The sequence below is a fragment of the Manacus candei genome, unplaced genomic scaffold, assembly GCF_025592945.1.
Source record: "Manacus candei isolate 608988 ecotype Guabito, Panama unplaced genomic scaffold, ASM2559294v1 h1tg000057l, whole genome shotgun sequence".
Lineage (NCBI taxonomy): Eukaryota > Metazoa > Chordata > Aves > Passeriformes > Pipridae > Manacus > Manacus candei.
Window position 1 is genome coordinate 407,284 of NW_026138105.1, and position 72,089 is coordinate 479,372.

A 72,089-nucleotide genomic window follows, 5' to 3' on the forward strand; every position below is an offset into this window, starting at 1 on the left:
TGGTTTCAAGCCAACCGCATCAAACCACTCATGCTTCTTTCTTATGGGTTGTTAGTAAAATCATTACATAGTCTTGTCAAGACTAAATCACAGGTGAAAACCCAGTACATCCCATCCCAACTCCATGGCCAACCACTCTCAATTTGGTTTTCAAGACGCTTCATCCCCTATTATAGAAGAACTTATTGAATTTCACGATCACGCCCGAATAGTCGCACTAGCCATTTGTAGCCTAGTCCTGTATTTACTAGCTCTTATACTTATAGAAAAACTATCCTCCAACACCGTCGACGCACAAGAAGTAGAACTAGTCTGAACAATCTTACCTGCCATTGTCCTAATTATACTAGCCCTCCCATCCCTTCAAATCCTCTACATGATAGACGAAATCGATGAGCCTGACCTCACCCTCAAAGCTATTGGCCACCAATGATACTGATCCTACGAATATACAGACTTTAAAGATTTATCTTTTGACTCTTACATACTACCAACTATGGATCTACCACTCGGTCATTTCCGCCTCCTAGAAGTTGATAACCGCATCGTCATTCCAATAGAATCCCCGATTCGAATTATTGTTACAGCTGATGACGTTCTCCACTCCTGAGCTGTTCCTAGCCTTGGTGTAAAAACCGATGCAATTCCAGGACGACTGAACCAAACTTCCTTTATCACAACCCGTCCTGGAATCTTCTACGGTCAGTGCTCAGAAATCTGTGGAGCCAACCACAGCTTCATACCTATCGTAGTAGAATCAGCCCCTCTAACACACTTCGAAAACTGATCTTCACTTCTAACATCCTAATCATTAAGAAGCTATGAACCAGCACTAGCCTTTTAAGCTAGAGAAAGAGGATTATTCACCCTCCTTAATGACATGCCCCAACTAAACCCCGCACCTTGACTTTTTATCATACTAACTTCATGATTCACTTTTTCTCTTATCCTTCAACCTAAACTCTTACTATTTACCCCAACTAACTCACCCTCCAACAAAACACTACCCACTATAAAAACCCATTCCTGAAACTGACCATGAACCTAAGCTTCTTTGATCAATTCATAAGACCAACCCTCCTCGGAATCCCCCTTATCCTCATCTCGCTGTTATTCCCAACCCTATTACTTTCTTCTCCTGGCAATCGATGAGTTACAAATCGTCTTTCAACTCTTCAACTCTGATTTCTCCATTTAATCACAAAACAACTAATAACCCCATTAAACAAAAAAGGCCATAAATGAGCCCTAATCCTATCATCACTCAGAATTATACTTCTAACAATTAACCTATTAGGCCTCCTACCTTACACATTCACACCTACTACCCAACTATCAATAAACCTAGCCCTCGCCTTCCCTCTATGACTTGCCACCCTGCTAACAGGCCTACGAAACCAACCTTCAGCTTCCCTTGGACACCTCCTACCAGAAGGCACCCCAACACCTCTAATTCCTGCCCTCATCAAAATTGAAACAACAAGCCTTCTCATTCGCCCTTTAGCCTTAGGAGTTCGCCTCACAGCCAACCTCACAGCAGGACACCTGCTCATCCAACTCATTTCAACAGCCACTACCGTCCTCCTTCCCATTATACCTACCGTGTCCCTTCTAACTAGAACAATTCTACTCCTCTTAACAATTCTAGAAGTGGCCTTGGCAATAATCCAAGCGTATGTCTTTGTACTTCTTCTAAGCCTTTACTTACAAGAAAACATTTAACCCTTAATGACACACCAAGCCCACTCATTTCACATAGTAGACCCAAGCCCTTGACCCATTTTTGGAGCAGCAGCCGCCCTCCTCACTACCTCTGGGTTAGCCATATGATTTCACCACAACTCTATCCAACTCTTACTGCTAGGCCTACTCTCTATAATCCTAGTGATACTCCAATGAGGATGTGACATCGTACGAGAAAGCACATTCCAAGGCTACCATACCCCTACAGTCCAAAAGGGCTTACGTTACGGAATAATTTTATTTATTACATCCGAAGCATTCTTCTTCCTAGGATTCTTCTGAGCATTCTTCCACTCCAGCTTAGTCCCCACTCCAGAACTCGGAGGACAATGACCTCCTATAGGAATCAAACCTCTCAATCCAATAGAAGTCCCCCTACTAAACACTGCTATCCTCCTAGCCTCAGGAGTCACTGTCACATGAGCACATCACAGCATTACAGAGGGCAATCGGAACCAAGCTACCCAAGCCCTACTTATAACCGTCCTATTAGGATTCTACTTTACAGCACTTCAAGCAATAGAATATTATGAAACTCCATTCTCAATTGCCGACGGAGTCTATGGATCAACCTTTTTCGTCGCCACAGGATTTCATGGTCTCCACGTAATCATTGGATCCTCCTTCCTCTTGATTTGCCTCCTCCGCCTCGTAAAATTCCACTTCACATCCAACCACCACTTTGGCTTTGAAGTAGCGGCCTGATACTGACATTTTGTTGACATTATCTGACTGTTCCTCTCCATAACAATCTATTGATGAGGATCTTGCCCTTCTAGTATATTAATTACAATTGACTTCCAATCTCTAAAATCTGGATCAAGACCAGAGAAAGGCAATTAACATCATCCTCTTTATATTCACAATTTCTCTATCACTATGTATTATCTTAACTTCACTAAACCTTTGATTAGCTCAAATAAATCCAGATTCAGAAAAATTATCCCCATACGAATGTGGTTTTGACCCACTGGGCTCTGCCCGCCTCCCATTTTCAATCCGATTCTTCCTTGTCGCAATCTTATTCCTCTTGTTCGACCTAGAAATTGCCCTCCTACTGCCCCTCCCATGGGCTACTCAACTCCTCTCCCCCCTCACTACCTTAACATGAACCTCCACAGTCATTCTCCTCCTCGCACTAGGGCTAATTTATGAATGAATTCAAGGGGGCTTAGAATGAGCAGAATAACTTCAGAAAGTCTAGCAAAGACAGTTGATTTCGGCTCAACAAACCACAGTCCTACCCCGTGACTTTCTCAATGACCTTTCTGCATTTAAGCTTCTACTCTGCCTTCACCCTAAGTAGTCTAGGACTAGCCTTTCACTGAATACACCTAATTTCTGCCCTGCTATGCTTAGAAAGCATAATACTATCAATATACATTGCCCTCTCCATATGACCTATTCAAACCCAAACAACATCCCCTACCTTAATGCCCATTCTTATGTTAGCATTCTCAACCTGTGAAGCAGGCGCCGGTCTAGCAGTCCTAGTAGCTTCCACCCGAACTCACGGATCGGATCATTTACACAATCTAAACCTTCTATAATGTTAAAAATTATTCCCCCTACAATCATATTACTCCCCATAACCCTCCTATCTCCTCCAAAATTCCTATGACTCAATGTCACCTCGCACAGCCTCTTAATTGCAACCGCTAGCTTACAATGACTTCCTTCAACCTATTACCCTAGCAAAAACCTATCACCATGACTTGGAACTGATCAAATTTCATCCCCCTTATTAGTTCTATCTTCTTGACTTCTACCTCTTATAATCCTGGCAAGCCAAAATCACCTTCAACAAGAACCTCCCACACGAAAATATATTTTTACCATAACCATAATCCTCACCCAACCATTCATTATCTTGGTCTTCTCAGCCTTAGAACTGATATTATTTTATATCGCATTCGAAGCTACCCTAATCCCTACCCTAATTCTAATCACACGATGGGGTAGCCAACCAGAACGTTTAAGTGCTGGAATCTACCTCTTATTTTATACACTAATTAGTTCTCTTCCCCTATTAGTAGTGATCCTCTATCTTCACACTCAAACAGGAACTATACACATCACTATAATAAAACTTTCACACTCATCTCTTACAAACTCCTGAACAGGCCTCATATCAAGTCTAGCCCTATTGCTCGCTTTCATAGTGAAAGCTCCCCTTTACGGACTACACCTGTGACTCCCAAAAGCCCACGCAGAGGCACCAATCGCAGGATCCATACTCCTAGCTGCGCTCCTCCTCAAACTTGGGGGATACGGCATTATGCGTACCTCAATAATTACAAACTCCCTATTAGACTACCTCTACTACCCATTTTTAACCCTAGCCTTATGAGGGGCACTAATGACAAGCTCCATCTGCCTACGCCAAATCGACCTTAAGTCATTAATCGCCTATTCCTCAGTAAGTCACATAGGTCTAGTCATAGCCGCAACAATAATCCAAACCCACTGATCCTTTTCAGGGGCCATAATCCTAATGATTTCACATGGACTCACCTCTTCCATACTATTTTGCCTAGCTAATACAAACTATGAACGCATACATAGTCGTACTCTCCTTCTAACACGAGGCCTACAACCCCTTTTACCTCTAACAGGAATCTGATGGCTCCTAGCCAACCTAACAAACATAGCCCTTCCTCCTACCACTAACCTGATAGCTGAATTAACTATCATAATTGCACTCTTCAACTGATCTACCTTCACCATTATCCTAACCAGAGCTGCAACTCTACTAACTGCAGCCTATACCCTCTACATACTCCTTATAACCCAACGAGGTCCAACTCCAACCTATATTACAACCACCCAAAATTCAAATACACGAGAACATCTCCTTATAACACTTCATATCCTACCCTCCCTCCTCCTCATCCTAAAACCAGAGCTAATCTCAGGAATTCCCACATGCAAGCATAGTTTTAAACCAAACATTAGACTGTGATCCTAAAAATAGAATGAAAATTTATTGTGAACTTCAAAATCCCTTTTAGCCTTAAAATAGACCAATACTCCTTAACGTTTTTTCCTATTGCACTATTCGTAACATGATCTATTCTTCAATTTACAACATGATATATAGCCTCAGAACCCCACACCACAAAATTCTCTCTTTACCTTCTAATCTTTCTCATTGCAATACTCATCTTAATCATCGCTAATAACATATTCCTCTTATTTATCGGCTGAGAGGGAGTCGGAATTATATCCTTCCTCCTGATTGGATGGTGACACGGTCGAGCAGAACCCAACACCGCTGCACTTCAAGCCGTACTTTACAACCGTATTGGGGATATTGGACTAATCCTCTGCATAGCATGACTAGCATCCTCAATAAACACTTGAGAAATTCAACAGCAATCCTCCCCAAACCAAATATCCCTTCTCCCTCTCTTAGGGCTCATCCTAGCCGCCACAGGTAAATCCGCCCAATTTGGCCTGCATCCATGACTCCCAGCAGCTATAGAAGGGCCAACCCCTGTATCTGCCCTACTCCATTCTAGCACAATAGTAGTTGCCGGAATCTTTCTACTTATTCGGACTCACCACATATTATGTAACAACCAAATTGCCCTAACTATGTGCCTTTGTATAGGTGCCCTATCCACCCTATTTGCTGCTACATGCGCTCTTACCCAAAACGACATCAAAAAAATTATTGCTTTCTCTACATCCAGCCAACTAGGACTAATAATAGTCACTATTGGCCTAAATCTACCTCAACTAGCCTTCCTACACATCTCTACACATGCATTCTTTAAAGTCATACTCTTCCTTTGCTCTGGGTCTATCATTCACAGCCTTAACGGTGAACAAGACATTCGAAAAATAGGAGGATTACAGAAACTACTCCCTACAACTACCTCATGCCTGACAATCGGAAATTTAGCTCTCATAGGAACACCATTTTTAGCAGGGTTTTACTCAAAAGATCTCATTATCCAAAGTCTTAACACCTCCTATCTAAACACCTGAGCACTCCTCCTAACCCTTGTAGTTACAGCTTTTACTGCAACTTACAGCCTACGTATAGCCCTACTAGTACAAACTGACTACACCCGGATTCCCTCCATTACTCCCATCAATGAAAACAACCCAGCAGTCACAAACCCAATTACTCGTCTCGCTCTCGGAAGTATTATAGCTGGCCTATTAATTACCTCTTATATCTCCCCTACAAAAACCCCTCCTATAACCATACCACTGGTCACAAAAACCACTGCTATCATTATTACAACATTAGGCATCATTCTGGCATTAGAACTATCAAAACTCACACATACCTTCTCTGCCCCCAAACAAAATATCACTATAAACTTCTCCAGCACTCTAGGATATTTTAACCCCCTTATACACCACCTCAGCTCTACTAAACTCCTAAACAACGGCCGGAACATTGCATCCCATTTAATCGACCTATCCTGATATAAAAAAATAGGCCCAGAAGGACTAGCGACCCTTCAACTCAAAGTATCCAAAATCTCAACTACTCTACACTCCAGACTAATCAAAACCTATCTAGGATCCTTCGCTCTATCTATCTTAATTATAATCTTATTTACACAGAACTAAGAATTAATGGCCCCTAACTTACAAAAACATCACCCCCTTCTAAAAATAATCAACAATTCTTTAATTGACCTCCCAACACCACCAAACATTTCCGCCTGATGAAACTTTGGATCTCTTCTTGGCATCTGTTTAACAATCCAAATCACCACTGGCCTCCTACTAGCAATACATTATACAGCGGATATCACCCTGGCATTCACGTCCGTCGCCCATACATGCCGAAATGTTCAATTCGGCTGACTAATCCGAAACCTCCACGCAAACGGCGCCTCCTTCTTCTTCATATGCATTTACCTACACATTGGACGAGGATTCTACTATGGTTCCTACCTATATAAAGAAACCTGAAACACAGGAGTTATTCTCCTCTTAACTCTAATAGCAACTGCCTTTGTAGGATATGTCCTCCCATGAGGCCAAATATCATTCTGAGGCGCTACGGTAATTACTAACCTATTCTCAGCAATTCCTTACATTGGCCAAACACTTGTAGAATGAGCTTGAGGCGGATTCTCAGTTGACAACCCTACACTTACCCGGTTCTTTGCCCTCCACTTCCTCCTCCCCTTCTTAATTGCAGGTCTCACCCTCATCCACTTAACTTTCTTACACGAAACAGGCTCAAACAACCCCCTAGGTATTTATTCAGACTGCGACAAAATCCCATTTCACCCCTATTTCTCAATAAAAGATATTCTAGGCCTTTTGTTCCTCCTCATTCCTCTAATAACACTTGCCATATTCTCACCCAACCTCTTAGGAGATCCAGAAAATTTTACACCTGCAAACCCATTAGTAACACCTCCCCACATTAAACCTGAGTGGTACTTCCTATTTGCATATGCCATCCTACCATCAATCCCCAACAAATTAGGAGGAGTCCTAGCCCTAGCCGCCTCCGTCTTAATTCTATTTCTAGCCCCATTCCTCCACATGTCAAAGCAACGAACTATAACCTTCCGACCTCTCTCCCAACTTCTATTCTGAATCCTAGTAACAAATCTTTTAATCCTTACATGAATCAGTAGCCAACCAGTCGAACATCCATTTATTATCATCGGACAACTCGCCTCAACTACCTACTTCACAATCATTCTCATCTTATTCCCCATTACTAGTCTCCTAGAAAATAAGATACTCAACCTCTAACCACTCTAATAGTTTATAAAAAACGTTGGTCTTGTAAACCAAAGACTGAAGGCCGCCCCCTTCTTAGAGTTTTCCAAAAAATATCCAAGCACCCCCCAACTTTCCAATCAACACGTACATCAAGGGGAGGGCCCCCCCCTCCCCCCATACCCTATGGTATGTATTACTTTGCATAGCATCCTCCACCACATTAGACATAACATGCATGTAGGAAAATCTGACATACTATTATTGCAAAAACCATCCAAATTTCCATACTATCTCCCATACAATCCAAAACTTGTCATTCACAGATCTAGGCACATTCCCACACAAGGACATAACATGTCATGTTCTAGGAATAATCCCGCCAAACGAACTAAAACCTAAAACTGCTAATTTTCGCATAAAATCCTTCTCAATACGAGGAACGTCACAGAACCTAAAATCCATGGTCCATGGACCACTCACCACTTAACCTTGCTCTTTGTACCAACCAAGAAGTGCTGGGTTATTTATCAGTCGTACTCCTCACGAGAAACCAGCAACCCGGCGTTAGTAATGTTTATCATGTCCAACTTCAGGTGTATTCTTTCCCTTTCCACCAATAACCCACTCTCATAACTTGCTCTTTGTCGCCTCTGGTTCCTCGGTCAGGGCCATAACTTGCTTAATTTTCCTAAACTTGCGCTCCGTTACTAATGGTTGGGGATGCTTGGCCAACCTGGACCTCGTGATCGCGGCATTTTCTCTCTTCTAAACTTTTGGGGTTTTTTTTTGGGGTAGATCTCAATAAGCCCTTCAGAGTGCTCCGCCAGGGGGCTCCCATATATGGTTGACATGTACCCCTTATGGTCGGCGAGCGGTTTTCTCACTTTCGCGTGAAAATTAATGATATGGTTTCAAGTGTTATTCGGTCTCATACTGTTGCACCGATGCACTGTCACGTGCTGTTGGCTTGGTTTTTCCATTACGTCTCTCATCAAGTTGCAATTTAATTAATGCACGCCAGACATATTTTTTGTCGTCAATTTCACAAAAAATTACAAAAATTTTGTCATTTTTTGCAATGATCTAGGGACTTTCCCTCTATTCATCATTAATTTTTGTTTTTAAATTTTTTAACAAAAATTTCAAATTTTACAAACTTTCCATTCCCCTAATTTTCCAATTAAGACATTTGCATCATCAATTTGTTAAATTTTTTTAACACACTTTAATCTACCCCATCATTTCCTTTCATCATTCATTTGTTCATTTGTTTGTTTACACTTTAATCTACCCCATCATTTCCTTTCATCATTCATTTGTTCATTTCTTTGTTTACACTTTAATCTACCCCATCATTTCCTTTCATCATTCATTTGTTCATTTCTTTGTTTACACTTTAATCTACCCCATCATTTCCTTTCATCATTCATTTGTTCATTTCTTTGTTTACACTTTAATCTACCCCATCATTTCCTTTCATCATTCATTTGTTCATTTCTTTGTTTACACTTTAATCTACCCCATCATTTCCTTTCATCATTCATTTGTTCATTTCTTTGTTTACACTTTAATCTACCCCATCATTTCCTTTCACCCTCTTACCTCCCCAATTAATCGCCCCCACTACTCTAATATTCCACCCACATACACCTTTAACAGTTGGTCCCAAACTTTTTTCCAACCCTTCAGAAAAAAAGGAATCAAACCTTTATCACCAACTCCCAAAGCTGGCATTTTCATTAAACTATTCTCTGAACCACACCTCCTTAAACCGCCCGAATTGCCCCACGAGACAACCCTCGGACAAGTTCTAGCACAACAAACAACGTCAGCAACAGACCCCAGCCCGCAATTAAAAATTGTCCCACCCCCCAAGAATAAAACATAGCCGCTCCCTCAAAATCCAACCAAATAGATAAAACACCCCCACTATCCACCGTGTTTATCCCTAACCACTCTAACTCAGATAGCCCTATAATAAACACCCCACCCCCCAACACTAAAACTAACCCAGCACCATACCCAACAACCTGCCAGTCCCCTCAGGTCTCAGGAAATGGATCTGCTGCCAATGAAACCAAATACACAAAAACCACTAACATCCCACCTAAATATACCAGAAATAACACTAGTGATACAAAAGACACCCCCAAACTCATTAACCATCCACATCCTACAATAGACGCCAACACTAACCCCACTACTGCATAGTATGGAGAAGGATTGGAAGCAACTGCTAGTCCTCCCAAAATAAAACTAACACTTAAAAATAGTATAAAGTACGTCATAACAATTCCTGCTTGGCCTCTATCCAAGACCTTTGGCCTGAAAAACCATCGTTGTAATTTCAACTACAAGAACATAAAACCTTAACAAACCCGCCCACAACACTACAATCCTGCCCCTTTCTACTCTTCTAACTTCTCAACAACACATTTTTGTTATCCACTAGAACTACTTCTCCAACCACTAAACAAATCCTAAATCAATAGCAACTATTACTACAACTAAAACAAGCCCCAATAATAATCACTATGCCTATAACAGCCTTAGTCCTTGTAACTTACAATAAAGCATAACACTGAAGATGTTAAGACGGCTATTACACATACCCAAGGACAAAAAAGACTTAGTCCTAACCTTACAGTTAGTTCTTGCCAAATATATACATGCAAGTATCCGCATCCCAGTGAAAATGCCCTCAGCACCTTAAAAAGACAGCAGGAGCAGGCATCAGGCACACCACTCCAATTGTAGCCCAAAACGCCTTGCCTAGCCACACCCCCATGGGTTTTCAGCAGTAATTAATATTAAGCAATAGGTGTAAACTTGACTTAGTTAAAGCAACTTACCAGGGTTGGTAAATCTTGTGCCAGCCACCGCGGTCACACAAGAAACCCAAATTAACTTTATACGGCGTAAAGAGTGGTTTTTCATTATCACTTCAACTAAGACTGAAATGTAACCAAGCTGTTATAAGCACAAGATGCATCCAATACTCCCATAGAAATGATCTTAGCTTCATGATCAACAAAACTCCACGAAAGCCAGGACACAAACTGGGATTAGATACCCCACTATGCCTGGCCCTAAATCCCAATGCTTTCACCACTTAAGCATCCGCCTGAGAACTACGAGCACAAACGCTTAAAACTCTAAGGACTTGGCGGTGCTCCAAACCCACCTAGAGGAACCTGTTCTATAACCGATAACCCACGATACACCCAACCATCCCTTGCCAAATCAGCCTATATACCGCCGTCGTCAGCCCACCCCTAAACTGAGGGTTTAACAGTGGGCACAACAGCAACATCCCACTAATAAGACAGGTCAAGGTATAGCTCATGAGATGGTAGAAATGGGCTACATTTTCTAGCATAGAATACCTCAGGACAAGGAGTGTGAAATCACTCCTAAAAGGCAGATTTAGCAGTAAAGCAGGATAATAATGCCTCCTTTAAGCTGGCTCTGAAGCACGTACATACCACCCGTCACCCTCCTCACAAGCTAGGATTAATTTTATTTATAATAAACCCCTAAGCTAGAGATGAGGCAAGTCATAACAAGGGAAGTGTACCGGAAGGTGCACTTAGTCTACCAAGACGTAGCTATAACTAAAGCATTCAGTTTACACCTGAAAGATATCTGTTCCATATCAGATCGCCTTGAAGCCTAACTCTAGCTCTTCTACCAGATTACATATAAACTAAGTTAATACTATCCATTAAATCAAAACATTCTCTCACTCAACCTAGTATAGGCGATAGAAAGGTAAACTCAAGACACAATAGAGATCATGTACCGTAAGGGAAGAATGAAATAGTAATGACAAACCAAGCAATAAATAGCAAAGACCAACCCTTGTACCTTTTGCATCATGATTTAGCGAGAACTACCCAAGCAAAACGCCAATTTAAGCTTGCTTCCCCGAAACCCAAGCGAGCTACTTACGAGCAGCTATCTACTGAGCAAACCCGTCTCTGTTGCAAAAGAGTGGGAAGACTCATTAGTAGTGGTGAAAAGCCAATTGAACTGGGTGATAGCTGGTTGCCTATGAAATGAATCTTAGTTCCCTCTTAATTCACCTCCCAGGACTACACTCAACCCACATGAAGCGAATTAAGGGCTATTTAAAGGAGGTACAGCTCCTTTAAAAAAGAATACACTCTCCCCTAGTGGATAAATTTAATTACAGTTTAATTGTGGGCCTTCAAGTAGCCACCATTAAAGAACGCGTCAAAGCTCCTCACCTAAAAAAATCTAAACTTCCTCATGACTCCCTCTTCCCCAATAGGTCAACTTATATTAAATAAGAGAATTTATGCTAAAATAAGTAACTAGGGATCCCCTCTATGGCGCAAGCTTACATTACAACATTATTAATAATCCACAGGATATTTTTTAACCTTAACAAGACCTTATACCCAAAACTCTGTTAACCCACCTATGGAGCGCCCCCAAAGACGATTAAAATCTGTAAAAGGAACTAGGCAAATCCAAGGCCCGACTGTTTACCAAAAACATAGCCTTTAGCAAACCAAGTATTAAAGGTGAAGCCTGCCCAGTGACAATTCGTTCAACGGCCGCGGTATCCTAACCGTGCAAAGGTAGCGCAATCAATTGTCCCATAAATCGGGACTTGTATGAATGGCTTAACGAGGTCTTAGCTGTCTCCTACAGATAATCAGTGAAATTGATCTTCCCGTGCAAAAGCAGGAATAACCCCATAAGACAAGAAGACCCTGTGGAACTTTAAAATCTACTACCACTCCCATAAACAATACTCACCCACAGGGCCTACTCCCCCGGGATTTTGCTGGTGTGCATTTTTGGGTTGTGGGGCGACCTTGGAGACAAACTTAACCTCCAAATATCAGACAATCCATCTTAACCAAGAACTACCCATCAACGTGCTAATAGTAACCAGACCCAATATAATTGATTAATGAACCTAGCTACCCCAGGGATAACAGCGCAATCTCCTTCAAGAGCCCACATCGACAAGGAGGTTTACGACCTCGATGTTGGATCAGGACATCCTAGTGGTGCAACTGCTACCAAGGGTTCGTTTGTTCAACGATTAACAGTCCTACGTGATCTGAGTTCAGACCGGAGTAATCCAGGTCGGTTTCTATCTATGTTACAACTCCTTCTAGTACGAAAGGATCGAAGAAGTAAGGTCTATGCCACAAACACGCCTTCGCACCCAGTAATGAACCCAACTAAATTACTAAGAGCTCCACCATAACCCCCTCCTAGAAAAGGACCGCTAGCGTGGCAGAGCTTGGCAAATGCAGAAGGCTTAAGCCCTTTACCCAGAGGTTCAAATCCTCTCCCTAGCTCCAACACAAACCACATGACAATTCACTTAACCCTCACTTACTTTATTATATCAATATCCTATGCTCTCTCCATCCTCATCGCCGTAGCATTTCTTACCCTAGTTGAACGTAAGATTCTAAGTTATATGCAAGCCCGAAAAGGGCCTAATATTGTAGGACCATTTGGCCTCTTACAACCTATAGCAGATGGAGTAAAACTATTCATTAAAGAACCAATTCGTCCATCAACTTCATCCCCTTACTTATTTATATCTACTCCTATCTTAGCCCTTCTCCTAGCAATTACAATCTGAACACCACTTCCCCTACCCTTTCCCCTTACTGACCTAAACCTTGGCATACTCTTCCTTCTAGCTCTATCTAGTTTGGCAGTCTACTCAATTCTAGGATCAGGGTGAGCCTCTAACTCAAAATATGCCTTAATCGGCGCCCTCCGAGCAGTCGCACAAACTATCTCTTACGAAGTTACCCTAGCCATTATTCTCCTATCCGTAATTATCCTTAGTGGTAACTACACCCTCAATACCCTAGCTACAACTCAAGAACCTCTCTACCTCATTTTCTCCTCCTGGCCCTTAGCAATAATATGATACATCTCCACTCTTGCCGAAACAAACCGCGCTCCATTTGACCTGACAGAAGGAGAATCTGAACTAGTCTCAGGGTTCAAGGTAGAATATGTTGCAGGGCCATTCACCTTGTTTTTTCTTGCCGAATATGCTAATATTATACTAATAAATGCACTCACAACCATTCTATTCCTAAACCCCAACTCACTTAATCTCCCTCAAGAACTCATTCCCCCTACTTTAGCTACAAAACCCCTCCTCCTTTCCGCAGGATTCTTATGAATCCGTGCCTCTTACCCTCGATTCTGATATGATCAACTCATACATTTGCTTTGAAAAAACTTCTTACCCCTAACATATGCCTATGGCATACCAGCCTTCCTATCTCCTATGCACGCCTACCCCCTACCTAAGACACTCAAGGAAATGTGCCTGAATCCAAAAGGGTTACTATGATAAAGTAAACATAGAGGTATACCAATCCTCTCATTTCCTAATTTTAGAAAAGTAGGAATCGAACCTACACTAAAGGAATCAAAATCCTCTATACTCCCTCTATATTATTTTCTAGTAAGGTCAGCTAATTAAGCTATCTGGCCCATACCCCGAAAATGATGGTTTAACTCTACCTTAAACCCCAAACCGTAAACCCTAAAACCTAAACCCTAACCCTTGCTAACCTTAACCCTAACCCTAACCCTAACATCTCATAGCAGAGGGAGGGAGGGGCCTGATTCCTCATCAGATATATCAACAGTCAAAAGCCTGTAAGCTCAGCTCTTGCCTTTTCAGGGCTTCACACCGTCAACACTGGAGGGAGGGAGGGGTCCGACTGCTCATCAGAGGTATCATGCAAGTCAAAAGCCTGAAAAGTCTCCTAGAATGCATAAATCATTAACCATTTCAGTCTCTGACAATTGGTCCACACAATAACTGCAAGCTATGCCCAAAGCCTGTTCCCTAACCTTAGAAGAGAGACTGCAACCCTCGAGATGTTGGAGGCTCGAGGCATGGTCCGTGACACTAATCATGGTTATAACTCATAACTTCTTGGAGTATGGGGACTTCCCTCCTTCATCCCCGGCAGATCAAGGCCACCACTTCAACTGACAGACATGGAAGCATCGCTGGACCCCACGGGCGGTGACTATATACATCTGTCCACTCTCAGCTTTTCTTTCTCTTACTCTCCCTTGCTCTTATCCTGCCTTTCTCTCCCCTATGCATTTTCTTTCCCCCCCCCAAAGGTTATCTCTGTGTCACATTGTGGTATGACAGCACCCAAACTGCTAGCATGCCTGTTGATACAGAATTGTTAAAATAAACCTTGTCAGTATATGTTTTCAGACACCGATTATTTAGTGTCGTTTCACTTTAATCCACCCCAAGGGAATTATTAATAAAAACCTGAGTTACCCCCTCTCCCCTTTTCCTGGGGCGGGTTGTAACACCAATCAGCACTGACTCCGCCCAGTAGGCGGAGCCAGTGAAGGCAGAACAATCAACACGGACTCCACCTCTTGACTCCACCCAGTGCTCTATAGAAGTAGAGTACATACCGGACGGCGGTGGGTATTCTGCCAGACACGCAACAGAACAGCAACAGCAAAAGCAGAGACCCAAGAGAAAAACCAAAAGATTCTGACAGCGGTGGGCACTGAATCGGGTTTATAGCCCGAGAGGGGTTTACTGGGCACCACTGCGTTCCTGGAATGGGGTAAACCCGCGATAGTTAGATCGCGCATTGAGACAGATTCTGACTAACCTTAACCCTAACCCCAACCCTAACCCCGAACCCTAACCCTAACCCTAACCCTAACCCTAAACCCTAACCCCAACCCTAACCCTTACCCTAACCCTAACCCTTACCCTAACCCTAACCCTAACCCTAGTAGCTTGCAGTCTCTTTTATAAAGTTAAGGTTAGGGAACTGGTTTTGTGCATAGCTTGCAGTCTCTTTTTTAAGGTTAAGGTTAGGGAATAGGGTTTGCACATAGCTTGCATTCGCTTTTTTAGGATTAGGGTCAGGGAATCGGGTTTGCCCATAGCTTACAGTCTCTTTTTTAAGGTTAGGGTTAGGTAACAGGGTTTGCGCATAGTTTGCAGTCTCTTTTTTAAGGTTAGGGTTAGGGAAGAGGGTTTGCGCATAACTTGCAGTCTCGTTTTTAGGGTTAGGGTTAGGGAAAAAGGTTTGCGCATAGCTTGCAGTCTCTTGGTTAGGGTTAGGGTTAGGGAACAGGGTTTGCGCATAGCTTCCAGTCTCTCTTTTAATGTTGGGGTTAGGGGACAGTGCTCTATAGGAGTACAAACTGGACGGCGGTGGGTATTCTGCCAGACACGCAACAGAACAGCAACAGCAAAAGCAGAGACCCAAGAGAAAAAGCAAAAGATTCTGACAGCGGTGGGCAATGAATCGGGCTTATAGCCTGAGAGGGGCTTATTGGGCACCGCTGCGTGTCCAGAATGGGCTAAAACCGCGATTGTTAGATCGTGCATTGAGACAAATTCTTCCTAACCCTAACCCTTACCCATACCCCTAACCCTAACCCTAACCCTAACAGTAACCCTGTCTTTTGCTAACCCTAAACCTAACCCTAACCCTAACCCTAACTTTTGCTAACTCTAACTCTAACCCTAAATTTCCTAACCCTAACCCTTTCTAACCCTAACCCTAACTCAAAACCTAACCCTAACCCTAACCGTAACCCTAACCCTAACCCAAACCCTAACCTTAAACCCTAACCCTAACCCTAACCCTAACCTTAAACCCTAACCCTAACCCTAACACTAAACCCTAAACCAAAAGGAAACTTCCTTTGCTATGCCTACTGGGCGGAGTCAGTGCTGATTGGTGTTACAACCCGCCCCAGGAAAAGGGGAGAGGGGGTAACTCAGGTTTTTATTAATAATTCCCTTGGGGTGGATTAAAGTGAAACGACACTAAATAATCGATGTCTGAAAACATATACTGACAAGGTTTATTTTAACAATTCTGTATCAACAGGCATGCTAGCAGTTTGGGAGTTGGGCTATCAGTTGGGAGGCATGGCTGAAAATAGGAAACAACAGCCCTAAGTCCCAGGAAAGAAAGCCTGGAAGCTTTGGCTTTGTGGTGCAGTTGGTGGGCCACACTGGGCACTCCATGGGCAGGCAGCAAGAGTTTTCTGGATCTGGGAGTCAATCTGGGGGCCTCGGAGTGTTTGAGGGGAAGTTGGGAGTGTCCTGTGGGACCAGGATGGGATTTGAGGGCTCCTGGAGGGGCTGGGACGGGTGTATACTGCGGGCATCGTCTAGTATTGATGGGGGTAATCAGTGAGCTGACTGTTTCATAATCATCCAAATTTTAACATACAATATGATTATTAGAATAAAAAGCAAAAAGGTAATATCAACAAAACAGTAACAGGGTGAAGCTCTTGGTTGAAGAGTGGTTTCTTCTTTTTCTCCAGTGATTTTAATTCTTTTTCGTCTGGGTTTTAATCCCATCTTTGGCATTTTGCTGACAACATTTTGTCCCCATATCCATTGGAAATTGTATTAACTGTTGATGAGAACAAAGTGGAATCCCAAGGTATGTGATATATTGATAGGATTTCACTGGTTGGCTTTTAATTTGTCCAGGTTTATCGCCATAATGCTTCTGCTCTTTAACCACTTGAATCAGAATGAATTGAGTTGTTTTCTGGGTCGAGTTCTCTTTTTGAGTCCAAGGTTTTTTAGTGGATTCAGTATCAGGCACAAAGGAAATTGAGGGAGGTAAAGAATAATCTTCCCTTTGTTCATTATCACAGGGATCCCTCAGTCTATTTTCATTAATGTGAGGAAAGCTGGGAGACTCTAGAAACATCAGTTGAACTTCAAATTCTCCTTGTTTCTTTCTCTGCTGAGACTTAGAATCAGGGTTCTCTGTGGTTTCCCAAGTCTCAATGCCAGGGTAAGACACTGGTTTATGAAGTTGCCTGACCAAACCAGGAGCCTGTTTTTTTAGCAAGTTTTCTCTCTGCACTCTGGCGCAACAAGACTTTGAAGGGGGTCAACCTCAGTTTGAAGCAGCTCATTTTTAGCAACAAGTTTATCCGATTTTTCTCCTGTTTCCCTCTCAAAGGCTAACGATGACTTCAGCACCACATTTTCTGATTTCAAAACAGTAGATTCAACATCAGAAATCCATTCATGACTTCCCTGTCAGCACTCCATCCAAATGTCTGTGCTCTCACTTTGACCTGAGAGAAACCTCAGGCAGGTGGAAAAGGGCAAATAAAGAAAAAACAGATGGGTCCAGCAGAAGTGACGCTGCTTCTGTCAAAAGCAGAGCAGAGACCGAAAGCACTTTAGGAAGTTGCTTACAGAAGCACTTGTGCATTCCAAGTTACAGCTCAGGAGTCTCAGTGACTTGTCCAACATGAGAGTTTCTTTTCCATTTCTCAACCCCCAGATTCCTCAGGAGTAGGAAACTGGAAACACTGACTGAGAAAAGCTCCATTCCTTCCTAATAATTGTGCTTTGTCCTTCCCATTTGACAGTGCTCTTGGAAATGTGCTGCTGTGATCTGGATCTGGGAGCAGCCCTGACCTCCCAGAGCACTCATCCAATGGCAGGAAGACCCCAGCTGGCTCCTGCTGGGGTTCTTGCCACCACGACCCAGTATGGGTCAATGGTATGGGGAGCAGGGCGGTGGGACCATTAAGGACCAGTTAAGGGGGTTGGGGGCACTTCAGCATCTCCATCAAGGTCAGACCAGTACAGAGCAGCATAGACCAGTATAGATCGGTATAGACCAGTATAAACCAGTATGGACCAGTATAGACCAATATGGGTCACTGGAATGGGGAATGGGGCAGTGGGACTGATAAGGACCAGTTAAGGGGCTTGGGGGCACTTCAGCATCTCCGTCAACGTCAGACCAGTACAGACCAGTACAGACCAGTATAGATTAGTATAAACCAGTATGGACCAGTATAGACCAATATAAACAAGTACGGGTCACTCGAACACGGAATGGGGTGGTGGGACCAGTAAGGACCAGTTAAGGGGGTTGGGGGCACTTCAGCATCTCCATCAAGGTCAGACCAGTACAGACCAGTATAAACCAGGATAGACCAGTATAAACCAGTATGGACCAGTATGGGTCACTGGAACGCGGAATGGGGTGGTGGGACCAGTAAGGACCAGTTAAGGCAGAACTCAGCTGGGACTTAGTGGTTTGGGGGTGGGCGTGTCCCTTCTTTAGGTGGGCGTGGTCTCTCCCTGGTGGGCATGTCCCATCCCAAGGTGGCCATAGCCTCTGCAAGTGGGCGTGCCTTTTGCATCCTCTCCCCCTCCCTGAACTGGGAGCTCAACTGGGACTTACTGGGTTTTGGGTGGGCGTGTCCCCTCCCAATGATGGACCCACTTTCAGCCCCTCCCCCCACCTTTAAGGGCCCCCCCAAAGCCCCTCCCCCCCCTTCCTGCACCTCCCCAACCCTCAGGGTCCCTCCTGTCCCTCCCCCACCCTCAGGGTCCCTTCCTTCCCCTCCCCCCAGTGAACCTACTACCCCTCCTCCACTCTCAGGAGCCCTCCCTGCCCCTCCCCCACCTTCAGGGGCCCTCAGGACCCCTCCCCCAACCTCAGAGACTCTCCTGCCCCTCCCCCACCCTCGGGGAACTTCCTACCCTTCCCCCACCCTCAGGGACCCTCAGGGCCCCGCCTTCACTTTCGGGGTCCCTCCCTGCCCCTCCCCAACCCTCAGGGACGGTCCTGCCCTTCCCCCACCCTCAGGGAACCTCCTGCCCTTCCCCCACGCTCAAGGACCATCCTGCTCCATCCCCACCCTCAGTGTTCCCTCCTTCCCCTCCCCCCCCACTGGGGTCGTTACTGGTCCCTTACTGGTCTGTACTGGGAAGGGAGAGGGGAGGGGCCGCCCCCTCGAGGCCCCTGCCCCCAGTGACGTCACCGGGTCCCAAAAATAGCCCCGGGGGCCCAAACTGGAGGGGGGACCTGGAGCCACTCCCAGTGTGACCAGTTCAGGTACTGGGAGGGACTGGGAGGGAACTGGGAGGGACTGGGAGGGACTGGGAGGGGGCAGGGCTTCCCCCCCTCCGTGTCCTTGGGGTGACCTTGGGGAGGGAGGGGGATGGGCCGCTCCCAGTGGCTCCCAGTAGCTCCCAGTAACCCCAGTAATGCCTCCGGTATCTCCAGCGACCCCCCCAGTAACCCCAGTGACCCCCCCAGTAGCTCCTAGTAGCTCCGGGTAACCCCAGTGTCTATCCCAGTAGCTCCCAGTAACTCCCAGTAACCCCAGTGACCCCCCCAGTAGCTCCCAGTAACCCCAGTGTCCATCCCAGTAACCCCAGTGACCCCCCCAGTAGCTTCCAGTAGCTCCCAGTAACTCCCAGTGTCCCCCCCAGTGCCTCCCAGTATGTCCCAGTTTAACCCAGTTCCCCCCCCCGTGGGCCCTGGGCCGGGTGGGGGAGGGGCAGGCTCACATTTCCATGGCAACATCCCTTTCCCTCTGGCCCAGTTTCTCCCAGTTCCTCCCAGTTTAACCCAGTTTTTCCACATTTTTCCCCATTTTTCCACATTTCCCCCCATTTTCCCCTTTTTTCCCAGATTTTCCCCCATTTTTCCACATTTTCCTGAATTTTTCCCCATTTCCCCCCATTTTCCACATTTTTCCCAATTTTCCTACATTTTCCCAGATTTTTTCCCATTTTTCCCCCATTTTCCCAGATTTTTCCCCATTTTGTCCAGATTTTCCCAGATTTTCCCCCCATTTTCCCAGATTTTCCCCCCATTTTCCCAGATTTTTCCCCATTTTTTCCACATTTTTCCCACATTTTCCCAGATTTTCACACATTTTTCTCCAGATTTTCCCAGATTTTTTTTCCCATTTTTTCCACATTTTCCCAGATTTTTTCTCACATTTTTTCCTGATTTCCCCAGATTTCTTCCCCCATTTTCCTGGATTTTTCCCAGAATTTCCCATATTTTCCCCATTTTTCCAAAATTTTTTTTATCTTTCCCCATTTTTCCCCATTTCCTGGATTTTCTCCCATTTTTTCCACATTTTCCCAGATTTTCCCCAATTTTTCCCACATTTTCCCAGATTTTCCCCCATTTTTCCCAGATTTTCCCAAGATTTTTTCCCATTTTTTTAAATCTTTCCCCATTTTTCCCCATTTTCTGGGATTTTTTCCCATTTTTCTCCATTTCCCCCCATTTTCCAAGAATTTCCAGCATTTCCCCCCCAGTTTGTCCCCATTTTCCCAGATTTCTCCCAGATTTTCCAAGATTTTTCCCTATTTTTTCCCCATTTTCCCAGATTTTTCCCAGATTTTTCCTCCACTTTTCCCACATTTTCCCAGATTTTCCCAGATTTTTCTCACATTTTTTCCCATTTTTCCCACATTTTCTCAGATTTTTCTCCAGATTTTCTTCCTGATTTTCCCACATTTTCCCGCATTTTCCCACATTTTCCCCCATTTTTCTTGATTTTTCCCGATTTTCCCCATTTTTCCGGATTTTTTTCCCATTTTTTCCCATTTTCACACATTTTTCCTCATTTTCCCCCATTTTCATGGATTTCTCCTCATTTCCCCCATTTTCCCCACAGTTTTTCCCAATTTTTTCACATTTTCCCAGATTTTTCCCCATTTTCCCCATTTTCCCCAGATTTTTCCCCATTTCGCCCCCATTTTCTCCGATTTTTCCCCATTTTCCCACATTTTCCCAAATTTTTTCCCACATTTTCCCAGATTTTCTCCCTATTTCCCCAGATTTTTCCTCATTTTGCCCATTTTTTCCCAGTTTTTTCCCCAATTATTTTCCCCATTTTCCCAGATTTCCCCCCTTTTTTTCCCACATTTCCCCGGATTTTTTCCCAATTTCCCCCCATTTTCCATGATTTTTCCCACATTTTTTCCATATTTTCCCAGATTTTTCCTCATTTTCCCCCATTTTTCCCAGATTTTTCCCCATTTTTCTCAGATTTTTTTCCCCATATTTCCAGATTTTCCCAGAATATTTCCCATTTTCCCCCCATTTTTTCCCTATTTTCCCAGATTTTTCCCATTTTTTCCCCTTTCCCCCCCATTTTTTCCACATTTTTCCCAGATTTTCTCCCATTTTCCCCAGAATTTCCCAGGTTTTTTCCCAATTTTTCCCCATTTTCCCAGTTTTTTCTCAATTTTTCCCCCATTTTCTCGGATTTTTTCTCGATTTCCCCCCATTTTCCCAGATTTCCCCCCCATTTTTCCCACATTTTCCCAGATTTTCACACATTTTTCCCCACTTTCCCCCTTTTTTTCCTCATTTTTCCATATTTTCTCATATTTTTCCCCATTTTCCACAGAATTTCCCACATTTTCCCCCATTTTTCCCCATTTCCCCGGATTTTTCTCACATTTTTCCCAGAATTTTCCGCAATTTCCCCATTTTCCCACATTTTCCCAGATTTTTCACCATTTTCCTAATTTTCCCCCCATTTTTCCCACATTTTCACAGATTTTTCTCCAGATTTCCCCCACATTTTTCCCCCATTTCCCCACATTTTCTTGGATTTTTGGGTCCCCAGTTTTCCAAATTTCCTAAATTTCCCCAGTGGGAAAAAATGGGGGAAAAAACCAGGAATTTTGGGGAAAATGATGAAAAATTGGGGAAAAAAGTGGGAAATTTGGTGAACACGAATGAAAAATTGGGAAAAATGGGGGAAAATTTGAGAAAAAAGTGGGAAATTTGGGGAAAATTGATAAAAATGGGGAAAAATGGGGGGAAATTTAGGAAAATTGGGGAAAATCTGGGAAAATGTGGAAAAACGGGGGAAATTTTGGGGAAAAAGCCAGAAATTTGGGGAAATGGGGGATTTTGAGGGGAAATGAAAGGAAAACTGGGAAAAAAGTAAGAAATTTGGGGAAAACGGGTGAAAAATCAGGAAAAATGGGGGATAATTGGGAAAAATTAGGGGAAATTTAGGAAAAAATTAGGAAAAAATGGCGGAATTTGGGGAAAATGGGGAAATTTGGGAAAAATGGGGTGAATTGAGAAAAAAATGGGGGAATTTGGGTAAAATTGGATGAAAAATTGGGGAAAGTTGGGAAAAATGGGGGGAAATTTGGGGAAAATGGGAAAAAATGGGGGAAATTTGGGAACAATGGAAGGAATTTGGAAAAAAAATGGGGAAAAATTGAGAAAAATGGGGAAATTTGGGAAAAATGGGGTAGATGGGGGGAAAATTGGGGAAAGAGTGGGAAATTTGGGAGAAATGGATGAAAAACTGGGAAAAATGAGGGGAAATTTGGGAAAAACTTGGGTGTCCCCACCAGGTTCGGCCCTGCCATGGCCCCGATAGCCCCGGGATCAGGTGAGACCCCTACCCCATGCCCTGACCCCTCCCCCTCCCCGAGGTCACTGCCCTGACCCCCCGAGTCCAGGCTGTCACCCCTCCCCCACCCCGTGGACCCTCCCACACTTTATGGCCCCTTCCCCATTCTGTGGCCCCTACCCCATGCTGTAGCCCCTACCCCACTCTGTGACCCCTCTCCCACTTCATGGCCCCTCCCCCACTCTCTGACCCCTCCCCCACTCTATGGTCCCTCATCCACTTTATGGCCCCTCCCCCACTCTCAGACCCTTCCCCCACTTTATGACCCCTCCCCCACTCTGTGGTTCCTCCCCCACTCTGTGACCCCTCCCCCATTCTGTGACCCCTCTCCCACTCTGGGGCCCCTCCCCCACTTTACGGCCTCTCCCCCACTCTGTGACCCCTCCCCCACCAACAGCTTCTCCCTGCAGAGAGAACAACCAACACACTATTTCACTTCTCACTTTAACAAAGCTCTTTTCTCCTTCAAGCCCCTCAAAGGCGCCAAGGCCACATAGGAGGCCACACACAAACAGTACTCCTCTTCCCACTTGACTACACCTTCTCCCTCACTCTTCTACAGGGAACACCAGGAATCTGCTCGCAGAGGCCTCTCCTTTCCCAGCAGTAGCTCAGCACAAGGAATTAAAGGAGCTCAAGCCTTAGGCCACAAGAGCTGACAGCGAGGAAACTTTGGGAGCAAACTAATGCTGCTAACACGGACCCAGCTGAATCCAGCACACAATCACAGAATCCAAGAGTCCTTCAGCTTGGAAAAGACCTCCAAGCTCACTGAGTCTTGTGCAGCCCCTCCCCGACCGCCTGCAGGGAGGGGATGATGCTTTGCACAAGCACCAAAAGGAATGTTGTGAAAGCCATGGCCTGCAGGAGGACACAGAGAAGGGCTTGGTTGGGGCTGGGAAGGAGGGAGTTGGCGCTGGGGGAGCGGGAATGGAGCCTCGGGGATGTGGTGCAGCAAGGACAGGGGCCCAGGCAGCTGGCAGGTGGCAAGGTCGCACCTCCTGCCCCAGCAGCAGCCCCGGGCCCTGCCCAAGGCGCTCCTGCCAGGGGCTGGGCCCTGCAGGCAGGGGCAGAACCCACTCCCTGGGGCGGCCTTGCTGCCCTGGCCCTCGTCCGGCCCAGCCTCTCCCTGTGTGCGTGCTCCCCACAGCACAGGCTGCACTGGGCAGCATCCCCTGATGGGCCCTGCAGAGCTGCCCCACGGGGACACTTCCCTTTTATGTCACAGGTGCCACAGCCTGTCCCAGCCAGCCCTGCCCATTGTCCCCACCCCGGCTCAGTGACTCACAGTGGCCCCTGGCAACCAAAGAACCAAAGTCCCACACCCCCAGAGTGCAACCCTACCCATGTGCAAGGGGCCCCCAAAGGGTTCCCTGCGCAAAGCAGCCCCTCCAAACCCTTGTCAGATAGAAAACTGGAGGACGTGACCCTTGGATGCTTTTAGTACAGAGATACAAGCTTTTCTTGAATAATGGAGGGGGTCACTTTTTAATTATTAATATTTACAGTTATCCATTTGGGGACAGGATGTCCTACAGGCTAATGTGGTGTCACATTTGGAGTGAAAAGTACTTTTCAAAGAAACCCAGGGTTCATGGGTGATGCAGAGGAAGCTGCCAAGTCACTCAATGTGAAGCTCAACACTGCTTTGCACCAGCACTGCCCTTTCACACACATCTTTGGCAAAGACAAAGATGTCAGGGTTTAGTTTCTAAATCAGTAACACTTGACAAGACCTCTTTAGGAACTGACAGCAAGAGAACTTAGGAGCAGCTTAGGGTTGGCAAGTGTAGGAGCCAAGAAGAGAAGGGCTGATGGGTATGTCATGAACACTGACAGCTGGATGGTCGTGGAGCCGACCAAGGACTGCCAGATACAAAAGACATCACCTGCTGGACTTGGCCCAAACACCAGCCCCCTCCTCTCCCTTCTCAACCACTCAACCACACCCTGCACACAACCACACCTGCCAGGGCCAACTGGCTGTTTCTCTTCTCTTTTCTGCCTGGGGGCGAAGGAAGAAGGACAGCAAGGGCATTTGCCTTTGGGCCAGAGGGAAGGGGAAGGAGATCCCCCCAAATCCATCCCTGGCAGGATGGGGGCTGGAGGAGACATTGGGGGACCCCCAAGAATATTTTCGAGGGGAAGAAAGGATGGGGGCACCCACAGGGGGTTGGGGGGGGGAGGGACCCAGGAATCTCGTGGTGGGACACTGGGGAGTTCCCAGTAGTTTCTTGGGGGGGTGGACCCCCAGCAGTCCGGGGTGGAAAAATGGACGGAGGAATCCGCCGTAAAGGGTGGGTGACACCCAAAAGACTCTAGGAGGGGGTCGGGAAGGACCCCGGAGTCCTGAAGAGTGTTTGGGGGTCCCCAGGAGGGAGTCTGGGGGTCTGAGGTGGTCCCAGGAGATTTTCAAGGGTTAAGGGGATGCACAGGAGATTTGGGGGACGAGGGGGAAAGGCGGAGGGTCCCCAGGAGTTTTGGGGGGATCTGGGCGGCTCCCGAGAGTCTTGGGGGAGATTCGGAGGGGTCACCAGGAGCCCCCGGACCCCCTGAACTCACCCCACACCACCATGGTCTCGTTGGGGCCGCACGTGAAAAACAGCGCGGCGGGGGGAGACCCTGGGGCCGGGATCGATCGGGACCAATCGGGTTCAATCCCGATCCTCCCCTCCCCCGCCATCACCGCCCCGCTCCCGGCAGCCCCCGCGGAAGTTTCGACGTTCTATTGGGTGACTCACCGGCACAAGGACAGGGGCCCAGCAGAATTTGGCAATGACGTCATTCCAGCAGAGCCGTTCTATTGGCTGTGACCCACGAGGGAGCCCCAAAACCTGTTCATGGCTTGGGGGGGAAGGACAGCCGGCACGGCCGGGAACGGGGGTGCAGAGGGTGTTCAAGTGCCCAGGAAAGGGGCAAAAAACTTTCCCCTCTCCCTCCCAGTGCCCCCTCAGCCCATCCCAGTGTCTCCCCTCTCCCCCAGTGCCCTCTCAGCCCATCCCGGTCTCTTCCCTGCTCTCCCAGTGTCCCCGTCCATCGAGGTCCCAGCCCGGCCCTGCCCCCTGCTCTGCTCCGGCCTGGATTTCTCCCCTGCAGGGGCAGCTGAGGCGGCTCCAGGACGGGCGGGAGCTTTCGGGGCAGGGGGTGGCTCCTGACATGCTGCTGGAACCGCCCCTGTCTGGGCGGGCCCGTCAGCCTGGGGCACCTCCTCACCCGAGCCTGGGGGACGAGCCGGCAACTGGGAGGGGCTTTGGGAAGGAATGGGGAAGCTGAGAAGTGGTTGGAGGTCGTGGGGGTAAGTGGGAAGGGGTTTGGGGGAGTTTGGGGGTTTGGGAGGGAGGTTGGGGAGATTGGGGCAGCTCTGAGGGGTTTTGGGGAATCGTTGGGGATGTGGGAAGGAACTGGGAGAGAGTTTGGGGGCATACTCAAGGGGAAGGGGGCAACTAGGAGAGGGTTTGAAAGGTCCTGGGAGGGCTGGAGGTAACTGGGAGGGGTTTGGGGGCATCTTGTGGGTTTTTGTGGGTCTGGGAGGCAGTCTGGGGGCCTTGGAGGGTTTAAGGGGAAGTTGGGAGTGTCCTGTGGGACCGGGATGGGATTTGAGGGTTCCTGGAGGGGCTGGGAGGGCTTTATGCCTTTATACTGCGGGCATTGTCTAGTATTGATGGGGATAATCCGTGAGTTGACTGTTTCATAATCATCCAAATTTTAACAAGACTTTAAAGGTGGTCAACCTCAGTTTGAAGCAGCTCATTTTTAGCAACAAATTTATCCGATTTTTCTCCTGTTTCCCTCTCAAAGGCTAACGATGACTTCAACACCACATTTTCTGATTTCAAAACAGTAGACTCAACATCAGAAATCCATTCATGACTTCCCTGTCACCACTCCATCCAAATGTCTGTGCACTCACTGTGGCCTGAGAGAAACCTGCCTGTTTGCAGCGCACTGACTGGGCAACTTTTCTTTTTGCAGGTGGAAAAGGGCAGATAAAGAAAAAACAGATGGGTCCAGCAGAAGTGATGCTGCTTCTGTCCAAAGCAGAGCAGAGGCCGAAAGCACTTTAGGAAGTTGCTTACAGAAGCACTTGTGCATTCCAAGTTCCAGCTCAGGAGTCTCAGTGACTTGTCCAACATGGGAGCTCCTTTTCCATTTCTCAACCCCCAGATTCCTCAGGAGTAGGAAACTGAAAACACTGACTCAGAAAAGCTCCATTCCTTCCTAATAATTGTGCTTTGTCCTTCCCATTTGACAGTGCTCTTGGAAATGTGCTGGTGTGATCTGGATCTGGGCGCAGCCCTGACCTCCCACAGCCCTGACCACACACACCTCATCCAACGGCAGGAAGAACCTGCCTGGCTCCTGCTGGGGTTCTCACCACCCACCGACCGCTTCTCCCTGCAGCGGGGTGGGCAACTACCCAGGCAGGATGAGACCTGACCCCAGCAGGCAGCAAAGTCCCTGCCCTGGCACAAAGAACCCCGGAGCACAGGGACCCTGCTCTGCAGGACAGCCCCGGGCATCCCTGGCTTCACCCCCACCTTCCCACCCCGCAGCCATCCCTGGGAGAAGGAGCCCACCTGCGCTGTCCCTCTGACGGTGCTGCAGGGAAGGCCTGCCCTGGAGAACATCCTCCTCCAGCGCAACAGAGAAACTGGGAGAGTCCTGACAGATGTGCAAGGCTGTGGGATGGGGTAGCTTTAGGAGATTCCTCCAGGAACACAAGCGACATTGCCCTGCACCTGTAGACTCACTCTGCAGAGGAGTGTGAAGTTGTGTCCCCAAGTTGTGTCTCAGCTGAACACCTCCCATCTTTCTGCTGCCTTTAACCTCCCTTTGCCTTTCTTCTCTTCTCTCGTGCCTACAGGCAGTGCCCTCGGCCCTGCTGGGCTGTGCAGAGGAGCTGCTTCTGGGCAGAGCTGTCTCTCTGCAGTACTGCCCGCTTGCCAGGATTTCCCTGTGTGCCAGGAGCCCGGCCCAGCTGAGCAGCACAGCAAGAGCCAAAGGCAACCCTTTCTCTGCCCCTCTGGGTTCCCCACAGGTGTCCCTGGGGCTCCAGGGGAACCTGCTGTGGAACAGACTGAAGGAAACAATGATGTTCCCTCTTCTCACCTCTTCAGTGACACTTCTTTCTAGCAGTGACACTTCTTTCCAGCAGTGACATTTCTCCTCTTAGAAAATTACCAGGGTATGACGATCACCTTTTCTAGTTTCATCATTACACAGGACACCAGGAGGGTGACAGCAAAGGATCTGGTAACTCCCTGGCACAGCGGGGGTTTTCCTGGAGTCACACAGAGAAATGTGTCAGGGCTCTGAGAGGTGTCCAACCCTGAGCTGGACTGATGTTCAGAGACACGAGTCCTTCCCTGGCACACACACAGGCAGTTCATTGCAGCAGGGGCAGTGTCTCCCTGGGCTCCTGCTACCACTCCCAGAGCCTGGAGCCACCTCAGCCCTGTAATGCTCCCACCCTGCCCACTCCTACACTTCAGATGAACATTGGGGTTTTCTAGTCACTGGAACTGCCCAGACCAGCCCCTCCCTGGTCCCCCCATCTCCCTGCCCCGCCCCAGCCCAGCAGAGCAGCACAGTCGTTTCTGGTCCTGCAGCAAGAAAGGGAGGCAATAGAGGACAGGGACAGTGACTGCATGTCTGGACTGCTCAGAAGATCATCAAATCAGGCGGCAGCTCCTGCAGCCCCAGGGCCAGACCCGCTTCCCAGTGGCCCAGGCAGCTGCTGCCACGTGGGCACAAGCTCTGCTGCTCAGGAGGGTCCTGTAGTGAAGGGCTTTGCAGATGGCCACGTAGCGGTCATAGGACATGATGGTGAGAAGGGCAAGCTCCGCTGTGATCAAGAAGAAAAGCAAAAAACACCTGTGCAGCTCATCCTGAGTAGGACATGCCCCTGGTGTTCCAGAGGGAATTGGCCATGGCTTTGGGGAGAGTGGTGCAGATGCAGCCCGGGTGTGTGAGGGAGAGGTGGAGCAGGAAGAAGTCCCTGGGGGGTGTGCAGGTGGTGGTGGCAGGCTACGGCGCTGAGGATGAGGCCGTTGCCCAGGAGGGCAGCCAGGGAGATGCCCAGGAAGAAGCAGAAGTGCAAGAGCTGCAGCCAGGAGGAGGAAGTGGGGCATGGAGCTGCTGTTGGACATGAGCTTCCTCCGGGCATCAGAAAATGTCCAAGGAGGAAAAGGCAGTGAAAACAGGTTTCCTAGATCAAACCCATGAATTCCTCTGAGCATCTACCCTCATCCCAAGTATCTGCAGTCATACATATATAGATTCTGGACTGTAGAAGACAGGCTTAGCATGACTTTGAGATGATTTCTTCTCAATTTTTTGATTTATTTTTCTACTGCCAGGTCTGAGAGGGGCATCGTGGAACCAAAGGAACCCTGAGACATTTCAGAATCCCACATGCGTTGGGTCTGTCTGAGCTGGAGTTCATTTTCTCACTGCAGGCGTCACAGTGCTGTGCTTTGCATTGGGAGCTACAAAGGGGTTAATCACACTAGTGCTTTGGCAAGTGCTGAGCAGGGCTGGTGCGACATCTGCATTGTCGGCATCTTCCCCTGAATCGGGGGCAAGATCATGGGAGGCGATACAGACAGGTCAGTTGAGCCAAATGGACCAAAGGGACATTGCAGAATATATGGCGTCAGCTCAGCTACAAGAGCTCAGGAAAGGAACAGGAAAGGGGGAAAATCCATTTTTTTTTCAATACATGCCTTCTGAGCGGCTTCTCTGTGTGGTGAAGCCCTGCTTCCCATGAAGTGGCCAGGTATCGCTGCTGACAGGAAGTAGAGAGAAAATCTTTTTTTTTTTCCTCTTCACTTATGCATGCGCAAACTTTGGCTTTTGCTTTAGTAAAGTGCCTGATCTCAAGGTAGAAATAATTTTCCATCTTATTCTGTCTCTTCTGTCTGGCTGGGAAGGGCAGCAATAGAGCAGCTTGGTGGGCACCTGGCATCCAGGTAGGGTCAACCCACTGCAACATTGCAGGGTCTCATGGAAACAAAGGACTGCTGGGAGACTGGGGGAATTCACGGAATCAAGTGGCCGTTGTGGCACTGCCCTGCATCATAGAAGCAAATGTTCCCTGGGAAACTACAGAAACTAGGGACTTAAGGGACATCATTGGGATGTGTGGGACCTCATGGAATTAAACAAACCGTGGGATATCTTTGGAACTTCTTGGAATCAAAGGGATTGGAATCAAAGGGATAAAACAAAAGAATTAAACCCCATGACCAGAAACCATTGGATCGAACATTTCTTTAATATGCCAGCTGGGGATTCATGGGGGTACTCTGCCATGCATGAATCAAAGAATCAGTATAAATTTCGGAGTATAAATACAGTGATACTTGAAAGACCCTCCCCTTCACAAGCAGTCCAAAATTCTCTTATGATTTTAGGGTCAAATAGCCTCTTGGATTTTATTCGTGGAGCAAGACTGCCATCTAGCGTCCATTTCTTCTGGGAGGGGCAGTCATTTTCACAGAGTGGTCTTCTCCCTTAGCAGGCCTCGTAGCATCTCTGATTGATCTATCCGATCCCTAACCCCTAAACTAAATGCTTTAGGACCAGCTAAGATGTGTCTTAGAACTTCCCATTTGCTTAAACAATGTATAATTGACTTTCTTCTTAACAGAACAATCTCTTATTAAACAAGTTTTCTGAGGTCTGTAAGCTAATTTCTTGAAGATGGGCATATGATACACTCTCTTTTAGTTTCCATGTATCATCTACATTCTCTCTCCTACAACTAATTGTAGTCTTAAAAGAAAAGACAAGACTGCTACCATGCCAAGAAAGCAAACCCCTTTGTTGATTAGGATTTTTATCTAAGAAAAACTTCTGATTTACCAAGCCATTAAGGATGGAGATCCTCTCTCATTTCAGTGCCATTGTGACAATATGGGGCCTCATGTAACACATGGAACACAGAACACTGCACATTCCCAAGTAATCAAGGGGCCATTGTAACACTCCAGGGCCTCATGGAAGACGGATGCCCTGCAGAGAGACCTCAAATCAGAGGTTTGGGCAATCCTCAACCAGAGGAAGTTCAACAAGGGGAAGTGCCAGATTCTGTCCCTGTGATGGGGCAACCCCGAATGTCCGGACAGACTGGGAATGATATTCTGCATAGCAGCGCTGGAAAATGGCCTCTGGGGTCCTGGTGGATGGCCAGTTGGCCAAGAGTCAGTGGTGCTCTGGCTCACTGCTCGGTCACAGGAGGGTTTTCAGACACACGAGTCCTTCGCTTGCACACAGACACAGACAGTTCATGGCAGCAGGGGCAGTATCTCCTGGGGTTCCTGCTGCCACACCAGGAGCCTGGATGCACCTAAGCCCTTGTGGGGTGCCACCTGCTCTGCCACTATCTGAGATGCCCCACCGCCTGAGAGATGGAAACGCGGAGCTCTGTCCAAGAGAAGCACATCCCAGAGCTGCACGCATGGGCTTTGCCAGGATTTAGAACCGTAAATGCAATGTGACACCGAGACACTCTTTGTCCCACATAACTTCAAGGTCTCCCCAGGAGGTTGATGGCAATTGTTCTTGTTCAGGGTCATCTCCCCACGCCAAAAGCAGGTGTGTGCTCAAGACTTGATGTGCAATGCAAACAGATACACGCTGTCTAGTTCTTCTGGTCTCTCCAAGGAAGGCAAAAGAATCTCTGTGTGCCGGGTGAGAAGCCAGTGCTGGAAGTTGTGGTTCTATTGTGAGTGCCAAGAGCGGATGGCAGGTCTGTGATGAATGCCCTGAGGAGATGACCTGGGTTTTCCAGTGCACATGGCAATAGATCACACTCTACTTTGGTGGTCATTTATGTCCTTCGGAGGTGACAGAGATTGGAAAGAGAATGAAATCTTTGAATGTGCCTCTGAGTGCCCCTCAACCTGCTGCAAATGTGCAGATTCCAGTACATCCAGTTCAGGTGTGAGAGGCTGTTCCCTGGTCCTCTGGGCAAGAAGAGCTGGACGAGGGACATAGCAGAACTCGCTTACTGAGACTGCATCTCCATGAATCCCAAAGCAAGTGCGAGGGGTTATGCCACGTCCGAGTTTTCTCAGGGGAAGGTGTTTCTCCCATGCACTGCCTCCCGGTGACACTGGTACCACAGCCCCAGACAAAACCACAAGTGGTCTTTGTCCATAGGTAGCAGGGATTTTCCACGGGAAAGGCCAGGAGAGGTTTAGTCCGGAGGGCACTGAGCCCGGAGGGATGTTCTGCCTCTCGTGCCCCTCGACCATTCTCGGAAGCCCAGCCAGGCCCCGCCGGTTCTACGGTGCAGAGCACGGACCGCCGCCGCGCTGCCACCGCTGTCGCCTGGCCTCCGCCTCCAGCCAGCACCCGAGGAGAGCCCGAGAGGCGCCGGCGCCTGTCCCAGCCCCGGGGCGGATTTGTCGGAGGAGGACAGGGGAGGAGGGAGAGGAAGGCAGAGGAGGCCGAGAGGAGACGACCCGCCAGGAGCAGAGAATCGGGGCTGGCGGGGGCAGCGGTGCGCCGGGAAGCGGATCGGCGGCTGCGGCGCTGTCGGGGAGCGGGGCTGGCGGCACTGGTCGCGGTTTTTATCTGTGTGCAGGGCTGGCGGCCGGAGACCTTATCCATTCCGACAGGCAGCTCCCGGGTCACAACCCCGAACTCCTCGTACGCGCTGCTAAATGGTCCAGTGAGCTGTGGACACCAACGAGGTGGCTGTTGGTGACGGGAGACTGTCTTTCCTCCGTCCTCTGCCTCTCCGTACCCCATCATGGGAACGCGGCTCTGTATTCCTGGGCCCTGGTGGACACGGACTCATTGACACTGTCGTCTTCAGAGATTTCAAGGGATTCTCTTAGAAACAAAACTCGGTTAATTGGTTCTACGGCAGAGCAAATTAGCACCCCTATGAAAACATGGCTTTTCATTCCTACACAGAGCGCAGGCTTACGACAGAATGCCTGAGTGCAAAGTGATTTATACAGCACAGGGTAGCGCAAATCTGGGCATCCTGCAGTCAGCTGCCAAGTGTGTCCCTAGCTTCTCTTGAGGCATCGTCTCCTGGTTACTCTGATCCACTCCAGGCAGGAGCCGCGATTCTCTGGTTCATGAAGATCTTTCTCTTTGGATAGGAGGAGGGGTTCTTGCCTTGCCTGGAGTGTGGAAAAGACAGAGAGTAAGGGTCCGCAAGATTTGGACTGTCACTTGTCAAGTATCTGAACACTACATTTTGGACGTGTTCTGAAGAAGCCGTGAAGGCAGACAGTGCGAAGGAGCGAGGTGCAACCAAGCCAGACCAAGCGTTAGAGGTGGTGAGAGAGGAGAGCAAAGCCGTAAAAAAGGAGAGACCTCCAGCCATGTGGCCCTGGCCTCAGGAAGGATGGTTGCAGGACCATCCTTCATTAGCCTCTCAGTAAAAATGCAGAATTCTCAGCTTCCTCTAAATGTGTTCTCTCTCCTCTGATACTTAAGATGGTAGAAAATTTTCAGGAGCTCACAGGCATAAGGAGGGTGAAAACGATAATGCTCTTCCACCTGGGAAGCATGTGAAAGCCTCTGTTTCCTGTGGTGTGATGGGTGCCTGGGATCCCTCTGGACTTGGTTTAGGGAAGGGGCTGGCTGTACGTGTCTCCATCTGCCAAGCCCCCAGACCTTCAACTGCCCTGGGTGGGCCAGGGCTCTCCTAGCCCCACCACTCGCAAGCAGCACTCTGGCAGTTACCCCATGTGCTCCCTGCATGTGCGTCAGGGTCTTCATCCTGTTCCCTGCTCATCCCTCAGTACATTCCCTGGGGCATATTCTCTCCTTGCCATCGCTGGAGCTGGGATATCCACAAGCCCTGCTGGAGCCACGTTCCTCTCAGACTTTGCATTTTCGCAGAAGAGAAAGGCAAATCTAGAGATACGGGGTTGCTGCCCAGTAGGACTCATCTCCCTTTCCAGGGGAGCTGGGAGAGAGGCATTCTTCCCAGGCAGATGAAGAAGGACAGGGGAAAAGCCACAGAAGCGGAGGAGACACGTGTTCCCCGAGGAAGCTGCAAGCAACCCAGAGAGCTGAGGACAGCACGGGAAGATGTGAAAGGTGCAGAAGGGTAGAAGCCCGGAGCTCCCAAAAGCACATCAGTGGCTTTGCAGCAGAGCAGACGATTGCAACTGGGGAGGGGAGGACTGCACTGCGAGCTGACCGGGAACAATCTCTGCCCATGAGTGAGACCCCAGAACCAGGAAATGCTCAGAATGCCATCGGCTGGGGGAGTAAGACGGGCTGTTGCTTGGGGAGGGAGAAACCCAAAGAGAGCATTTGAGGTACTCAAAGTACAGTTCATTTCTCGGTTCTCCTGCTTCCTTTTCTCCCCCTCTAAGAGATTCGTTTCTGGCAGCTCTCTTCTCTCGGCACAGGGTGGAGATTTCTGACACTCTCGGCAAACAGGCAGGTTCGTCTAAGCATGAATTTTGGCTACCTCGTCGTCACTTTCTGCCTGGTACACCTCCTCTCTATAGCCCAGCTTTTCATAAATGCATTCTTTTTCGTCCCAGAATATAGTCAACTGCCTTTTCAGGCCCCGTGGGGGAATACAACTGAATAGAGAAACATCGCTGCAGATCATGTACTTGCTGTCCTTCATATGTTCACTCTAGGCGATCTTACTTCTCTAAAGAAATAAAGAGGGAAAGAAGAGAAAGCTCAGGCCTCCCTCTCTCTCTGCTCGCCACTTCAGCTTCGCTATCCCTCTCCGTCTGTCCTCTTCTCCACATGCTGACACCAAATGATATCTCGGCTCTCTCTGCAGTCACACATTTCTCCTTTTCTAAAGTAAATCAGGAGATCATTCCAGGTCTATCAAACTCTCATCTCACTAACTTTATTAATGCATCCCTTTCAACCTGCAGGCTGCCTCTGGCACAACTTCAGTTTTCCCCGGCTGGCAACATATTTAAATCTCTCTGTTTGCATTGGGCAATGGCTTACGGGGACTGCGATACACCGGGAGACCGATCGACGTCTGTGGGGAGAGGAGCTGTCAGCATTTCTGCTAGAGACAAATAGAACCTTAGTTTTAGACTTGGGCTGTGGCACCAGTTCTACGCCGAAGCAGTGCATGGGTGAAGCAACTGCCCATGAGAATTCACGGCATGGCATCTCCCACCCACTTTGGACCAATGGAGATACAGTCTCCGTGATGAGATCCCCGTTGTGTCACTTCCCCTGCTCAGAAGACAAGGGAACACCTAAAATATGTATGCTTGTCCTGAAAACAGAGAGTTCTAACTATTTGGGCAGCCTGGAGAAAATTGGAGGTCGTACCAGAATCAACATAGAAGCAGAATCTGACGCATTATTAAGTTTAGTGAGATGAGGATTTGATAGGCCAGGGGTAAATTCAGTGTTCTAGCACTGGTGCCTCTTGCGCTGCACTGTGCTTTTTACGTCACTTGGCACCCAGGTACTCAAGCCTGTTCCCTTTGTATGGCTGAAAACCCTGTTTTAATAGAAGCGCTAATACCCAACTCATCTCCATGACGGTGCCCGGAGAGCCAGAGGACGGTGGAAAGACCACCACCCGTCACCCACAGCCACCCCGTTGGCGCTCACAGCTCTCTGTACCATTTAGCAGGTCTCTGTACCATTTAGCAGGTCTCTGGAACATTTAGCAGCTCTCTGGACCATTTAGCACCGAGGAACTCGGGGCTGTGACCCGGGAGTAGCCGGAAAGAATGGATAAATTCACCGTTTCGTATATTGGCCTGTGAGCACTTGGTCATTTCACTGCTCTCGGTGGTCTCTACCAATGGGTCCTGCTGCACCTGGGCTCTACCTGCAGACACTGGCAGGGAGATGAAGAAAATCCGTCGGAAGTGTTTTTGCACTGGATGTTTTTTCCCAAAACAAAGGGCACAGCAGCAGTCAAGCCAATACGGAGAAGAATTTTAAGAGGATATAAAGGTGTGTAGTAGTTGAAATGTCCATTAATAATTGCTGGAGAGAGGTGAGCGGAAAAGAGAAGTGGATTGGTGAAGTCACTGAAGAATGGAAAGCTGCGGGATTAAGCCAACAGAAGAGAGGAAGAAAAGTAGGAAAGGGGAAGGACGGACTGTACGAATTCACTGAAGGACAGAGAGTAAAGCAAGGAAAGAGTAACGGCTCGACAAAGAAAAAAGCGATGAGAGTTCCCAGGGAATACTTTATGGACCAGAGGGAGGGAGGGCTGGAAAGATAGTTCGGGAGAAGAGCTTTGTGAAGAACCTATAAGGCAGGAGGGCAACCTCGAGGAATATGCACGTCCACCCCAGGGGGCTACCCCGGTCCCTACCGTCTCCGGCCGCCAGCCCTGCGCACAGATCAAAACCGCGGCCAGTGCCACCAGCCCCGCTCTCCGACAGCGCCACAGCCGCCGATCCACTTCCCGGCGCACCGCTGCCCCCGCCAGCCCCGACTCTCTTCTCCAGGCCGGTCGCCTCCTCTCCGCCACCTCTGCCTTCCTCTCCCTCCTCTCCGTCCTCCTCCGACAAATCCACCCGGGGGCTGGGACAGGCGCCTGTGCCTCTCGGGCTCTCCTCGGGTGCTGGTTGGAGGCGGAGGCCAGGCGACAGCGGCGGCAGCGCGGCGGCGGTCCGTGCTCTGCACCGTAGAACCGGCCTGGCCGGGCTGGGTGGCAGGGGTGGTGTTTGGTATCGAGGATCTTCAGATTGACAGGCCATGTGCTTCTTACACCGCCATCGTCTCTTCCCTCACATCTCTCTTTTGGCACGTGGAGACTCCTGAATTGTCCTCCAGGGCAAGCGCTTGCGAGAATGGTCGAGGGGCACGAGAGGCAGAACATCCCTCCGGGCTCAGTGCCCTCCGGACTCAACCTCTCCTGGCCTTTCCCGTGGAATATCCCTGCTAGCAGCAGGAGCACTTTTGCTATGGACAAAGACCACTTGTGGTTTTGTCGGGGGCTGTGGCACCAGTGCCACGGGGAGGCAGTGCATGGGAGAAACACCTTCCCCTGAGAAAACTCGGACGTGGCATAACCCCTCGCACTTGCTTTGGGATTCATGGAGATGCAGTCTCAGTAAGCGAGTTCTGCTGTGTCCCTCGTCCAGTTCTTCTTGCTCAGAGGACCAGGGAACAGCCTCTCACACCTGAACTGGATGTACTGGAATCTGCACATTTGCAACAGGTTGAGGGGCACTCAGAGGCACATTCAAAAATTTCATTCTCTTTCCCATCTCTGTCGCCTCCGTAGGACATAAATGACCACCAAAGCAGGGTGTGATCTATTGCCATGTGCACTGGAAAACCCAGGTCATCTCCTCAGGGCATTCATCACAGACCTGCCATCCGCTCTTGGCACTCACAATAGAACCACAACTTCCAGCACTGGCTTCTCACCCGGCACACAGAGATTCTTTTGCCTTCCTTGGAGAGACCGGAAGAACTAGACAACGTGTATCTGTTTGCATTGGACAGACAAGTCTTGAGCACACACCTGCTTTTGGTGTGGGGAGATGACCCTGAACAAGAACAATTGCCATCAACCTCGTGGGGAGACCTTGAAATTATGTGGGACAAAGAGTGTCTCGGTGTCACATTGCATTTACGGTTCTAAATCCTGGCAAAGCCCATGCGTGCAGCTCTGGGATGTGCTTCTCTTGGACAGAGCTCCGCGTTTCCATCTCTCAGGCGGTGGGGCATCTCAGATAGTGGCAGAGCAGGTGGCACCCCACAAGGGCTTAGGTGCATCCAGGCTCCTGGTGTGGCAGCAGGAACCCCAGGAGATACTGCCCCTGCTGCCATGAACTGTCTGTGTCTGTGTGCAAGCGAAGGACTCGTGTGTCTGAAAACCCTCCTGTGACCGAGCAGTGAGCCAGAGCACCACTGACTCTTGGCCAACTGGCCATCCACCAGGACCCCAGAGGCCATTTTCCAGCGCTGCTATGCAGAATATCATTCCCAGTCTGTCCGGACATTCGGGGTTGCCCCATCACAGGGACAGAATCAGGCACTTCTTCTTCTTGAACTTCCTCTGGTTGAGGATTGCCCAAACCTCTGATTTGAGGTCTCTCTGCGGGGCCTCCATCTTCCATGAGACCCTGGAGTGTTACAATGGCCCCTTGATTGCTTGGGAATGTGCAGTGTTCAGTGTTCCATGTGTCACATGAGGCCCCATATTGTCACAATGGCACTTAAATGAGAGAGGATCTCCATCCTTAATGGCTTGGTAAATCAGAAGTTTTTCTTAGATAAAAATCCTAATCAACAAAGGGGTTTGCTTTCTTGGCATGGTAGCAGTCTTGTCTTTTCTTTTAAGACTACAATTAGTTGTAGGAGAGAGAATGTAGATGATACATGGAAACTAATAGAGAGTGTATCATATGCCCATCTTCAAGAAATTAGCTTACAGGCCTCAGAAAACTTGTTTAATAAGAGATTGTTCTGTTAAGAAGAAAGTCAATTATACATTGTTTAAGCAAATGGGAAGTTCTAAGACACATCTTAGCTGGTCCTAAAGCATTTAGTTTAGGGGTTAGGGGTCGGATAGATCAATCAGAGATGCTACGAGGCCTGCTAAGGGAGAAGACCACTCTGTGAAAATGACTGCCCCTCCCAGAAGAAATGGACGCTAGATGGCAGTCTTGCTCCACGAATAAAATCCAAGAGGCTATTTGACCCTAAAATCGTAAGAGAATTTTGGACTGCTTGTGAAAGGGAGGGTCTTTCAAGTATCACTGTATTTATACTCCGAAATTTATACTGATTCTTGGATTCATGCATGGCAGAGTACCCCCATGAATCCCCAGCTGGCATATTAAAGAAATGTTCGATCCAATGGTTTCTGGTCATGGGGTTTAATTCTTTTGTTTTATCCCTTTGATTCCACGAAGTTCCAAAGATATCCCACGGTTTGTTTAATTCCATGAGGTCCCGCACATCCCAATGATGTCCCTTAAGTCCCTGGTTTCTGTAGTTTCCCAGGGAACATTTGCTTCTATGATGCAGGGCAGTGCCACGACGGCCACTTGATTCCGTGAGTTCCCCAGTCTCCCAGCAGTCCATTGGTTCCATGAGACCCTGCAATGTTGCAGTGGGTTGACCCTACCTGGATGCCAGGTGCCCACCAAGCTGCTCTATTGCTGCCCTTCCCAGCCAGACAGAAGAGACAGAATAAGATGGAAAATTATTTCTACCTTGAGATCAGGCACTTTACTAAAGCAAAAGCCAAAGTTTGCGCATGCATAAGTGAAGAGGAAAAAAAAAAGATTTTCTCTCTACTTCCTGTCAGCAGCGATACCTGGCCACTTCATGGGAAGCAGGGCTTCACCACACAGAGAAGCCGCTCAGAAGGCATGTATTGAAAAAAAATGGATTTTCCCCCTTTCCTGTTCCTTTCCTGAGCTCTTGTAGTTGAGCTGACGCCATATATTCTGCAATGTCCCTTTGGTCCATTTGGCTCAACTGACCTGTCTGTATCGCCTCCCATGATCTTGCCCCCGATTCAGGGGACGATGCCGACAATGCAGATGTCGCACCAGCCCTGCTCAGCACTTGCCAAAGCACTAGTGTGATTAACCCCTTTGTAGCTCCCAATGCAAAGCACAGCACTGTGACGCCTGCAGTGAGAAAAAGAACTCCAGCTCAGACAGACCCAACACATGTGGGATTCTGAAATGTCTCAGGGTTCCTTTGGTTCCACGATGCCCCTCTCAGACCTGGCAGTAGAAAAATAAATCAAAAAATTGAGAAGAAATCATCTTAAAGTCATGCTAAGCCTGTCTTCTACAGTCCAGAATCTATATATGTGTGACTGCAGATACTTGGGATGAGGGTAGATGCTCAGAGGAATTGATGGGTTTGATCTAGGAAACCTGTCCCAAAGTTTTCACTGCCTTTTCCTCCTTGGACATTTCCTGATGCCCGGAGGAAGCTCATGTCCAACAGCAGCTCCATCCCCCACTTCCTCCTCCTGGCTGCAGCTCTTGCACTTCTGCTTCTTCCTGGGCATCTCCCTGGCTACCCTCCTGGGCAACGGCCTCATCCTCAGCGCCGTAGCCAGCCACCACCACCTGCACACCCCCCAGGGACTTCTTCCTGCTCCACCTCTCCCTCACACACCCGGGCTGCATCTGCACCACTCTCCCCAAAGCCATGGCCAATTCCCTCTGGAACACCAGGGGCATGAGCTGCACAGGTGTTTTTTGCTTTTCTTCTTGATCACAGTGGAGCTTGCCCTTCTCACCATCATGTCCTATGACCGCTACGTGGCCATCTGCAAAGCCCTTCACTACAGCAGAGCTTGTGCCCACGTGGCAGCAGCTGCCTGGGCCACTGGGAAGCGGGTCTGGCCCTGAGGCTGCAGGAGCTGCCGCCTGAGCTGATGATCTCCTGAGCAGTCCAGACATGCAGTCACTGTCTCTGTCCTCTATTGCCTCCCTTTCTTGCTGCAGGACCAGAAACGACTGTGCTGCTCTGCTGGGCTGGGGCGGGGCAGGGAGATGGGGGGACCAGGGAGGGGCTGGTCTGGGCAGTGACTAGAAAACCCCAATGTTCATCTGAAGTGTAGGAGGGGGCAGGGTGGGAGCATTACAGGGCTGAGGTGGCTCCAGGCTCTGGGAGTGGTAGCAGGAGCCCAGGGAGACACTGCCCCTGCTGCAATGAACTGCCTGTGTGTGTGCCAGGGAAGGACTCGTGTCTCTGAACACCCCCGTGTGTGCATCAGTCCAGCTCAGGGTTGGACACCTCTCAGAGCCCTGACACATTTCTCTGTGTGACTCCAGGAAAACCCCCACTGTGCCAGGGAGTTACCAGATCCTTTGCTGTCACCCTCCTGGTGTCCTGTGTAATGATGAAACTAGAAAAGGTGATCATCATACCCTGGTAATTTTCTAAGAGGAGAAATGTCACTGCTGGAAAGAAGTGTCACTGCTAGAAAGAAGTGTCACTGCTGGAAAGAAGTGTCACTGAAGAGGTGAGAAGAGGGAACATCATTGTTTCCTTCAGTCTGTTCCACAGCAGGTTCCCCTGGAGCCCCAGGGACACCTGCGTGGAACCCAGAGGGGCAGAGAAAGGGCTGCCTTTGGCTCTTGCTGTGCTGCTCAGCTGGGCCGGGCTCCTGGCACACAGGGAAATCCTGGCAAGCGGGCAGCACTGCAGAGAGACAGCTCTGCCCAGAAGCAGCTCCTCTGCACAGCCCAGCAGGGCCGAGGGCACTGCCTGTAGGCACGAGAGAAGAGAAGAAAGGCAAAGGGAGGTTAAAGGCAGCAGAAAGATGGGAGGTGTTCAGCTGAGACACAACTTGGGGACACAACTTCACACTCCTCTGCAGAGTGAGTCTACAGGTGCAGGGCAATGTCGCTTGTGTTCCTGGAGGAATCTCCTAAAGCTACCCCATCCCACAGCCTTGCACATCTGTCAGGACTCTCCCAGTTTCTCTGTTGCGCCGGAGGAGGATGTTCTCCAGGGCAGGCCTTCCCTGCAGCACCGTCAGAGGGACAGCGCAGGTGGGCTCCTTCTCCCAGGGATGGCTGCGGGGTGGGAAGGTGGGGGTGCAGCCAGGGATGCCCGGGGCTGTCCTGCAGAGCAGGGTCCCTGTGCTCCGGGGTTCTTTGTGCCAGGGCAGGGACTTTGCTGCCTGCTGGGGTCAGGTCTCATCCTGCCTGGGTAGTTGCCCACCCCTCTGCAGGGAGAAGCTGTCGGTGGGGGGTGAGAACCCCAGCAGGAGTCAGACAGGTTCTTCCTGCTGTTGGTTGAGGTGTGTGTGGTCAGGGCTGTGGGAGGTCAGGGTTGCTCCCAGATCCAGATCACACCAGCACATTTCCAAGAGCACTGTCAAATGGGAAGGACAAAGCACAATTATTAGGAAGGAATGGAGCTTTTCTGAGTCAGTGTTTTCAGTTTCCTACTCCTGAGGAATCTGGGGGTTGAGAAATGGAAAAGGAGCTCCCATGTTGGACAAGTCACTGAGACTCCTGAGCTGGAACTTGGAATGCACAAGTGCTTCTGTAAGCAACTTCCTAAAGTGCTTTCGGCCTCTGCTCTGCTTTGGACAGAAGCAGCATCACTTCTGCTGGACCCATCTGTTTTTTCTTTATCTGCCCTTTTCCACCTGCAAAAAGAAAAGTTGCCCAGTCAGTGCGCTGCAAACAGGCAGGTTTCTCTCAGGCCACAGTGAGTGCACAGACATTCGGATGGAGTGGTGACAGGGAAGTCATGAATGGATTTCTGATGTTGAGTCTACTGTTTTGAAATCAGAAAATGTGGTGTTGAAGTCATCATTAGCCTTTGAGAGGGAAACAGGAGAAAAATCGGATAAATTTGTTGCTAAAAATGAGCTGCTTCAAACTGAGGTTGACCACCTTTAAAGTCTTCTTAAAATTTGGATGATTATGAAACAGTCAACTCACGGATTACCCCCATCAATACTAGACAATGCCCGCAGTATAAAGGCATAAAGCCCTCCCAGTCCCCCCAGGAACCCTCAAATCCCATCCCGGTCCCACAGGACACTCCCAACTTCCCCTTAAACCCTCCGAGGCCCCCAGACTGCCTCCCAGACCCACAAAAACCCACAAGATGCCCCCAAACCCCTCCCAGGTACCTCCAGCCCTCCCAGGACCTTTCAAACTCTCTCCTAGTTGCCCCCTTCCCCTTGAGTATGCCCCCAAACTCTCTCCCAGTTCCTTCCCACATCCCCGACGATTCCCCAAAACCCCTCACAGCTGCCCCAATCTCCCCAACCTCCCTCCCAAACCCCCAAACCCCTTCCCAGTTACCCCCACGACCTCCAACCCCTTCTCAGCCTCCCCATTCCTTCCCAAAGCCCCTCCCAGTTGCCGGCCCGTCCCCCAGGCTCGGGTGAGGAGGTGCCCCAGGCTGACGGGCCCGCCCAGACAGGGGCGGTTCCAGCAGCATGTCAGGAGCCACCCCCTGCCCCGAAAGCTCCCGCCTGCCCTGGAACCGCCTCAGCTGCCCCTGCAGGGGAGAAATCCAGGCCGGAGCAGAGCAGGGGGCAGGGCCGGGCTGGGACCTCGATGGATGGGGACACTGGGAGAGCAGGGAAGAGACCGGGATGGGCTGAGAGGGCACTGGGGGAGAGGGGAGACACTGGGATGGGCTGAGGGGGCACTGGGAGGGAGAGGGGAAAGTTTTTTGCCCCTTTCCTGGGCACTTGAACACCCTCTGCACCCCTGCTCCCGACCATGCCGGCTGTCCTTCCCCCCCAAGCCATGAACAGGTTTTGGGGCTCCCTCGTGGGTCGCAGCCAATAGAACGGCTCTGCTGGAATGACGTCATTGCCAAATTCTGCTGGGCCCCTGTCCTTGTGCCGGTGAGTCACCCAATAGAACGTCGAAACTTCCGCGGGGGCTGCCGGGAGCGGGGCGGTGATGGCGGGGGAGGGGAGGATCGGGATTGAACCCGATTGGTCCCGATCGATCCCGGCCCCAGGGTCTTCCCCCGCCGCGCTGTTTTTCACGTGCGGCCCCAACGAGGCCATGGTGGTGTGGGGTGAGTTCAGGGGGTCCGGGGGCTCCTGGTGACCCCTCCGAATCTCCCCCAAGACTCTCAGGAGCCACCCAGATCCCCCCCAAGACTCCTGGGGACCCTCCGCCTTTCCCCCTCGTCCCCCAAATCTCCTGTGCATCCCCTTAACCCTTGAAAATCTCCTGGGACCACCTCAGACCCCCAGACTCCCTCCTGGGGACCCCCAAACACTCTTCAGGACTCCGGGGTCCTTCCCGACCCCCTCCTAGAGTCTTTTGGGTGTCACCCACCCTTTAAGGCGGATTCCTCCGTCCATTTTTCCACCCCGGACTGCTGGGGGTCCACCCCCCCAAGAAACTACTGGGAACTCCCCAGTGTCCCACCACGAGATTCCTGGGTCCCTCCCCCCCCCAACCCCCTGTGGGTGCCCCCATCCTTTCTTCCCCTCGAAAATATTCTTGGGGGTCCCCCAATGTCTCCTCCAGCCCCCATCCTGCCAGGGATGGATTTGGGGGGATCTCCTTCCCCTTCCCTCTGGCCCGAAGGCAAATGCCCTTGCTGTCCTTCTTCCTTCGCCCCCAGGCAGAAAAGAGAAGAGAAACAGCCAGTTGGCCCTGGCAGGTGTGGGTGTGTGCAGGCTGTGGTTGAGTGGTTGAGAAGGGAGAGGAGGGGGCTGGTGTTTGGGCCAAGTCCAGCAGGTGATGTCTTTTGTGTCTGGCAGTCCTTGGTCGGCTCCACGACCATCCAGCTGTCAGTGTTCATGACATACCCATCTGCCCTTCTCTTCTTGGCTCCTACACTTGCCAACCCTAAGCTGCTCCTAAGTTCTCTTGCTGTCAGTTCATAAAGAGGTCTTGTCAAATGTTACTGATTTAGAAACTAAACCCTGACATCTTTGTCTTTGCCAAAGATGTGTGTGAAAGGGCAGTGCTGTTGCAAAGCAGTGTTGAGCTTCACATTGGGTGACTTGGCAGCTTCCTCTGCATCACCCATGCACCCTGGGTTTCTTTGAAAAGTACTTTTCACTCCAAATGTGACACCACATTAGCCTGTAGGACATCCTGTCCCCAAATGGATAACTGTAAATATTAATAATAAAAAAGTGACCCCCTCCATTAGTCAAGAAAAGCTTGTATCTCTGTACTAAAAGCATCCAAGGGTCACGTCCCCCAGTTTTCTATCTGATAAGGGTTTGGAGGGGCTGCTTTGTGCAGGGAACCCTTTGGGGGCCCCTTGCAGATGGGTAGGGCTGCACTCTGGGGGTGTGGGACTTTGGTTCTTTGGTTGCCAGGGGCCACTGTGAGTCACTGAGCCGGGGTGGGGACAATGGGCAGGGCTGGCTGGGACAGGCTGTGGCACCTGTGACATAAAAGGGAAGTGTCCGCGTGGGGCAGTTCTGCAGGGCCCATCAGGGGATGCTGCCCAGTGCAGCCTGTGCTGTGGGGAGCACGCACACAGGGAGAGGCTGGGCCGGACGAGGGCCAGGGCAGCAAGGCCGCCCCAGGGAGTGGGTTCTGCCCCTGCCTGCAGGGCCCAGCCCCTGGCAGGAGCGCCTTGGGCAGGGCCCGGTGCTGCTGCTGGGGCAGGGGGTGAGGCCTTGCCGCCTGCCAGCTGCCTGGGCCCCTGTCCTTGCTGCACCACATCCCTGAGGCTCCATCCCCACTCCCCCAGCGCCAGCTCCCTCCTTCCCAGCCCCAACCAAGCCCTTCTCTGTGTCCTCCTGCAGGCCATGGCTTTCACAACATTCCTTTTGGTGCTTGTGCAAAGCATCATCCACTCCCTGCGGGCGGTCGGGGAGGGGCTGCACAAGACTCAGTGAGCTTGGAGGTCTTTTCCAAGCTGAAGGACTCTTGGATTTTGTGATTGTGTGCTGGATTCAGCTGGGTCCGTGTTAGCAGCATTAGTTTGCTCCCAAAGTTTCCTCGCTGTCAGCTCTTGTGGCCTAAGGCTTGAGCTCCTTTAGCTCTTTGTGCTGAGCTACTGATGGGAAAGGAGAGGCCTCTGCGAGCAGATTCCTGGTGTTCCCTGTAGAACAGTGAGGGAGAAGGTGTAGTCAAGTGGGAAGAGGAGTACTGTTTGTGTGTGGCCTCCTATGTGGCCTTGGCGCCTTTGAGGGGCTTGAAGGAGAAAAGAGCTTTGTTAAAGTGAGAAGTGAAATAGTGTGTTGGCTGTTCTCTCTGCAGGGAGAAGCTGTTGGTGGGGGAGGGGTCACAGAGTGGGGGAGAGGCCGTAAAGTGGGGGAGGGGCCCCAGAGTGGGAGAGGGGTCACAGAATGGGGGAGGGGTCACAGAGTGGGGGAGGAGCCACAGAGTGGGGGAGGGGCCATAAAGTGGGGGAAGGGTCTGAGAGTGGGGGAGGGGCCATAAAGTGGATGAGGGGCCATAGAGTGGGGGAGGGGTCAGAGAGTGGGGGTGGGGCCATGAAGTGGGAGAGGGGTCACAGAGTGGGGTAGGGGCTACAGAATGGGGTAGGGGCCACAGAATGGGGAAGGGGCCATAAAGTGTGGGAGGGTCCACGGGGTGGGGGAGGGGTGACAGCCTGGATTTAGGGGGTCAGGGCAGTGACCTCGGGGAGGGGGAGGGGTCAGGGCATGGGGTAGGGGTCTCACCTGATCCCGGGGCTATCGGGGCCATGGCAGGGCCGAACCTGGTGGGGACACCCAAGTTTTTCCCAAATTTCCCCTCATTTTTCCCAGTTTTTCATCCATTTCTCCCAAATTTCCCACTCTTTCCCCAATTTTCCCCCCATTTCCCCCATTTTTCCCAAATTTCCCCATTTTTCTCAATTTTTCCCCATTTTTTTTTCCAAATTCCTTCCATTGTTCCCAAATTTCCCCCATTGTTCCCATTTTCCCCAAATTTCCCCCCATTTTTCCCAACTTTCCCCAATTTTTCATCCAATTTTACCCAAATTCCCCCATTTTTTCTCAATTCACCCCATTTTTCCCAAATTTCCCCATTTTCCCCAAATTCCGCCATTTTTTCCCAATTTTTTCCTAAATTTCCCCTAATTTTTCCCAATTATCCCCCATTTTTCCTGATTTTTCACCCGTTTTCCCCAAATTTCTTACTTTTTTCCCAGTTTTCCCTCCATTTCCCCTCAAAATCCCCCATTTCCCAAAATTTCTGACTTTTTCCCCAGTTTTCCCTCCATTTCCCCTCAAAATCCCCCATTTCCCAAAATTTCTGACTTTTTCCCCAAAATTTCCCCCGTTTTTCCACATTTTCCCAGATTTCCCCCCAGTTTTCCTAAATTTCCCCCCATTTTTCCCCATTTTTATCAATTTTCCCCAAATTTCCCACTTTTTTCTCAAATTTTCCCCCATTTTTCTCAATTTTTTATTCGTGTTCACCAAATTTCCCACTTTTTTCCCTAATTTTCCCCCATTTTCCCCAAAATTCCTGGTTTTTTCCCCCATTTTTTCCCACTGGGGAAATTTGGAAAACTGGGGACCCAAAAATCCAAGAAAATGTGGGGAAATGGGGGAAAAATGTGGGGGAAATCTGGAGAAAAATCTGTGAAAATGTGGGAAAAATGGGGGGAAAATCAGGAAAATGGTGAAAAATCTGGGAAAATGTGGGAAAATGGGGAAATTGCGGAAAATTCTGGGGAAAATGTGAGAAAAATCCGGGGAAATGGGGAAAAATGGGGGAAAATGTGGGAAATTCTGGGGAAAATGGGGAAAAATATGGGAAAATATGGAAAAATGAGGAAAAAAAGGGGGAAAATGGGGAAAAATGTGTGAAAATCTGGGAAAATGTGGGAAAAATGGGGGGAAAATCTGGGAAAATGGGGGGAAATGGAGAAAAAATCTGGGAAAATGGGGAAAAAATTGGGAAAAAACTGGGAAAATGGGGAAAAATTGGGAAAAAACCTGGGAAATTCTGGGGAAAATGGGAGAAAATCTGGGAAAAATGTGGAAAAAATGGGGGGGAAAGGGGAAAAAATGGGAAAAATCTGGGAAAATAGGGAAAAAATGGGGGGAAAATGGGAAATATTCTGGGAAAATCTGGAAATATGGGGAAAAAAATCTGAGAAAAATGGGGAAAAATCTGGGAAAAATGGGGGAAAATGAGGAAAAATCTGGGAAAATATGGAAAAAATGTGGGAAAAATCATGGAAAATGGGGGGAAATTGGGAAAAAATCCGGGGAAATGTGGGAAAAAAAGGGGGGAAATCTGGGAAAATGGGGAAAATAATTGGGAAAAAAACATTCCAGCCACGAAGGACAATTTAGCTTGGATGCTAGCTGAGGACACCGAGTTCCAAGCTGCCTTAGCAGGTTTTGATGGTAACATTTCAGTTAATCTCCCTAAGCACAAACTTTGGGCAGAAATGGGTAATTTACCTTTAAGAACCACGACTAGATGCAGAAGTGAGCCAGTAAAAGGCCTCACAGTTTTTACAGATGCATCTGGGCGATCACAGAAAGCTGCAGTGACTTGGATAAATCCTGATACCGGACAATGGGAACAAAAAGTACAGACCATGAACCAATGCTCTGTGCAGGTTCTGGAACTGGCTGCCATTCGTATTGCCTTGGAAAAGTTTTCTGAACAACCTGTTAATATTGTCACTGATTCTTGTTATGCTGCAGGGTTAGTTTCACGTCTAGAATGTTCATTTCTTCGGGATGTTTCTAACCCTCATTTGTTGTTTGAAATGCGTTGTATTTGGTTCCTTGTCAATCACAGAAGGTTTGATTTTTATATAATGCACATCAGGTCTCACACTGACATGCCAGGGCCAATAGCTGAAGGGAACTGAGAAGCTGACAAAGCAGCAATGTTCAACACAGTACCTAGGACCCTTGAGCAAGCAAAATTGTCCCATTCATTTTTCCACCAGAATGCACGCTCTCTAAAGAGACAATTCAAAATTACTATCAATCAGGCCCGAGATATCATATTGACTTGTCCAGACTGTCAAAAAATTACCCCCATGCCATCTCAGGAAGGTGTTAACCCCAGAGGGTTAATATCCAATCAGATATGGCAAACAGATGTTACACACATCCCAGAATTTGGCCCCTTGAAATATGTACATGTAACTGTAGACACACATTCACAGTACATCACTGCTACAGCACACACAGGTGAGAAAGCCAAGGATGTAATAAGACACTGGCTAAACTGTTTTGCTACCCTTGGCACTCCACAACAGATTAAGACCGATAACTGACCAGCATACGTCTCTGAAAAGGTAAGGAATTTCCTATCAGAATGGGGAATTTCACATAGTACAGGAATTCCACACTCACCTACGGGACAAGCAATTGTAGAAAGGGCACACCGCACACTGAAAGAGATGCTAATAAAACAAAGAGGGGGGGAGAAGCTATACAGTCCGCAAGAACGTTTGTGGAAAGCCACATATGTTATCAATTTTTTAAATTGTGACAGTGCTGAAAGAAGCAGATATGAGAAGCAGCACAAATCTCAGGCGTTTGCCTCTCCCAGGCCATTAGTCATGGTAAAAGATTTGATCTCGGGACAATGGACAGGACCTTTAGATCTTCTGACTTGGGGGAGAGGTTACACTTGTGTGGCAACAGGAAAAGAACTGAAGTGGATTCCCTCCAGGTGTGTAAAGCCCTATTTGGATACACAATCACAGCTGCAGGAACCAGATAACTCAGGAGTTTAAAAACAGTTAGGATATGTTTCAGTTTATATTAATGACCAATGTGGTGACAAGCAAACTGCAAATATTGGTGTGTGTATGTGTATGCGTGAATGATGACGGCCGTGGTGTGTGAGATGAGTGAATGAATAAGAGAGTTGTGTGACTGGAAAACATAAAAACACAGAATACCTCACAAGACCACATTACCTACACCACAAGGTCACCTTGAAAGAATTGAGTTTTGATATGCTTACCCTGTTTCTTGAATAAAGTTTGAAATCCCCAGTTATTAAAAAACCCTCAGATTAATAAAAGTTATAGTTTACACACAGTTGGGCTAAAGGCCCCAAGTTAATAAAATAATTATCCAAGTTGCACTACCCTATAGGAATATAAGGTTTTAAAAGGTTTATATTAGAGTTAAGAAGCTAAGCGAAGCAATGCGCAGGGTCACTGCGAAGCTTGGTAGTTTACAATGTTCTGGTTGTTTGCACTGTTTTTTGCACTGCTTTTTGTGACTTCTTTAAGATATTAGAGAGAGGGGATATGTGGGAGGCGTGTCTGGATGCACAGGGGATGTGCCAGGGCGATGGGCCTGAGGGGACATGCGCAGTCACATATAACTCTATTGGCTGAAGAAGTCACATGGTACACAGGGATTTAAGAGTGGGAATTTTGAATAAACTTCTCTTTGTCTCACCACCGCGTGAGGAGCATCATTCATTGCTTGTTATACAAGGGTCGCCTGCTGCTGTTGGACATGAGCTTCCTCCGGGCATCAGGAAATGTCCAAGGAGGAAAAGGCAGTGAAAACTTTGGGACAGGTTTCCTAGATCAAACCCATCAATTCCTCTGAGCATCTACCCTCATCCCAAGTATCTGCAGTCACACATATATAGATTCTGGACTGTAGAAGACAGGCTTAGCATGACTTTAAGATGATTTCTTCTCAATTTTTTGATTTATTTTTCTACTGCCAGGTCTGAGAGGGGCATCGTGGAACCAAAGGAATCCTGAGACATTTCAGAATTCCACATGTGTTGGGTCTGTCTGAGCTGGAGTTCATTTTCTCACTGCAGGCGTCACAGTGCTGTGCTTTGCATTGGGAGCTACAAAGGGGTTAATCACACCAGTGCTTTGGCAACTGCTGAGCAGGGCTGGTGCAGCATCTGCATTGTCGGCTTCGTCCCCTGAATCGGGGGCAAGATCATGGGAGGCGATACAGACAGGTCAGTTGAGCCAAATGGACCAAAGGGACATTGCAGAATATATGGCATCAGCTCAGCTACAAGAGCTCAGGAAAGGAACAGGAAAGGGGGAAAATCCATTTTTTTACAATACATGCCTTCTGAGCGGCTTCTCTGTGTGGTGAAGCCCTGCTTCCCATGAAGTGACCAGGTATCGCTGCTGACAGGAAGTAGAGAGAAAATCTTTTTATTTCTCATCTATCGCACACCTAGGATGAATAACTATTATTCTCAACTATAACCCCAATCTGACTTTAATTACCTTCTATCTATATACTGTAACAACTTCCGCCATCTTCTTCATCCTTAACGCAACCAATACCCTAAAACTATCCACTGTTATATCCACATGAACCAAAATTCCATCACTAACCACAATCCTTATGCTCACTCTCCTCTCCCTTGCAGGTCTTCCTCCCCTAACGGGATTCCTACCCAAATGGTTAATTATTCAAGAGCTCACAAAACAAGAACTAACAGTAGTAACCACAGCTATTACCCTACTCTCTTTACTTGGACTTTTCTTCTACCTACGACTGACCTACTGTGCAACCATCACACTACCCCCAAACTTCACTAACTACATAAAACAATGACAAACTAACAAACCAACTAACACCCTAACCACAACCTTTACCTCCTTATCAATTATACTCCTACCACTATCTCCCATAGTACTCGCAATCCCTTAGAAACTTAGGTTATTTAAACCGAAGGCCTTCAAAGCCTTAAACAAGGGCTAATCCCTCTTAGTTTCTGTTAAGGTACACAGGATACTAACCTGCATCTCCTGAATGCAACTCAGATGCTTTAATTAAGCTAGAACCTCCCCCTAGACAGATGGGCTTTGATCCCATAAAATTTTAGTTAACAGCTAAATGCCCCAACCAACAGGCTTCTGTCTACTAGATCCCGGCGCATGTTTAATGCACATCAATGAGCTTGCAACTCAACAGGAACTTCACTACAGAATCGATAAGAAGAGGAATCAAACCTCTGTAAAAAGGACTACAGCCTAACGCTTCTACACTCAGCCATCTTACCTATGACTTTCATCAACCGTTGACTATTTTCCACTAACCACAAAGATATCGGCACACTTTACCTTATTTTTGGCGCATGAGCTGGTATAATCGGCACAGCCCTTAGTCTCCTCATTCGAGCAGAACTAGGACAGCCAGGCACCCTTTTAGGCGATGACCAAATTTACAATGTAAATTTGCCTTCGTTATAATTTTCTTTATAGTAATGCCTATTATAATCGGAGGGTTTGGTAACTGATTAGTACCATTAATAATTGGTGCCCCCGACATAGCATTTCCACGAATAAATAACATGAGCTTCTGACTACTTCCTCCATCCTTCCTACATCTTCTAGCATCTTCTACAGTAGAAGCCGGGGCCGGAACAGGATGAACAGTATACCCACCCCTAGCCGGAAATCTAGCCCAAGTCGGTGCATCAGTAGACCTTGCCATCTTCTCCCTTCACCTGGCAGGTGTCTCATCCATCCTTGGGGCAATCAACTTTATCACCACAGCAATCAATATAAAACCACCTGCTCTCTCACAATACCAAACCCCCCTATTCGTTTGATCCATCCTAATTACTGCAGTTCTACTTCTCCTCTCCCTACCAGTCCTCGCTGCTGGCATTACAATGCTTCTAACAGATCGAAACCTAAACACTACATTCTTTGACCCCGCAGGAGGCGGAGACCCAATTTTATATCAACACTTATTCTGATTTTTTGGCCATCCAGAAGTCTACATCCTTATCCTACCAGGATTCGGAATTATTTCCCATGTTGTAGCCTACTACGCCGGTAAAAAAGAACCTTTTGGCTACATAGGCATAGTCTGAGCCATATTATCCATTGGTTTCTTGGGCTTTATCGTATGAGCTCACCACATATTTACAGTTGGAATGGACGTAGATACCCGAGCTTACTTCACATCCGCCACCATAATTATTGCAATCCCCACTGGCATTAAAGTCTTCAGCTGACTAGCAACCCTACACGGTGGAACAATCAAATGAGACCCGCCCATACTATGAGCCCTAGGCATTATTTTCCTCTTCACCATTGGTGGACTAACAGGCATCGTCCTTGCCAACTCCTCCCTAGACATCGCCCTGCACGACACCTACTACGTAGTTGCACATTTCCACTAGGTATTATCTATGGGGGCAGTATTCGCCATTTTAGCTGGCTTCACACATTGATTCCCACTGTTCACTGGCTACACCCTTCACTCTACATGAGCTAAAGCCCACTTTGGAGTAATATTCTTTGGGGTCAACCTAACATTCTTCCCACAACATTTCCTAGGCCTAGCTGGTATACCACGACGATACTCAGACTACCCAGATGCTTATACCCTATGAAACACCCTATCCTCCATCGGCTCCCTCATCTCCATAGTAGTTGTAATTATACTAATGTTCATTATCTGAGAAGCCTTCGCATCCAAACGGAAAGTAGTGCAACCAGAACTTACCTCCACAAACATTGAATGAATTCATGGCTGCCCTCCTCCCTACCATACCTTTGAAGAACCAGCTTTTGTCCAAGTACAAGAAAGGAAGGAATCGAACCCTCATAAGCTGGTTTCAAGCCAACCGCATCAAACCACTCATGCTTCTTTCTTATGGGTTGTTAGTAAAATCATTACATAGTCTTGTCAAGACTAAATCACAGGTGAAAACCCAGTACATCCCATCCCAACTCCATGGCCAACCACTCTCAATTTGGTTTTCAAGACGCTTCATCCCCTATTATAGAAGAACTTATTGAATTTCACGACCACGCCCGAATAGTCGCACTAGCCATTTGTAGCCTAGTCCTGTATTTACTAGCTCTTATACTTATAGAAAAACTATCCTCCAACACCGTCGACGCACAAGAAGTAGAACTAGTCTGAACAATCTTACCTGCCATTGTCCTAATTATACTAGCCCTCCCATCCCTTCAAATCCTCTACATGATAGACGAAATCGATGAGCCTGACCTCACCCTCAAAGCTATTGGCCACCAATGATACTGATCCTACGAATATACAGACTTTAAAGATTTATCTTTTGACTCTTACATACTACCAACTATGGATCTACCACTCGGTCATTTCCGCCTCCTAGAAGTTGATAACCGCATCGTCATTCCAATAGAATCCCCGATTCGAATTATTGTTACAGCTGATGACGTTCTCCACTCCTGAGCTGTTCCTAGCCTTGGTGTAAAAACCGATGCAATTCCAGGACAACTGAACCAAACTTCCTTTATCACAACCCGTCCTGGAATCTTCTACGGTCAGTGCTCAGAAATCTGTGGAACCAACCACAACTTCATACCTATCGTAGTAGAATCAGCCCCTCTAACACACTTCGAAAACTGATCTTCACTTCTAACATCCTAATCATTAAGAAGCTATGAACCAGTACTAGCCTTTTAAGCTAGAGAAAGAGGATTATTCACCCTCCTTAATGACATGCCCCAACTAAACCCCGCACCTTGACTTTTTATCATACTAACTTCATGATTCACTTTTTCTCTTATCCTTCAACCTAAACTCTTACTATTTACCCCAACTAACTCACCCTCCAACAAAACACTACCCACTATAAAAACCCATTCCTGAAACTGACCATGAACCTAAGCTTCTTTGATCAATTCATAAGCCCAACCCTCCTCGGAATCCCCCTTATCCTCATCTCGCTGTTATTCCCAACCCTATTACTTTCTTCTCCTGGCAATCGATGAGTTACAAATCGTCTTTCAACTCTTCAACTCTGATTTCTCCATTTAATCACAAAACAACTAATAACCCCATTAAACAAAAAAGGCCATAAATGAGCCCTAATCCTATCATCACTCAGAATTATACTTCTAACAATTAACCTATTAGGCCTCCTACCTTACACATTCACACCTACTACCCAACTATCAATAAACCTAGCCCTCACCTTCCCTCTATGACTTGCCACCCTGCTAACAGGCCTATGAAACCAACCTTCAGCTTCCCTTGGACACCTCCTACCAGAAGGCACCCCAACACCTCTAATTCCTGCCCTCATCAGAATTGAAACAACAAGCCTTCTCATTCGCCCTTTAGCCTTAGGAGTTCGCCTCACAGCCAACCTCACAGCAGGACACCTGCTCATCCAACTCATTTCAACAGCCACTACCGTCCTCCTTCCCATTATACCTACCGTGTCCCTTCTAACTAGAACAATTCTACTCCTCTTAACAATTCTAGAAGTGGCCTTGGCAATAATCCAAGCGTATGTCTTTGTACTTCTTCTAAACCTTTACTTACAAGAAAACATTTAACCCTTAATGACACACCAAGCCCACTCATTTCACATAGTAGACCCAAGCCCTTGACCCATTTTTGGAGCAGCAGCCGCCCTCCTCACTACCTCTGGGTTAGCCATATGATTTCACCACAACTCTATCCAACTCTTACTGCTAGGCCTACTCTCTATAATCCTAGTGATACTCCAATGAGGACGTGACATCGTACGAGAAAGCACATTCCAAGGCTACCATACCCCTACAGTCCAAAAGGGCTTACGTTACGGAATAATTTTATTTATTACATCCGAAGCATTCTTCTTCCTAGGATTCTTCTGAGCATTCTTCCACTCCAGCTTAGTCCCCACTCCAGAACTCGGAGGACAATGACCTCCTATAGGAATCAAACCTCTCAATCCAATAGAAGTCCCCCTACTAAACACTGCTATCCTCCTAGCCTCAGGAGTCACTGTCACATGAGCACATCACAGCATTACAGAGGGCAATCGGAACCAAGCTACCCAAGCCCTACTTATAACCGTCCTATTAGGATTCTACTTTACAGCACTTCAAGCAATAGAATATTATGAAACTCCATTCTCAATTGCCGACGGAGTCTATGGATCAACCTTTTTCGTCGCCACAGGATTTCATGGTCTCCACGTAATCATTGGATCCTCCTTCCTCTTGATTTGCCTCCTCCGCCTCGTAAAATTCCACTTCACATCCAACCACCACTTTGGCTTTGAAGCAGCGGCCTGATACTGACATTTTGTTGACATTATCTGACTGTTCCTCTCCATAACAATCTATTGATGAGGATCTTGCCCTTCTAGTATATTAATTACAATTGACTTCCAATCTCTAAAATCTGGATCAAAACCAGAGAAAGGCAATTAACATCATCCTCTTTATATTCACAATTTCTCTATCACTATGTATTATCTTAACTTCACTAAACCTTTGATTAGCTCAAATAAATCCAGATTCAGAAAAATTATCCCCATACGAATGTGGCTTTGACCCACTGGGCTCTGCCCGCCTCCCATTTTCAATCCGATTCTTCCTTGTCGCAATCTTATTCCTCTTGTTCGACCTAGAAATTGCCCTCCTACTGCCCCTCCCATGGGCTACTCAACTCCTCTCCCCCCTCACTACCTTAACATGAACCTCCACAGTCATTCTCCTCCTCGCACTAGGGCTAATTTATGAATGAATTCAAGGGGGCTTAGAATGAGCTAACTAACACTTAAAAATAGTATAAAGTACGTCATAACAATTCCTGCTTGGCCTCTATCCAAGACCTTTGGCCTGAAAAACCATCGTTGTAATTTCAACTACAAGAACATAAAACCTTAACAAACCCGCCCACAACACTACAATCCTGCCCCTTTCTACTCTTCTAACTTCTCAACAACACATTTTTGTTATCCACTAGAACTACTTCTCCAACCACTAAACAAATCCTAAATCAATAGCAACTATTACTACAACTAAAACAAGCCCCAATAATAATCACTATGCCTATAACAGCCTTAGTCCTTGTAACTTACAATAAAGCATAACACTGAAGATGTTAAGACGGCTATTACACATACCCAAGGACAAAAAAGACTTAGTCCTAACCTTACAGTTAGTTCTTGCCAAATATATACATGCAAGTATCCGCATCCCAGTGAAAATGCCCTCAGCACCTTAAAAAGACAGCAGGAGCAGGCATCAGGCACACCACTCCAATTGTAGCCCAAAACGCCTTGCCTAGCCACACCCCCATGGGTTTTCAGCAGTAATTAATATTAAGCAATAGGTGTAAACTTGACTTAGTTAAAGCAACTTACCAGGGTTGGTAAATCTTGTGCCAGCCACCGCGGTCACACAAGAAACCCAAATTAACTTTATACGGCGTAAAGAGTGGTTTTTCATTATCACTTCAACTAAGACTGAAATGTAACCAAGCTGTTATAAGCACAAGATGCATCCAATACTCCCATAGAAATGATCTTAGCTTCATGATCAACAAAACTCCACGAAAGCCAGGACACAAACTGGGATTAGATACCCCACTATGCCTGGCCCTAAATCCCAATGCTTTCACCACTTAAGCATCCGCCTGAGAACTACGAGCACAAACGCTTAAAACTCTAAGGACTTGGCGGTGCTCCAAACCCACCTAGAGGAACCTGTTCTATAACCGATAACCCACGATACACCCAACCATCCCTTGCCAAATCAGCCTATATACCGCCGTCGTCAGCCCACCCCTAAACTGAGGGTTTAACAGTGGGCACAACAGCAACATCCCACTAATAAGACAGGTCAAGGTATAGCTCATGAGATGGTAGAAATGGGCTACATTTTCTAGCATAGAATACCTCAGGACAAGGAGTGTGAAATCACTCCTAAAAGGCGGATTTAGCAGTAAAGCAGGATAATAATGCCTCCTTTAAGCTGGCTCTGAAGCACGTACATACCACCCGTCACCCTCCTCACAAGCTAGGATTAATTTTATTTATAATAAACCCCTAAGCTAGAGATGAGGCAAGTCATAACAAGGGAAGTGTACCGGAAGGTGCACTTAGTCTACCAAGACGTAGCTATAACTAAAGCATTCAGCTTACACCTGAAAGATATCTGTTCCATATCAGATCGCCTTGAAGCCTAACTCTAGCTCTTCTACCAGATTACATATAAACTAAGTTAATACTATCCATTAAATCAAAACATTCTCTCACTCAACCTAGTATAGGCGATAGAAAGGTAAACTCAAGACACAATAGAGATCATGTACCGTAAGGGAAGAATGAAATAGTAATGACAAACCAAGCAATAAATAGCAAAGACCAACCCTTGTACCTTTTGCATCATGATTTAGCGAGAACTACCCAAGCAAAACGCTTGCTTCCCCGAAACCCAAGCGAGCTACTTACGAGCAGCTATCTACTGAGCAAACCCGTCTCTGTTGCAAAAGAGTGGGAAGACTCATTAGTAGTGGTGAAAAGCCAATTGAACTGGGTGATAGCTGGTTGCCTATGAAATGAATCTTAGTTCCCTCTTAATTCACCTCCCAGGACTACACTCAACCCACATGAAGCGAATTAAGGGCTATTTAAAGGAGGTACAGCTCCTTTAAAAAAGAATACACTCTCCCCTAGTGGATAAATTTAATTACAGTTTAATTGTGGGCCTTCAAGTAGCCACCATTAAAGAACGCGTCAAAACTCCTCACCTAAAAAAATCTAAACTTCCTCATGACTCCCTCTTCCCCAATAGGTCAACTTATATTAAATAAGAGAATTTATGCTAAAATAAGTAACTAGGGATCCCCTCTATGGCGCAAGCTTACATTACAACATTATTAATAATCCACAGGATATTTTTTAACCTTAACAAGACCTTATACCCAAAACTCTGTTAACCCACCTATGGAGCGCCCCCAAAGACGATTAAAATCTGTAAAAGGAACTAGGCAAATCCAAGGCCCGACTGTTTACCAAAAACATAGCCTTTAGCAAACCAAGTATTAAAGGTGAAGCCTGCCCAGTGACAATTCGTTCAACGGCCGCGGTATCCTAACCGTGCAAAGGTAGCGCAATCAATTGTCCCATAAATCGGGACTTGTATGAATGGCTTAACGAGGTCTTAGCTGTCTCCTACAGATAATCAGTGAAATTGATCTTCCCGTGTAAAAGCAGGAATAACCCCATAAGACAAGAAGACCCTGTGGAACTTTAAAATCTACTACCACTCCCATAAACAATACTCACCCACAGGGCCTACTCCCCCGGGATTTTGCTGGTGTGCATTTTTGGGTTGTGGGGCGACCTTGGAGACAAACTTAACCTCCAAATATCAGACAATCCATCTTAACCAAGAACTACCCATCAACGTGCTAATAGTAACCAGACCCAATATAATTGATTAATGAACCTAGCTACCCCAGGGATAACAGCGCAATCTCCTTCAAGAGCCCACATCGACAAGGAGGTTTACGACCTCGATGTTGGATCAGGACATCCTAGTGGTGCAACTGCTACCAAGGGTTCGTTTGTTCAACGATTAACAGTCCTACGTGATCTGAGTTCAGACCGGAGTAATCCAGGTCGGTTTCTATCTATGTTACAACTCCTTCTAGTACGAAAGGATCGAAGAAGTAAGGTCTATGCCACAAACACGCCTTCGCACCCAGTAATGAACCCAACTAAATTACTAAGAGCTCCACCATAACCCCCTCCTAGAAAAGGACCGCTAGCGTGGCAGAGCTTGGCAAATGCAGAAGGCTTAAGCCCTTTACCCAGAGGTTCAAATCCTCTCCCTAGCTCCAACACAAACCACATGACAATTCACTTAACCCTCACTTACTTTATTATATCAATATCCTATGCTCTCTCCATCCTCATCGCCGTAGCATTTCTTACCCTAGTTGAACGTAAGATTCTAAGTTATATGCAAGCCCGAAAAGGGCCTAATATTGTAGGACCATTTGGCCTCTTACAACCTATAGCAGATGGAGTAAAACTATTCATTAAAGAACCAATTCGTCCATCAACTTCATCCCCTTACTTATTTATATCTACTCCTATCTTAGCCCTTCTCCTAGCAATTACAATCTGAACACCACTTCCCCTACCCTTTCCCCTTACTGACCTAAACCTTGGCATACTCTTCCTTCTAGCTCTATCTAGTTTGGCAGTCTACTCAATTCTAGGATCAGGGTGAGCCTCTAACTCAAAATATGCCTTAATCGGCGCCCTCCGAGCAGTCGCACAAACTATCTCTTACGAAGTTACCCTAGCCATTATTCTCCTATCCGTAATTATCCTTAGTGGTAACTACACCCTCAATACCCTAGCTACAACTCAAGAACCTCTCTACCTCATTTTCTCCTCCTGGCCCTTAGCAATAATATGATACATCTCCACTCTTGCCGAAACAAACCGCGCTCCATTTGACCTGACAGAAGGAGAATCTGAACTAGTCTCAGGGTTCAAGGTAGAATATGCTGCAGGGCCATTCACCTTGTTTTTTCTTGCCGAATATGCTAATATTATACTAATAAATGCACTCACAACCATTCTATTCCTAAACCCCAACTCACTTAATCTCCCTCAAGAACTCATTCCCCCTACTTTAGCTACAAAACCCCTCCTCCTTTCCGCAGGATTCTTATGAATCCGTGCCTCTTACCCTCGATTCCGATATGATCAACTCATACATTTGCTTTGAAAAAACTTCTTACCCCTAACATATGCCTATGGCATACCAGTCTTCCTATCTCCTATGCACGCCTACCCCCTACCTAAGACACTCAAGGAAATGTGCCTGAATCCAAAAGGGTTACTATGATAAAGTAAACATAGAGGTATACCAATCCTCTCATTTCCTAATTTTAGAAAAGTAGGAATCGAACCTACACTAAAGGAATCAAAATCCTCTATACTCCCTCTATATTATTTTCTAGTAAGGTCAGCTAATTAAGCTATCGGGTCCATACCCCGAAAATGATGGTTTAACTCTACCTTAAACCCCAAACCGTAAACCCTAAAACCTAAACCCTAACCCTTGCTAACCTTAACCCTAACCCTAACCCTAACATCTCATAGCAGAGGGAGGGAGGGGCCTGATTCCTCATCAGATATATCAACAGTCAAAAGCCTGTAAGCTCAGCTCTTGCCTTTTCAGGGCTTCACACCGTCAACACTGGAGGGAGGGAGGGGCCCGACTGCTCATCAGAGGTATCATGCAAGTCAAAAGCCTGAAAAGTCTCCTAGAATGCATAAATCATTAACCATTTCAGTCTCTGACAATTGGTCCACACAATAACTGCAAGCTATGCCCAAAGCCTGTTCCCTAACCTTAGAAGAGAGACTGCAACCCTCGAGATGTTGGAGGCTCGAGGCATGGTCCGTGACACTAATCATGGCTATAACTCATAACTTCTTGGAGTATGGGGACTTCCCTCCTTCATCCCCGGCATATCAAGGCCACCACTTCAACTGACAGACATGGAAGCATCGCTGGACCCCACGGGCGGTGACTATATACATCTGTCCACTCTCAGCTTTTCTTTCTCTTACTCTCCCTTGCTCTTATCCTGCCTTTCTCTCCCCTATGCATTTTCTTTCCCCCCCCCAAAGGTTATCTCTGTGTCACATTGTGGTATGACAGCACCCAAACTGCTAGCATGCCTGTTGATACAGAATTGTTAAAATAAACCTTGCCAGTATATGTTTTCAGACACCGATTATTTAGTGTCGTTTCACTTTAATCCACCCCAAGGGAATTATTAATAAAAACCTGAGTTACCCCCTCTCCCCTTTTCCTGGGGCGGGTTGTAACACCAATCAGCACTGACTCCGCCCAGTAGGCGGAGCCAGTGAAGGCAGAACAATCAACACGGACTCCACCTCTTGACTCCACCCAGTGCTCTATAGAAGTAGAGTACATACCGGACGGCGGTGGGTATTCTGCCAGACACGCAACAGAACAGCAACAGCAAAAGCAGAGACCCAAGAGAAAAACCAAAAGATTCTGACAGCGGTGGGCACTGAATCGGGTTTATAGCCCGAGAGGGGTTTACTGGGCACCACTGCGTTCCTGGAATGGGGTAAACCCGCGATAGTTAGATCGCGCATTGAGACAGATTCTGACTAACCTTAACCCTAACCCCAACCCTAACCCCGAACCCTAACCCTAACCCTAACCCTAACCCTAAACCCTAACCCCAACCCTAACCCTTACCCTAACCCTAACCCTTACCCTAACCCTAACCCTAACCCTAGTAGCTTGCAGTCTCTTTTATAAAGTTAAGGTTAGGGAACTGGTTTTGTGCATAGCTTGCAGTCTCTTTTTTAAGGTTAAGGTTAGGGAATAGGGTTTGCACATAGCTTGCATTCGCTTTTTTAGGATTAGGGTCAGGGAATCGGGTTTGCGCATAGCTTACAGTCTCTTTTTTAAGGTTAGGGTTAGGTAACAGGGTTTGCGCATAGTTTGCAGTCTCTTTTTTAAGGTTAGGGTTAGGGAAGAGGGTTTGCGCATAACTTGCAGTCTCGTTTTTAGGGTTAGGGTTAGGGAAAAAGGTTTGCGCATAGCTTGCAGTCTCTTGGTTAGGGTTAGGGTTAGGGAACAGGGTTTGCGCATAGCTTCCAGTCTCTCTTTTAATGTTGGGGTTAGGGGACAGTGCTCTATAGGAGTACAAACTGGACGGCGGTGGGTATTCTGCCAGACACGCAACAGAACAGCAACAGCAAAAGCAGAGACCCAAGAGAAAAAGCAAAAGATTCTGACAGCGGTGGGCAATGAATCGGGCTTATAGCCTGAGAGGGGCTTATTGGGCACCGCTGCGTGTCCAGAATGGGCTAAAACCGCGATTGTTAGATCGTGCATTGAGACAAATTCTTCCTAACCCTAACCCTTACCCATACCCCTAACCCTAACCCTAACCCTAACAGTAACCCTGTCTTTTGCTAACCCTAAACCTAACCCTAACCCTAACCCTAACTTTTGCTAACTCTAACTCTAACCCTAAATTTCCTAACCCTAACCCTTTCTAACCCTAACCCTAACTCAAAACCTAACCCTAACCCTAACCGTAACCCTAACCCTAACCCAAACCCTAACCTTAAACCCTAACCCTAACCCTAACCCTAACCTTAAACCCTAACCCTAACCCTAACACTAAACCCTAAACCAAAAGGAAACTTCCTTTGCTATGCCTACTGGGCGGAGTCAGTGCTGATTGGTGTTACAACCCGCCCCAGGAAAAGGGGAGAGGGGGTAACTCAGGTTTTTATTAATAATTCCCTTGGGGTGGATTAAAGTGAAACGACACTAAATAATCGATGTCTGAAAACATATACTGACAAGGTTTATTTTAACAATTCTGTATCAACAGGCATGCTAGCAGTTTGGGAGTTGGGCTATCAGTTGGGAGGCATGGCTGAAAATAGGAAACAACAGCCCTAAGTCCCAGGAAAGAAAGCCTGGAAGCTTTGGCTTTGTGGTGCAGTTGGTGGGCCACACTGGGCACTCCATGGGCAGGCAGCAAGAGTTTTCTGGATCTGGGAGTCAATCTGGGGGCCTCGGAGTGTTTGAGGGGAAGTTGGGAGTGTCCTGTGGGACCAGGATGGGATTTGAGGGCTCCTGGAGGGGCTGGGACGGGTGTATACTGCGGGCATCGTCTAGTATTGATGGGGGTAATCAGTGAGCTGACTGTTTCATAATCATCCAAATTTTAACATACAATATGATTATTAGAATAAAAAGCAAAAAGGTAATATCAACAAAACAGTAACAGGGTGAAGCTCTTGGTTGAAGAGTGGTTTCTTCTTTTTCTCCAGTGATTTTAATTCTTTTTCGTCTGGGTTTTAATCCCATCTTTGGCATTTTGCTGACAACATTTTGTCCCCATATCCATTGGAAATTGTATTAACTGTTGATGAGAACAAAGTGGAATCCCAAGGTATGTGATATATTGATAGGATTTCACTGGTTGGCTTTTAATTTGTCCAGGTTTATCGCCATAATGCTTCTGCTCTTTAACCACTTGAATCAGAATGAATTGAGTTGTTTTCTGGGTCGAGTTCTCTTTTTGAGTCCAAGGTTTTTTAGTGGATTCAGTATCAGGCACAAAGGAAATTGAGGGAGGTAAAGAATAATCTTCCCTTTGTTCATTATCACAGGGATCACTCAGTCTATTTTCATTAATGTGAGGAAAGCTGGGAGACTCTAGAAACATCAGTTGAACTTCAAATTCTCCTTGTTTCTTTCTCTGCTGAGACTTAGAATCAGGGTTCTCTGTGGTTTCCCAAGTCTCAATGCCAGGGTAAGACACTGGTTTATGAAGTTGCCTGACCAAACCAGGAGCCTGTTTTTTTAGCAAGTTTTCTCTCTGCACTCTGGCGCAACAAGACTTTGAAGGTGGTCAACCTCAGTTTGAAGCAGCTCATTTTTAGCAACAAGTTTATCCGATTTTTCTCCTGTTTCCCTCTCAAAGGCTAACGATGACTTCAGCACCACATTTTCTGATTTCAAAACAGTAGATTCAACATCAGAAATCCATTCATGACTTCCCTGTCAGCACTCCATCCAAATGTCTGTGCTCTCACTTTGACCTGAGAGAAACCTCAGGCAGGTGGAAAAGGGCAAATAAAGAAAAAACAGATGGGTCCAGCAGAAGTGACGCTGCTTCTGTCAAAAGCAGAGCAGAGACCGAAAGCACTTTAGGAAGTTGCTTACAGAAGCACTTGTGCATTCCAAGTTACAGCTCAGGAGTCTCAGTGACTTGTCCAACATGAGAGTTTCTTTTCCATTTCTCAACCCCCAGATTCCTCAGGAGTAGGAAACTGGAAACACTGACTGAGAAAAGCTCCATTCCTTCCTAATAATTGTGCTTTGTCCTTCCCATTTGACAGTGCTCTTGGAAATGTGCTGCTGTGATCTGGATCTGGGAGCAGCCCTGACCTCCCAGAGCACTCATCCAATGGCAGGAAGACCCCACCTGGCTCCTGCTGGGGTTCTTGCCACCACGACCCAGTATGGGTCAATGGTATGGGGAGCAGGGCGGTGGGACCATTAAGGACCAGTTAAGGGGGTTGGGGGCACTTCAGCATCTCCATCAAGGTCAGACCAGTACAGAGCAGCATAGACCAGTATAGATCGGTATAGACCAGTATAAACCAGTATGGACCAGTATAGACCAATATGGGTCACTGGAATGGGGAATGGGGCAGTGGGACTGATAAGGACCAGTTAAGGGGCTTGGGGGCACTTCAGCATCTCCGTCAACGTCAGACCAGTACAGACCAGTACAGACCAGTATAGATTAGTATAAACCAGTATGGACCAGTATAGACCAATATAAACCAGTACGGGTCACTCGAACACGGAATGGGGTGGTGGGACCAGTAAGGACCAGTTAAGGGGGTTGGGAGCACTTCAGCATCTCCATCAAGGTCAGACCAGTACAGACCAGTATAAACCAGGATAGACCAGTATAAACCAGTATGGACCAGTATGGGTCACTGGAACGCGGAATGGGGTGGTGGGACCAGTAAGGACCAGTTAAGGCAGAACTCAGCTGGGACTTAGTGGTTTGGGGGTGGGCGTGTCCCTTCTTTAGGTGGGCGTGGTCTCTCCCTGGTGGGCATGTCCCATCCCAAGGTGGCCATAGCCTCTGCAAGTGGGCGTGCCTTTTGCATCCTCTCCCCCTCCCTGAACTGGGAGCTCAACTGGGACTTACTGGGTTTTGGGTGGGCGTGTCCCCTCCCAATGATGGACCCACTTTCAGCCCCTCCCCCCACCTTTAAGGGCCCCCCCAAAGCCCCTCCCCCCCCTTCCTGCACCTCCCCAACCCTCAGGGTCCCTCCTGTCCCTCCCCCACCCTCAGGGTCCCTTCCTTCCCCTCCCCCCAGTGAACCTACTACCCCTCCTCCACTCTCAGGAGCCCTCCCTGCCCCTCCCCCACCTTCAGGGGCCCTCAGGACCCCTCCCCCAACCTCAGAGACTCTCCTGCCCCTCCCCCACCCTCGGGGAACTTCCTACCCTTCCCCCACCCTCAGGGACCCTCAGGGCCCCGCCTTCACTTTCGGGGTCCCTCCCTGCCCCTCCCCCACCCTCAGGGACGGTCCTGCCCTTCCCCCACCCTCAGGGAACCTCCTGCCCTTCCCCCACGCTCAAGGACCATCCTGCTCCATCCCCACCCTCAGTGTTCCCTCCTTCCCCTCCCCCCCCACTGGGGTCGTTACTGGTCCCTTACTGGTCTGTACTGGGAAGGGAGAGGGGAGGGGCCGCCCCCTCGAGGCCCCTGCCCCCAGTGACGTCACCGGGTCCCAAAAATAGCCCCGGGGGCCCAAACTGGAGGGGGGACCTGGAGCCACTCCCAGTGTGACCAGTTCAGGTACTGGGAGGGACTGGGAGGGAACTGGGAGGGACTGGGAGGGACTGGGAGGGGGCAGGGCTTCCCCCCCTCCGTGTCCTTGGGGTGACCTTGGGGAGGGAGGGGGATGGGCCGCTCCCAGTGGCTCCCAGTAGCTCCCAGTAACCCCAGTAATGCCTCCGGTATCTCCAGCGACCCCCCCAGTAACCCCAGTGACCCCCCCAGTAGCTCCTAGTAGCTCCGGGTAACCCCAGTGTCTATCCCAGTAGCTCCCAGTAACTCCCAGTAACCCCAGTGTCCACCCCAGTAGCTCCCAGTAACTCCCAGTAAGCCCCCCAGTAGCTCCCAGTAACTCCCAGTAACCCCAGTGACCCCCCCAGTAGCTCCCAGTAACCCCAGTGTCCATCCCAGTAACCCCAGTGACCCCCCCAGTAGCTTCCAGTAGCTCCCAGTAACTCCCAGTGTCCCCCCCAGTGCCTCCCAGTATGTCCCAGTTTAACCCAGTTCCCCCCCCCGTGGGCCCTGGGCCGGGTGGGGGAGGGGCAGGCTCACATTTCCATGGCAACATCCCTTTCCCTCTGGCCCAGTTTCTCCCAGTTCCTCCCAGTTTAACCCAGTTTTTCCACATTTTTCCCCATTTTTCTACATTTCCCCCCATTTTCCCCTTTTTTCCCAGATTTTCCCCCATTTTTCCACATTTTCCTGAATTTTTCCCCATTTCCCCCCATTTTCCACATTTTTCCCAATTTTCCTACATTTTCCCAGATTTTTTCCCATTTTTCCCCCATTTTCCCAGATTTTTCCCCATTTTGTCCAGATTTTCCCAGATTTTCCCCCCATTTTCCCAGATTTTCCCCCCATTTTCCCAGATTTTTCCCCATTTTTTCCACATTTTTCCCACATTTTCCCAGATTTTCACACATTTTTCTCCAGATTTTCCCAGATTTTTTTCCCCATTTTTTCCACATTTTCCCCGATTTTTTCTCACATTTTTTCCTGATTTCCCCAGATTTCTTCCCCCATTTTCCTGGATTTTTCCCAGAATTTCCCATATTTTCCCCATTTTTCCAAAATTTTTTTTATCTTTCCCCATTTTTCCCCATTTCCTGGATTTTCTCCCATTTTTTCCACATTTTCCCAGATTTTCCCCAATTTTTCCCACATTTTCCCAGATTTTCCCCCATTTTTCCCAGATTTTCCCAAGATTTTTTCCCATTTTTTTAAATCTTTCCCCATTTTTCCCCATTTTCTGGGATTTTTTCCCATTTTTCTCCATTTCCCCCCATTTTCCAAGAATTTCCAGCATTTCCCCCCCAGTTTGTCCCCATTTTCCCAGATTTCTCCCAGATTTTCCAAGATTTTTCCCTATTTTTTCCCCATTTTCCCAGATTTTTCCCAGATTTTTCCTCCACTTTTCCCACATTTTCCCAGATTTTCCCAGATTTTTCTCACATTTTTTCCCATTTTTCCCACATTTTCTCAGATTTTTCTCCAGATTTTCTTCCTGATTTTCCCACATTTTCCCGCATTTTCCCACATTTTCCCCCATTTTTCTTGATTTTTCCCGATTTTCCCCATTTTTCCGGATTTTTTTCCCATTTTTTCCCATTTTCACACATTTTTCCTCATTTTCCCCCATTTTCATGGATTTCTCCTCATTTCCCCCATTTTCCCCACAGTTTTTCCCAATTTTTTCACATTTTCCCAGATTTTTCCCCATTTTCCCCATTTTCCCCAGATTTTTCCCCATTTCGCCCCCATTTTCTCCGATTTTTCCCCATTTTCCCACATTTTCCCAAATTTTTTCCCACATTTTCCCAGATTTTCTCCCTATTTCCCCAGATTTTTCCTCATTTTGCCCATTTTTTCCCAGTTTTTTCCCCAATTATTTTCCCCATTTTCCCAGATTTCCCCCCTTTTTTTCCCACATTTCCCCGGATTTTTTCCCAATTTCCCCCCATTTTCCATGATTTTTCCCACATTTTTTCCATATTTTCCCAGATTTTTCCTCATTTTCCCCCATTTTTCCCAGATTTTTCCCCATTTTTCTCAGATTTTTTTCCCCATATTTCCAGATTTTCTCAGAATATTTCCCATTTTCCCCCCATTTTTTCCCTATTTTCTCAGATTTTTCCTATTTTTTCCCCTTTCCCCCCCATTTTTTCCACATTTTTCCCAGATTTTCTCCCATTTTCCCCAGAATTTCCCAGGTTTTTTCCCAATTTTTCCCCATTTTCCCAGTTTTTTCTCAATTTTTCCCCCATTTTCTCGGATTTTTTCTCGATTTCCCCCCATTTTCCCAGATTTCCCCCCCATTTTTCCCACATTTTCCCAGATTTTCACACATTTTTCCCCATTTTCCCCCTTTTTTTCCTCATTTTTCCATATTTTCTCATATTTTTCCCCATTTTCCGCAGAATTTCCCACATTTTCCCCCATTTTTCCCCATTTCCCCGGATTTTTCTCACATTTTTCCCAGAATTTTCCGCAATTTCCCCATTTTCCCACATTTTCCCAGATTTTTCACCATTTTCCTAATTTTCCCCCCATTTTTCCCACATTTTCACAGATTTTTCTCCAGATTTCCCCCACATTTTTCCCCCATTTCCCCACATTTTCTTGGATTTTTGGGTCCCCAGTTTTCCAAATTTCCCCAGTGGGAAAAAATGGGGGAAAAAACCAGGAATTTTGGGGAAAATGATGAAAAATTGGGGAAAAAAGTGGGAAATTTGGTGAACACGAATGAAAAATTGGGAAAAATGGGGGAAAATTTGAGAAAAAAGTGGGAAATTTGGGGAAAATTGATAAAAATGGGGAAAAATGGGGGGAAATTTAGGAAAACTGGGGGAAAATCTGGGAAAATGTGGAAAAACGGGGGAAATTTTGGGGAAAAAGTCAGAAATTTTGGGAAATGGGGGATTTTGAGGGGAAATGGAGGGAAAACTGGGAAAAAAGTAAGAAATTTGGGGAAAACGGGTGAAAAATCAGGAAAAATGGGGGATAATTGGGAAAAATTAGGGGAAATTTAGGAAAAAATTGGGAAAAAATGGCGGAATTTGGGGAAAATGGGGAAATTTGGGAAAAATGGGGTGAATTGAGAAAAAAATGGGGGAATTTGGGTAAAATTGGATGAAAAATTGGGGAAAGTTGGGAAAAATGGGGGGAAATTTGGGGAAAATGGGAAAAAATGGAAGGAATTTGGAAAAAAATGGGGAAAAATTGAGAAAAATGGGGAAATTTGGGAAAAATGGGGGAAATGGGGGGAAAATTGGGGAAAGAGTGGGAAATTTGGGAGAAATGGATGAAAAACTGGGAAAAATGAGGGGAAATTTGGGAAAAACTTGGGTGTCCCCACCAGGTTCGGCCCCGCCATGGCCCCGATAGCCCTGGGATCAGGTGAGACCCCTACCCCATGCCCTGACCCCTCCCCCTCCCCGAGGTCACTGCCCTGACCCCCTAAATCCAGGCTGTCACCCCTCCCCCACCCCGTGGACCCTCCCACACTTTATGGCCCCTTCCCCATTCTGTGGCCCCTACCCCATTCTGTAGCCCCTACCCCACTCTGTGACCCCTCTCCCACTTCATGGCCCCTCCCCCACTCTCTGACCCCTCCCCCACTCTATGGTCCCTCATCCACTTTATGGCCCCTCCCCCACTCTCAGACCCTTCCCCCACTTTATGACCCCTCCCCCACTCTGTGGCTCCTCCCCCACTCTGTGACCCCTCCCCCATTCTGTGACCCCTCTCCCACTCTGGGGCCCCTCCCCCACTTTACGGCCTCTCCCCCACTCTGTGACCCCTCCCCCACCAACAGCTTCTCCCTGCAGAGAGAACAGCCAACACACTATTTCACTTCTCACTTTAACAAAGCTCTTTTCTCCTTCAAGCCCCTCAAAGGCGCCAAGGCCACATAGGAGGCCACACACAAACAGTACTCCTCTTCCCACTTGACTACACCTTCTCCCTCACTCTTCTACAGGGAACACCAGGAATCTGCTCGCAGAGGCCTCTCGTTTCCCAGCAGTAGCTCAGCACAAGGAATTAAAGGAGCTCAAGCCTTAGGCCACAAGAGCTGACAGCGAGGAAACTTTGGGAGCAAACTAATGCTGCTAACACGGACCCAGCTGAATCCAGCACACAATCACAGAATCCAAGAGTCCTTCAGCTTGGAAAAGACCTCCAAGCTCACTGAGTCTTGTGCAACCCCTCCCCGACCGCCTGCAGGGACTGGATGATGCTTTGCACAAGCACCAAAAGGAATGTTGTGAAAGCCATGGCCTGCAGGAGGACACAGAGAAGGGCTTGGTTGGGGCTGGGAAGGAGGGAGTTGGCGCTGGGGGAGCGGGAATGGAGCCTCGGGGATGTGGTGCAGCAAGGACAGGGGCCCAGGCAGCTGGCAGGTGGCAAGGCCGCACCTCCTGCCCCAGCAGCAGCCCCGGGCCCTGCCCAAGGCGCTCCTGCCAGGGGCTGGGCCCTGCAGGCAGGGGCAGAACCCACTCCCTGGGGCGGCCTTGCTGCCCTGGCCCTCGTCCGGCCCAGCCTCTCCCTGTGTGCGTGCTCCCCACAGCACAGGCTGCACTGGGCAGCATCCCCTGATGGGCCCTGCAGAACTGCCCCACGCGGACACTTCCCTTTTATGTCACAGGTGCCACAGCCTGTCCCAGCCAGCCCTGCCCATTGTCCCCACCCCGGCTCAGTGACTCACAGTGGCCCCTGGCAACCAAAGAACCAAAGTCCCACACCCCCAGAGTGCAACCCTACCCATGTGCAAGGGGCCCCCAAAGGGTTCCCTGCGCAAAGCAGCCCCTCCAAACCCTTGTCAGATAGAAAACTGGGGGACGTGACCCTTGGATGCTTTTAGTACAGAGATACAAGCTTTTCTTGAATAATGGAGGGGGTCACTTTTTAATTATTAATATTTACAGTTATCCATTTGGGGACAGGATGTCCTACAGGCTAATGTGGTGTCACATTTGGAGTGAAAAGTACTTTTCAAAGAAACCCAGGGTTCATGGGTGATGCAGAGGAAGCTGCCAAGTCACCCAATGTGAAGCTCAACACTGCTTTGCACCAGCACTGCCCTTTCACACACATCTTTGGCAAAGGCAAAGATGTCAGGGTTTAGTTTCGAAATCAGTAACACTTGACAAGACCTCTTTAGGAACTGACAGCAAGAGAACTTAGGAGCAGCTTAGGGTTGGCAAGTGTAGGAGCCAAGAAGAGAAGGGTTGATGGGTATGTCATGAACACTGACAGCTGGATGGTCGTGGAACCGACCAAGGACTGCCAGATACAAAAGACATCACCTGTTGGACTTGGCCCAAACACCAGCCCCCTCCTCTCCCTTCTCAACCACTCAACCACACCCTGCACACAACCACACCTGCCAGGGCCAGCTGGCTGTTTCTCTTCTCTTTTCTGCCTGGGGGCGAAGGAAGAAGGACAGCGAGGGCATTTGCCTTCGGGCCAGAGGGAAGGGGAAGGAGATCCCCCCAAATCCATCCCTGGCAGGATGGGGGCTGGAGGAGACATTGGGGGACCCCCAAGAATATTTTCGAGGGGAAGAAAGGATGGGGGCACCCACAGGGGGTTGGGGGGGGGAGGGACCCAGGAATCTCGTGGTGGGACACTGGGGAGTTCCCAGTAGTTTCTTGGGGGGGTGGACCCCCAGCAGTCCGGGGTGGAAAAATGGACGGAGGAATCCACCGTAAAGGGTGGGTGACACCCAAAAGACTCTAGGAGGGGGTCGGGAAGGACCCCGGAGTCCTGAAGAGTGTTTGGGGGTCCCCAGGAGGGAGTCTGGGGGTCTGAGGTGGTCCCAGGAGATTTTCAAGGGTTAAGGGGATGCACAGGAGATTTGGGGGACGAGGGGGAAAGGCGGAGGGTCCCCAGGAGTTTTGGGGGGGATCTGGGCGGCTCCCGAGAGTCTTGGGGGAGATTCGGAGGGGTCACCAGGAGCCCCCGGACCCCCTGAACTCACCCCACACCACCATGGTCTCGTTGGGGCCGCACGTGAAAAACAGCGCGGCGGGGGGAGACCCTGGGGCCGGGATCGATCGGGACCAATCGGGTTCAACCCCGATCCTCCCCTCCCCTCCCCCCCCGCCCTGCTCCCGGCAGCCCCCGCGGAAGTTTCGACGTTCTATTGGGTGACTCACCGGCACAAGGACAGGGGCCCAGCAGAATTTGGCAATGACGTCATTCCAGAAGAGCCGTTCTATTGGCTGTGACCCACAAGGGAGCCCCAAAACCTGTTCATGGCTTGGGGGGAAAGGACAGCCGGCACGGTCGGGAACGGGGGTGCAGAGGGTGTTCAAGTGCCCAGGAAAGGGGCAAAAAACTTTCCCCTCTCCCTCCCAGTGCCCCCTCAGCCCATCCCAGTGTCTCCCCTCTCCCCCAGTGCCCCCTCAGCCCATCCCGGTCTCTTCCCTGCTCTCCCAGTGCCCCCGTCCATCGAGGTCCCAGCCCGGCCCTGCCCCCTGCTCTGCTCCGGCCTGGATTTCTCCCCTGCAGGGGCAGCTGAGGTGGTTCCACGGCGGGCGGGAGCTTTCGGGGCAGGGGTTGGCTCCTGACATGCTGCTGGAACCGCCCCTGTCTGGGCGGGCCCGTCAGCCTGGGGCACCTCCTCACCCGAGCCTGGGGGACGGGCCGGCAACTGGGAGGGGCTTTGGGAAGGAATGGGGAGGCTGAGAAGGGGTTGGAGGTCGTGGGGGTAAGTGGGAAGGTGTTTGGGGGAGTTTGGGGGTTTGGGAGGGAGGTTGGGGAGATTGGGGCAGCTGTGAGGGGTTTTGGGGAATCGTCGGGGATGTGGGAAGGAACGGGGAGAGAGTTTGGGGGCATACTCAAGGGGAAGGGGGCAACTAGGAGAGAGTTTGAA